Source organism: Neophocaena asiaeorientalis, unplaced genomic scaffold (genome assembly GCF_003031525.2).
Source record: "Neophocaena asiaeorientalis asiaeorientalis breed wild unplaced genomic scaffold, Neophocaena_asiaeorientalis_V1.1 scaffold129, whole genome shotgun sequence".
Classification (NCBI taxonomy): domain Eukaryota; kingdom Metazoa; phylum Chordata; class Mammalia; order Artiodactyla; family Phocoenidae; genus Neophocaena; species Neophocaena asiaeorientalis.
Window position 1 is genome coordinate 3,518,512 of NW_020172446.1, and position 66,563 is coordinate 3,585,074.

Here is a 66,563-nt window from a genome sequence, read left to right on the forward strand (position 1 = left end):
TGACACCATGCTCAAGGCCATGTTCAGTGGGCGCATGGAGGTGCTGACCGACAAAGAAGGTGAGGTGCTGGGGTTTGTTGGGTGGGGTGGGGAAGAAAGGAGAAGTTCCTGAGGAAGTGATTTCAGGGCTTGGCTCAAGCCTGGCAGACCTGGAATCTAGATTCATTTTTCCTGTTCACCTAGTGCAGGACTCCTTCACCTGGAGTTCTTAGTAGAGCTTCAGAATTCTTTGAAGTTATACATAGAATGTTGTGTATTTACATATTTTCCAGGGAGAAGATCCATACTTTTAAAAATATTCACATAGGACTAGATTCTCAAAAGAGCCATTGCCATAGTGCCTGGGCAGCGGGCCAACGGCAAGCAGGGCCAGGTGTTTCTGTGTTGCCGGGAGGTGGGCCCGAGCACTCCTGAGCTTAGACAAACTCTGTGGGCCTCCGCAGAGCCTGGAGGGCCTGTGTCTCCCACGGTATGTGCCAGTTCTTGGCTTCAGGGAGGAGGGGTGAAAAGCAACCATGGACTTAACAGCTGGAGGTTCTGTTCCCACTCCCGTTACCCAGTGCTGTGGGCTCTGTGCCCCTTATCAGCTGCCACCAGGCTCGTCAGGTGGCCTTTGCCTGCTACCTGCTCTGAGGTACCTGGAGGCAAACAGTAACCCTCTGGGGCCTGTCTGAATCCCTAGGCTGGATCCTCATAGACCGATGTGGAAAGCACTTTGGCACCATTTTGAATTACCTCCGAGATGACACCATCATCCTCCCTCAAAACCGTCAAGAAATCAAGGAACTGATGGCTGAAGCAAAATATTACCTTATTCAGGGGCTGGTGAACATGTGCCAGACTGCCCTGCAGGTACGGAGGCAGAGTCGGCCGGGTTGATGAGGTCGGGATGGGCCCCCTCCTTCAGGGAGGTAGAGTCCAGTTCCTGGAAGGCCACGTGTCAGTACGATTGATGAGTCCAAACCTAGTTAGACACACCAGCTGTTGCCCAGGCCAAGCAAGCTGGCAGCCGGTCGTTTTTTAAGGTGACGGACTCGGGCGGTGTGAGTAGACCGTGCTTCTAGTTTATCTGCCTGGATATCTGGATTTTAGGCTTCTGGGAATGGGGGTCTGCTTGCCAGCTGGCAGTTCTATTGCCAGGGGCCTCCTGTCTCTATCTGATGCCTCCTCAACAAGTAGGGGGTGGCCATGGCAGAGGGGCTCTGACGGCTCCTGGGGAAAGCCTGGCTAAGCCTGGCAAACAGAAGATCTCAAAAAAAGATTCTTGGCTGTGTGTCACCCAGGACAAGAAGGACTCCTACCAGCCTGTGTGCAACGTCCCCGTCATCACATCCCTGAAGGAAGAGGAGAGGCTCATCGAATCCTCCACCAAGGTACTGGGACCTCCGAGGGATCGCCAAGGGCCGCGGGCTGGGGGTGTCGGGCCGTTGGCCTTCATGCTCTCTTCCCTCACAGCCCGTGGTGAAGCTGCTATACAACAGAAGCAACAACAAGTATTCCTACACCAGGTAGGGGGGGCACCTGATGAGGGGGGGGTGCACTGCCCAGGGAAGGGCCACAGAAGCAGCGGGGAGGGCCGAGCAGACAGAAATCGGGCAGCAGACCCAAGGGAGGCCACCTGCACGCCTGGCACAGTTGGCATGAGTCTGGGTCTCGGGAAGAGAACATAGTAGGAGGGAAATCAGAGCCAAGGCATTTGGAACTCAATGCGGGGCCCTGGCTGGGATGTAGATGGGACTGAACATGTAACAGCCTCTTAATGTGTGTCATGTCAGGCAGCGGGCCAGGTGTTTTCCCTGCATTCTCTATGGGCTGGAGGAAGGCTGGGAAGCCAAGGGGCTGGGACTCCTCCTCAGGCAGCCCTCGCTCTTCATAGCTGGGCCAGTGTCCCCCTTGTCCCCCAGTGGCCTCTCAACAGGCCATAGTTAAGTATATGCAGGAGGCTGCAGGCTCGGAGACCCAAACCCTCTCAGGGACTCCCCGTGGGCAGACATATTGCCAGCGTCACACCCCACAGCCAGGGAAGGGGTCCTCCTGCTGAGATGGCAGCGAGCCTCCTTCCTTCCAGCCTGGTAAGAGGAGACCTCCCTCCCTCAGTCCTCTCTGCTTTAACTTAAAACCAACTCACCTCCTTTTCCTCACAGGCCCCCAAACCCGAAGGGGGCCCCATGACCCTTTCTCTCGCTGTCCCTCTGGCATCTTGACTCTTCCTCCTTTCATGAGCACGACAGCGGAGGGGAGGAGAGATCCCGGCCAGCACCCGCCCCTGTGCTGGGACCTCCCTCACTCCCAGTCCCCCGGGCCCTCACTGGTTTTTCAGCAACTCCGATGACCACCTGCTGAAAAACATCGAGCTGTTCGACAAGCTCTCCCTGCGCTTCAACGGCCGTGTGCTCTTCATCAAGGATGTCATCGGCGACGAGATCTGCTGCTGGTCCTTCTACGGGCAGGGTCGGAAGCTGGCAGAGGTGTGCTGCACGTCCATCGTGTACGCCACCGAGAAGAAGCAGACCAAGGTATGGGGCTTCTGCCGCGTGAGTGGGGCTGAACCTGTTGCCACCGGGCATAACATTTTGCTGTCTTTTCCAAACTTTTCGTGATGGTCCTGCTCAAGGACAAAAGCCAATGCGTGGGGTTTAGGGAATGGTATAGAACTCTGCTTTGGTCAGCTGAGAGGCAGGGCTGTTGACCAGCAGGGAACAGCCTGGTGCCATGGGAAGGACCGGGTCTTTGGAGTTGGCCCAAGTCAGATCTGAATTCTGGTCCCATCATTTATCAGTTTTCTGACTTTGGATAAGCCATGTAAACCATCTGGGCCTCAGTTTCCTCATTAGAAATCTGAGAATGAGAGTGTGAGTTTAACAGAGCTGTTATGAAAATGAGAGTTCTTTGGAGAAGCAGTGCAGGGCAGTAGAAATAGCTGTTCAGATCTCCTCTGGCCCCCGCTGGTTGGGTGCTTCTGGTCAGTCAGCTTAGCCTCTGCAGTGACAACGCAATGCCAGGCACATGGAAGGGATCTGATAGGAGATAGCTAACTCTCTTTGCCCCGGCTGCAAGCGGATGGTGCCTCCCTGGAGAACAGCTATGCACCCGCACCCCGCCGCCAGTGTGTTTTGGAGACAGCAGAGCATTGCTGGGGTGGAAGGGCAGCTCATCTCGGGGAGAGCTGTGTGCACGTGAAGGCCTCAGAGCAGCCAAGCTTTTATTTTTCATTTACTGTGTGTCAGGCTCTCTGCTAAGCATTTTGCATCTTTCATGTAATGTTCACAACAACTCACTGAGGTAGATGTTAACATGTGGAAACTGAGGCACAGCAAGGTTAAGTCCAAGGCTCCACAGCTAGTAAGTGGGGGAGCTGTATTTGTACCTAGGCCTGACCACAGAGCCAAGGCCATAACCTCTACACACACTAGTCCATTGGTCTAGGATTGGGTGAGGCAGGGGAAGGGTGCTAGCATTCCACGTCTCTGTGTCCGTGGAGTCCGTCTCCTCACGCCTCCTTCAGAAGAATACCCCCGCCCTCCCTCTTGAGATAGAAAGTCATGTCTCTTGAGTGAGTTCTGGAGGCCTTATGGAGTCAGCACAGGGCCAGGGGCCCTGACATGCTGCTCCCTCTTTGGGGTAAAACCTCATTCGGTCCTCTCGTCCCCCTTGCCCCAGGTGGAATTCCCAGAGGCCCGAATCTATGAGGAGACACTCAACGTTCTACTCTACGAGACCCCCCGAGTCCCTGACAACTCCCTATTGGAGGCCACAAGCCGGAACCGCAGCCAGGCGTCCCCCAGTGAAGACGAGGAAACCTTTGAACTGCGGGACCGTGTCCGCCGCATCCACGTCAAGCGCTATAGCACTTATGATGACCGGCAGCTCGGCCACCAGTCTGCTCATCGTGACTGACAAGACCCTCCCGGAGTCAGGGCACGAGATACCCTGTCTCCTCTCTTGTGGAGCCCCGCCCCATTGGCCACCCCACGCTGCTGCTGGCTTGGGTCTCTGCTCCAGCACCCAGAGGCATGACAGGCCCTGCCTGGGAGGTCAGAGGGCCTGAGCAGGGGAGGGACTGCGTTTCTTTTCCTAGCTCCCTGAGCACTTCAGGATGACTGAGCCCCAGCCCCTTTGCTCAGCATCTCCCTTTCTGCCACAGGGAGCCACTGCTGCCCCTGGGCTGAATGAACTGACCTGCCCACCCCCCTGCCAAGAGCATTCCCCTTGGCCCTTAGCTGAGCACCCCTTTGCTCAGCTAAGGGGAGGCCTCAGGGGAGGCCCATGGGGAATGGGTTCACTCTGTGGGGAAGGTGGCTTCTGGTGCTGTGGAGGCCCAATTTCTTACCGAAGGTGGGGCTTCTTTTTTCCTAAGGTGTTTAAGCACAGGCTTAATGAGTTTGGTTTTTAAAAAATAATCTAGGAAATGACTAGTTTTAAGTCTAATAATGAGGAGACTGGGTATTTCTGCTCCAGGGTTCCAAGACCCTGGGTAAAACAGAGCCCTCGGCCCTTTTGACGCCTTTGGGATCTGTTTCTGTAAAGCACTTTGTACTTTTATTCAGATTTGTATTCTGCCCTGACCCACGTCATCCTTCTCTGATCCTAACCCCCTTTTCCCTGTAGAATCAATCTGAGGGAGGGGAAAGAAGCAATAAAAAAAAAACTGACCATCTTTGGCTTTGCCAAACTGGCCAAGCAGCTGGCCCAGAGAGCACTGAGGGGGTAAGGATGTGTGAGTTAGGACCAGTGGTCCTAATAACACCCCTGTAAGAAAGGATACTTTGCCCCTACATCTTAGGGTCACGTACTGACTTCTAGAGTCTTACATGATTGCTGTCTTTGATTCTCTTGCCCTTGGCTCCAAGGCATGCTGTCCTCACTTACTCTAAACCCAAAGAGCCATCACAGGGGCCGGGAGCTGCTTGCAGCCAGGAGCATGAGCTGCAGCAGGAAGGCTGCGGAGCCCGTGGGCACCACACCTGCCTGCCGTCAGCTGAGGACAGAAAGCGCAGAGCCCCACGTTCCTGGAGGCCCTGTGCAGAGGCAGCTGTGCTTGGCCATACATCTCCCTGCCGTGCATCCATGCTATTGGTTTTGTGTCCTGGCTGGGGAATGGTGGTTCTGCCCAGTGGTGAGTCCCTGAACAAAGGATAATGTGAGTAGCCTAAGAGCCTTTAAAGGTTACTTCATTTTTCTTGTTGGGTACTTGGCTGTGGAGATGCAAGCACTGGCTCTTGGGCAAGGGTGCAAGTTCCTCTTCAGGGCTTTGGTATTCATTCCCTTCTGTTTGGCTTGGCCCTTAGGAGGCTGCTTATCTGAATTCTTTTCCAAAATGCCGCCAGTGAGGGAGCTGTTCAGCCAGCCTAACAAAGCAGCATAGCACTTAGCAGTACCCACTCAGTCAGGAAGGGACATAGCTTACCAAGTTCATGTCTCTTTACTCTTACTATAGCTAGGTGGCTCTTCACGGCTGACCCCATGAGCCTATGGGCAAATGACAGGCCAGGGTTAGCAGACACTCACAAGGACCTGAAATGACATGGTGGGGCAGGGGAAAGGTGACTTTAATTAAGCATTTTTCACTTGTCGCTGTCTTGAATGTATAAAGACTTCCAGGTGAGGCACCTTGGTGATCAGCTACAAACGGTTCTTCCAGCCTTCACTGGAGTAACAAGATGAAGACAAATCCATTTCTTTGACCGGATTCTGGCTTTGGCTTTGTGGCTTTCCCACAGCAACTAGAATGCTTCTGCTTGAGGGCCCTGGTCTGTTTCCTCAGCTGCCTTCCTGAAGCCCTTTAATACTCAAAGTCCCAGCTCCCCACTGAGGCATTTTAATGCTTGTCCTTTGACCTCCCCAGCCCCTGTAGCCTCTCTTCACTGCTTTGACATTCAGATCCTCAGCTGTCTCAGTGGTGAGTAGTCTTTCTGGGACTCTGGGCACTTATGTTGTCCAACTGAAAATATCTCTTTGGTCTTTAAATATTGAATACTAACATTGAACTCACTGAAGTAATCTTAGCTTTTAAAATCAGACTGTGGTGTAAGGGTTTGGGGTATTTTCTTTGAGTTTCCCAGCCCCACTTAGAAAGCAGCTCTTGGCTGTGTGAATTTTTCAACTCTGAGCAGCCCAGGGGAATGTAAACAAAAAGTGTGGATGAAGGTCAAACCTTCTTGTCAGTTTCTGAGAAAACTGGAAGCCTGCTGTTAACTACATGGACCAGGATTAGGTTCTAATCACTGTTACCTGACCAAGTTCTGCTTAAAGGATGGCACAGGTCCTGACATGACAGAACTCCTTTATCATGTAACTACAATTCTCTGTTGCTCAACATATGTGATGGAAAAAAACACTGATTTCTAATAAAATTGTGTTACACTTCAGTGGTACAGAGCTGTGCTTACAGTGAGTATAGCTTGGTCAGCTCGCTGCTGTGGACATCATAATTGTATTTCTGTTCACCACCTGACCTTATGTTCTCACTGGGTCCTATGCCCCATTGCACTCAGTTGCCCTGCAACCCAGGCTCCCCCTGGTGGAGGATTAAGGACAACACTAATAAGGGTTGGAACTGAAATTTAATATTAATTCAAGAAAACAACCTCTGTAACAATCACTACAGTAGTGGGGGAGCAGGAATCCTAAGAATCAGGGCAAAAATGCAGCACATTTTATCTCTGGCTCTTGGAGGTCTGTGAGAAACTCAGAAAGTAGACTGGCTTCATTGCTGTCCATACCTAACGCTCCTTGGCTGAGTTTCTGCAGTTGTGATCTGGAGGCTTGACAGACCTGTGGTGGCAAGCCCATTGCTCCAGAAAACCTGACAGGCTTGCCTCACTTCTCCCCCAGGCCCACGGAGGCCAGAAATGCCAATAGTTGGCCAGCACAAAGAGCCGAGCCACTTTTTTGATCCTGACGCTGGCCTCCCGCTCTGCACTTGGCAGAGGGTAAAGGGAACAAGAGTCCAGTCCAGCCCCCACCTCACTGGCTGAGTGACCTGGGAGACATCAGCCAACCCCCAGCCTCAGGAAGGAGAAAGATACTCTAGCTGAAGGGGCAGCTTCCTGGAAGGGCAGTAAGGACAGCAACCAAGGGCCCCTGCCGGGTCAAAAAGGGAGCCTGAGACCCTGGGGGCAGAAATGGCAAGGGGGGCCAAGCGTGCACTGGTTTATTGACCAAACCTCACATTCTAAACAACTTGTGTGACAGGCTAGGAAACTCCTCCAGACCTATGGCAGCTGAACACAGAGTTCCTGATGGAAAGGTTTACTGGAACACAGCGTAGGCAGGGCTTACGGGGAAGGCCACCCTTGGAGGAGTCCTACATGGGTCTTCTGGAGAAAACAGTTATACTCCACCCGCCAAAATAAGAACCCCACAATCAAAAGGTGCAAACAATTAAGAGACCCACTGTGGCCCATGACAGAGTTCTGCAGCAATTGTGGGATGTGAGCTGTTCTTTGGGGTCCGAGCCTGGGTGCTTAGGGCCTCAGCTGGCCTACCAGTGAAGGCCTGAAGGTGGTGTCTTCTCATCTTTATTGCTTTCAAGGGAGAAGGGAGGGATCCGGACATCGAAGTGGGAACCATCAGGCCTCTCGAAGCGGAATGTGCCCCTGTGAGAGAAACTGGTTTAGAGGGAGTGAGAGTTGAAGCCTGTAGAGCCCTATGTCCTCAGCGCCAGAACTGAGGCAGGATAAGACAGGCCTGGGCTCTCTTCTGCCTGGCTCATGCCAGGACAACATTGATCAGAGACCCAAGAGCCTATCCTGGCCCTACGTGAGAAGAAGAAATGAAGCTCTCCTGAATCTGGCCCTTAGATACACCCTGCATAAGCTACCCAACTATACTTTCAGGTTAAGGAGTGAAACACCGGGGAAAAAAACCTGACTACATGGGCAACTCAGTGCAGCATCAAAGTCACCAGACCTCTTTGACCTAAGTCCTCGTTCTACAAAATCCCAGGGAACTGGAAAACAGTCATAAATCAGACAAGATCCACACAGCAATGAACAGCAGATAAGGCTCCACCTCAGGACTTCACTTGGTCCAGAGTTAACTGCAAGCTATAAGCTCTCACTTTTTCTGACCCGCAGTGTCCGTGGACTTGCGCTGTCCCTGCCCCAGCATATGCTTACTCACCACATGTGCCCACTGGAAGCTTGCAGGGAGACGTGGCTGCTGTACTGGAATGCGGGCTGCTCCTTGGATAACACTGGTTCCTGTGAGGGTTCAGGCAAAATAGGTCAGGCCAGACAAGCTCCCTGTACCCCGGGGCCACATGCTGACTGCCAGTCCGGGCTGGATGCCCCCTCATGCCTCCCACCGTAACGGCCGACCAGCACCTTCCACAGCACAGCCATTGACCTGGGCCTTTTATTCTGACCGTGGGAAAGATAATCTCAGGCTGAATGGCTGAGGTTACAGGCAAAGATGCTAAGCCCAGGATCTACTCTGTGAATACCCTGTCCAGCATCCACTCACGAGGACCTAAGTGCCAGGAGACACACTGTGCTCAGCAAAATTCTAACTTAAGTCTGCTGGTAATCATAAGGTAATAGGTGTGATTCTAAGAAGCGGAGATTTGGGTTAACTTGCCCAAAGTTATGCAGTAAATAAACAACACAGTGGGCATTTGAAAACAGACTAACCCCACAGCCCTGTTCTTTCCACCCCACCCTGTTTCCCCAGCTCCCTGCTAACATGGACGAATGCCTGTTGAATGTGGTCCTCTCATGACTTTATTTCTCTGGAGACTGGGTAGGGTAACACAGGAATTGCAAAATCAGATCTCTTCAGGACCAGCAGAGGATGAACATGTGTAAAGAGGCAGAGGAAGGACGACCAGGAGTGGTGGCGGGTCCATGCCCCACCCAAGGGCATCCCAGTAGATTTTTTAAAAGGCTGGCAACCACAAGCTTTGATGGCAGACTCACTTGGATTCAAACCCAGGCCCTGCCTCTAGTAGCTACAGGACCATGGGCTAATTAAACAACAGTCTCAGTCTCAGTCTCTTCACCTGTGAAATGCGTTATAAGAAAACCGATCTCACGGGTGAGGTTTCTCACCCCAAACAGCCCTAAGCTTTCACACACTAAGCCTCTGTCCCTAACCACAGAGAAGGAGGAAACCATGCACTAAGCTCCTAGGCCTGCTGGGCAGGACTAGAAACTGAGCATTACTGGCCCAAAGATGCTCACCCTGCCCACCACCCCTCGGCCCCGCACTGTCTCCAAGGTGCCGGATAGACTGAATATCCTCCAGTGTCGCTCCCGGAGCTGTACTACGTCATTGTCGAGGTTCTCCAAGCGGATGCAGTAACGCCACTGCGGGGGTAGGGGAAAGAGTTCACATCTGAGAAGGAATAGACCCTGGGCCAGCTCCCTTGGAATTCTAGGAGAGCACAGGGCAACAAAGACCGACACCGGCACTGCACTGTCTCACCTCCCGCCCCCACAGGTAAACCTGCCCACCTCCCAACCTGTGCCCACAGGTACACCTCCTGAGCTCCCCTCCTCCCGAGGGAGACACTCACCCAGTAGACGTGGGAATTCTGGGCTTCCTGGGGGAAAAAACACAAAGAATTTCAGGCCCAGAGGGCAGGAACAAGTCTATTCCAATCAACATCTCTCCAAGAGAGTGGATGTATTCCAGGTACTTGCAAAGACAGAACAAAGCCACAGGTATCTGTGGGTTGATGATGTCTCAACTATGGCCAACAAGCCCAGAGGGAGGCAGCCTCCCTTGGGTCCATCCCTGGCGCCCTTCCTCTTCATCCTATCAAGATCACGAACAGAGCTGGATGCCAACAAAAACCAGCCCTGGGGCTCTTCCCTTTCTCACCACCCTCCCTGTCTTCCCCCACATTACTGCTGGTCCAGGCTGCTGTCCTCCTCCTCGGCCTTTCCATATCCCAACCTTATTTCAATACTTGGAATGCTGTATGTTGGCCTCCCGCCACTACCATGAGCTCCTGAAAGGCAGGGGACAGGGTTTCATTTATATTTGTATCCCCAGGACCTAGCTTATGGCCAAGCAAGAAATAGCTCAATAAATGCATAAAAAGTGGGAAGATAAGCCTACACTGATTTAAACAAGTATGTGTATATTCTTCATAGACATGGCTCCCTTTGAGCCGGAAGAGAAGAAGAGTCAGCCAGGAGGCCTCCTTCCTGGGGTCTGAGAGTTTCCTTGCTCTAGGTCTTGGTGTCAGCTGTTGCCAAGAGACTGCTCAATTCCAGTCAATACATGCAGCACTGGAAAGCAGAACCACAGGCACGTGGTTTAAATTTGGAACCCACACCAGCAGTCACTGGGGACACCACACAGAACCTGGGGGCCTCGCCCCGAGGGGAGGTCCCAGGCTGGGCACATACCCTCATGCCCATGTAGAAGGGGATGACGGTGACACGGATGTTCTCGGTTGTTTCCCGGTGGACATCGGAGAGCTCCAGCCAGGGGTGATTCTTCTCTTGCCAGGCCCGTAGCGTCTCCCGAGCTGCAAAAGGGGGTGCTGGGGCAAGAGATCGACTGGTTAGTCCAGGCCAGCGTCCAGGGCGTTACACCCTGCCCAACTGCTCCTCCTAGAAAACCCTTCCCAGTGGTGGCCCAGGTAAACAAGACACCCAAACGTGAGCAAGAGCACAGGCTGGAAGAACGCACAAAACTGCCTACCAAGAATAAGCCCTGAGGAGGTATGGGACGTCAGAGGAAGAGAAATGGACTGGGAGTTAGGAGCCCTGGTTTTCAGACCTCACTCTGCCACTACCTAGCAACCTTGAGTCCCTTCTCATCATCCCTGAGTCTGTTTCCATATCTGTGAGGAGGAGATAATAGCCATCTACCTGACAGGTCTAATGGGAGATTAAATAAGATTGTAGAAATAGAGCTTTGAAATTGCTTCTGGGATATTCTCTTTGAAGAAAGGGCCCTCCCACTCCACCTTCCCTCTATGATAGAGGTTACCTTTTGTCTGGTCATATAGAAGAAATCTTTCAAAGAGCTCGTGCTGGATGGGAACCTGATCAGTGGAGGTGTAGGGGAGGATGTCTTCATGGCTGACATAATCCAGGCCTGGCAGAGAGACAGAGACAAAGAGACAGTGAAACTCACATAGGAGGCGGGGAGGAATGGGGCTGAAAAGAAACACAATTCCTGGCCTTATGGCAGGGTGGGATGACCCTGGCACCACTGCTCTCAGCATCTATACTCCCTCCCAGCAGATTAAAGGACAGCAGAAAGGCCTCAGAATCCTCTCCCTGAGACACATCAGACCCCCCTCATTGACAGGCACCACTCAGATGCTCCTTACTCACCTGGGATGGCATAGAGGGCCCGGCTGTCATCATGGTTAGCCAAGAAAGTCACAGCTTCTGTCTGAGATCTCTGAGACTAAGGCAAGAAGCGAGTCAGGGATCTTCTCGGTCACTATCCAGTCCTGAGGACTTAGGGCCCAGTGCTGATCTGGGCCTGTTTGACCCCTCTCCTTCTTAGTCCCCATCACGGTTCGGGGCTTTCCCATAGAAAGGAACCCCAGGCACAACCATCTTGCTTACTTACTATATGTGGACAGTCTCGGGCATCAATCAGCACCTGATAGTAAGTGTGAGTTTTGCCTTTCACCTCCTTCGAGCCATGGCCGGCAGGGTTCTCTGCTCTATGGGGCAGGAGAAGAAGCCCAAGATCAACCCCAGAGAAACGGAAGCAGTGCCTGCCCCAGCTCCCTACCACCCCCTCACCTCAACAGACCAGTGCCCCAGCTGAAGGAGCTTAGCACCAGCTGGGTAGCTGGTGCAGCACACCCTGGCCCAGCATTCCTCAGTCAGGGGCAAGCAACAGAGTGTGGTGTAGAGTCATTATTTGTCTTACTCTCTGGATGCCTCTTAGAGAACAAGGGCCAAGCTGAGAAAATCAAACTGCTGCCTTAGTCCCTGGAGCCCAGCGCGCCCCACTCTTCTCGCATCCCAGGGGCTGTCTGGGATCATTTAATGGAGCCAGGCCTTTTCTTTTTTAATGTACTCTAGTGATGATAAGAGACTAAGGGAAAGATTCTAACTGAACATCAAGAAATCAAGAAGCCTAGTCCCCCAGATGCCCTCTGGGGTACTTATAATGCAAATTGAGAATGCCTTGGGAGAGCATCCTGGGGAGACCTAAAGGGACCTCCTAGCTTAAGACTTTTGTCTCCATGGGTATTAGTGCCAAGGGAGTGTTCTGGGACCGCTCCTAAGGCCCAGAAGGATGCTGCCTTCAGTGCTGGGACCCCAATTATGTATGTCTGCCATGAGTCAGGCCTCCTCCTGAGGATACCGTGAGGCACAATGATAGGGAAACTTACTTTTCTGGAGCTACAGAAGCCACATCCCGGTCATACAGTCTGGCCTGCCAGGGAAACAGGACAACACCTCGGTAGCCAAAAACACTGTGAAGGAAAAGCTGGGAGAAAAGAGAGGCCTCAGTCAGTGTGCAGTCCAGCAGGTCCATCCAGGTGGGGCCCCGACCACTAAGTGGCACAAGTGGTGGCAACTCCAGCACAAGGTCTTGCTACTCTTTCCCTTGAACTCTGTGATCGACCCAGACCAACTCTGGAACATGCTTACTGCCTCTTTACCTGGCTGACTTCTACTCATCCTTTTTTTTTTTTAATTTATTTATTTTTGACTGCATTGGGTCTTTGTGTACGGGCTTTGGGAGCTACTCTTCATTGCAGTGCGTGGGCTTCTCATTGTGGTGGCTTCTCTTGTTGCGGAGCACAGGCTCTACAGCACAGGCTCAGTAGTTGTGGCACACAGGCTCAGTAGTTGTGGCTCACGGGCTCTAGAGCGCAGGATCAGTAGTTGTGGCATACAGGCTTAGTTGCTCTGCGGCATGTGGGATCTTCCCGAACGAGGGCTCAAACCCGTGTCCCCTGCATTGGCAGGCAGATTCTTAACCACTGCGCCACCAGGGAAGCCCCTACTCATCCTTTAGGCCATAGCTGAGGCCTCTAGGAAGCCTTCCCTCACCTCCTCTCCAGTTAGCACACTGTACAGCCGTTGACCATTTGCATATTGTAATTCCTTTCTAGACTGTCAACTCCATGAAGGCATTGCTTTCTGATTTAACACCAATGCATAAAGCTTAGTCCATTGTAGGCATACGGAAAAAAAAAAAGTTGAATAAACAAAAAGTCCTCCTTACCTACAAGGGGCCTAAATCTATCTCAGTGGATCTGGCACAAAGCTGACACAGAAAAAGAGCCTCACACCCAGAGCTTACTTCACTGCAATCAGTTCAACTATGACAAAGCATCAGAAAGCAGGTTTGCTTTTCTGAAAGCTCCCTCCACTGGCTTCCTACCAGCCACTATGTTAGACGACTCTTCAGCAACAGGACTCTCTCCTCAATACAGTCCAAACCATCTCTGTCCACACTAACTTGGAAACAGAACCCAATGACATATGAAATGTATTCAAATCCAGGAAAACAGAAAACCCGTCTTAAAAAAAAAAAAAAACAAAACTTGATTCTGGTCTGGCACCAAACACCAAGGCAGAAAACCGTAACTTTCAGGCCTGTGACCAAATCTGACCCTTTCAGAAGCAGAGTACACAGTGAAAATGAAAGATGACACAGCCCAGCACTCACCTGCCCAGTCTCATATTTTCCGTTCTGTTTTGGCACCTCAAACACACCAACTGTCTCCAAAACTTTGCCCTCTGGTCGGTTTCTGATTAGGAAGGAAAAGAACAAGCAACTGAACAGCTAAGAAGTGATGGGTACTATTCCATCAGTAAAAGCTACTAGGATACTGAGGGGCCAGGGCAATGACAGCAGAGAAGGGCAGCAGCAGTGGGGCCAGCTGAAGCAGGTAAGGGTCCTGCCAAGCCACCACTCCACAGAGATTCTGCCTTTCCTCCTTTGAGGTCCAGCCACAGATGCCTCCATAAGATCTGACTGCTCCCAGATCACTTTCTTCTCTCTTGACTCTCAGCATTCCTCATATCATGCCCTCAGACCCTGCTTAATTGTATCCCTTGCCTCCATTCCTTCCCTGACCCACCCTCCTGAACTCCCACAGCATTTTAACTGCCCTTTCCACCTTGCATTTCAGTTATTTGTGTCCCTGTCTTATCTCCATTAGAGACTGCAAGTTCTTTGGGAGCAATGCCTGTGTCTGATTAGCCTGTGCTCCCTCAAAATCTAGTGTATAAACGGTGCTCAAAAAATACTTATTTTGTGTTATAATTCCATGTCCATCTCCCCCTCTAAACTGCAGTCCTCACCCCTGCACTACACCTAGTATTATTCTCTCAATCTAGTTTTCGTTCAGATTTAACCAGTTTTTACAGGAGCCTTAAATTGGAAATAGCTATCATCTCTCTCCAGTGTCCGTATCTAATCTCACCCACTAAAAGGTCAGCTCTTACAGTGGTCTCTCCGTACAGGGCTGCTCTTTCTAGGGGTCCTTCAAAGCACTGTTTTCTTACTGTTTTGGAGATGTGAACTTTATGCTTCCTGCCACTTGATTCACCGGCCCCAATTTGATCTGCCTGGCCCATCCCTAGAGACACTGCTCACACCATCCCCATGGCCTCAAACCCCATACCCCAAGTCACATAAAGAGAAAGTGTGTCCCCAAGGTCACATTGAAAACTGGGACCCACGCAGGGCGCAGATTCGGATCCTGTTTCCCACTTCTAGCATCTTTCTGTGGGAGGCCTTGGCCCAGTCACGGGCTGGGGGAAAGCCCTAGGACTTAATTAAAGGGCTGCCCACTAACAGCGGCGCTCGGATTCCCACATTCTGGGAAGTAAGATTCGCTCCGGGAGGGTTACTAGTTCCCCCTCAGAGCCAGCCCTGCACAACCCAAGGCTCTGGGCCGCGCTCCCTTGTCCGCTCCTGGCACGCGTCGCGGGCAGCGCAGTCGGCTCCCGGCCAGAACCCTCTCCCGGGTCGAACTCCAATCACCCCCAGCCGGCCGGGTTCCCTGGCCTCCCCTCTGGCCCGGGACACGCTCCCTGGGCTCCGGGCTCGGCCTCCGTGCTTCGTCCCTCACCGGGACGAGAGGTGCCTCCGCGTCGTCGTGGTCGCCACTGGTGGGAAGGTCCCAGCTCCACCCGCCGCACAGAGCGGCCTCGGCCCTCGGGCCCCGGTCAGCGACCGGGACCACCAGCGACTGCCCACGGTCAGGGCCCGCCGGGCCACACAGCCCGCCATGTCCCGCCCGAGTACCCGCTGGGCTGCTGACACAGGGCTCGACCCGCCGCCGGGCGGCGTTCCGCCTCCGCCCCCGCCCCACACTGCCCCGCGCCGCTTCCACGCCCCCTTGGCCCTCTGCCCCGCCCCGCGAGCTTCGCGCTCCTTCCGGCACAGGCGGCCGGAAGTCCCGGCCCGGGGTCACCTGACCTTAAAGTCGGCTAGTCATGGCGTCTTCCTTGTTAGTTGGCGAGCGATTTGTACGCGCTTTGAGTCCCGGCGGGGAGCTGGAGCCAGAGCAGCTGCCCGGGAAGCTGCGGGAAGAACTTGAGGCCGTGCTAGGGCAGAAGCACAAGGGCGGCGATCGTCCGGCTGGCCCCGCTCGCCTGGTTTCTTTCCGCCTGATCCGGGACCTGCATCAGTACCTGAGAGAAAGGGGTGAGCCCCAGTCTCCAGTCCAGAGTTTAGTCTCTCCTGAGGTCTTTTTTCCTACCTCTAGCATTTTTATGAGGGATGTATCTGTTGCGGATCCAAACTCGCGGCTTGCATTACTCCCAGCAAAGCCAATCTACTGAGGCAAGGTTGTGGTGAAGGAAAGTACAGTGTTCAATGCAGGGTGCCAAGCAAGGGAGTGGGAGACAAGCCTCAGATCCATTTCAGCTTGGTCTTTGAGTTAAGGGGTTTTCGTTTAAGGGAGAAGAACAAAGAGACCGGGAATAATCACTGTCATGTGACATTCCCTAATTGTCGTTTTGCGAGTCAGGATGTCTCTGATTAAGGATTCTCAGGCCAGGTGGTCCATGGCTCCGGCGTCTGTTAGCTTACCTTGCCCTGGAGAAACAACCTGAGTTTGCAGGTTTATGATGATATCTATAACAGCACTTTTAGTACATTAAAGATGTTATCAGCAATAGCAGTTTTAGTCATCTGACTCTGGTTCATTAGTATTGTTAGCAAAGGACTGAGGTTAGAGGGGACAAGAAAGGGAATAAAGTTTTGGATAGAGAGATTAATTATAAACTCATTAAGGGAACTCAGTTTTAGGGGGACTGGGTTTCAAATCCATCACTCTCCTTCACCCATGGAATGATCATCTGGCCAGCCCAAGAATCACCTCATAAACCCTGGGGAGCCCACTCCCTGCATAATTTCCATGGGAATTCTTCGTGGATGACAAAATTTACTTGTGCAGTTTCTGTTCTCTTGAGTCTCCTCTTTACTTCCAGGCCCACTTAGGCCCACCTGACCCTTGAGGAAGTCCAAGTTCTAACCCAATACCACTGCACAGGTTCAGTTTCTTTCTTTTAAGCCACACTAAAAAACAACTTAGCATAGTGAGCTTGCCCTGTTTGGGAATCTGGATTTCTTAGCAAGAGTGCCAAATCTGATGGTTTTTTTGTTTGTTTGTTTTGTTTTGTTTTGTTTTGGCTGCGCCGCTCAGCTTGTGGGATCTTAGCTCCCCAACCAGAGATTGAACCCGGGCCCTCAGCAGTGAAAGTGCGGAGGCCTAACCACTGGACCACCAGGGAATTCCCTAATGGGATTTTTTTGTTTGTTTTTGTTTTTAGATATAGGATGATGGAAAAGTGTGTTGAAAGATCTGAACGGGGAGTAGCATCTGGGTTCTAGTCCTAACTCTGCTATTAACTCTTCTTGGAGAAGTCATTTCTCTTCCTTGGGCCTCAGTTCCCTGAACATGTAAAGGGGGGCAGTAGGACTAACTGACATGTAAGGTCTTTTGCCGGAATTAACAGCCTACCCAGAAGTGTGAAGGGTAGATTCTTCAATTATTGGAACTAAAAAGGACCTTAGAGATCATCTAGTACAGTGTCCTGTGAGTATTTGCCACCACTACGCCTTAAACCTATTTAGGGCAAGTTGTGTCGTGGCCACAGAAATTACCTAACTTAAAGGCAAATATAAATGGCTTACATGTTATTGGCTGTGACATTGGTAGGGTAATTGAGAGCCAACAGTTAAAGTCAGTGTGTAGCACTAGGAGATACTTATGTGGGATTGTCCTAGTTTCTTCCCAGTTGAAAATGATCCTGGAGATGAATTGGTATAGGCATGGCCATGTTTTATTTTGGTAGAAAGAACTGAAGAGCTAGACCCTTCTCTGATGTTAATCCGTCAACCTCAGCTCTATGCATCATTATGTTTGTGGAAATCTTTTCTTCCTAGGTTCCACACTGTACCTTCATGAGCTCCTAGAAGGCAGTGAAATCTATCTCCCAGAGGTTGCGAAGCCTCCTCGGGTGTGTAAGGGATATATTTGTGAGAGTGGGTGTTGGTTGAGTTGGGTTTACTCATGATACATCCAAATTTATGAATCAACATTTGGGCTCAAAAATTTGTCTTTTAAATCCTTGAATGCTGGGGTTGGGGAACCAGATATTGTCCTCCTAGTCTGACAGCTTGGAGAACTGAAATTTAAAAAAAAAAAAAGTTTCCAAAGCACTGGAGGCAGAACTGGTACGTGGGTCTTCTTAGTACTTAGTCCCCTGAAACTAGTGATTGTGACATGCTTTCTAGCAAGCTGGGAGTATCATTCTTCTCATTTGATTTTTCTGCCTCAGAACCCAGAGCTAGTTGCCCGTCTGGAGAAGATTAAGATACATCTGGCCAATGAGGAATATAAGCGGATCACCCGCAATGTCACCTGTCAGGTAAGGGCCCGCTCTTCAATACATGGACTGTGTAGCCCCTGAAAGCAGGGCCCTGCTCTGGGAAGAGGTACAAATGAAAGAAGCAACATGGAAACTTGGTTTGTATACTATTAAGGGACCGTAGAAGCTCTGTGCTGCATACAAGCCAAATACAATTCCCAACTCATTTACTGAGACTCTGGGCTCAGATGGTGACTGAGTCTTAAAGGTTATAGAGGGTGGGGATGAGCCTGGAGCCATTCTTCTGACATGGCTCCGTCCTATTCTCTGTATGCTCCTGCCCCAGAGCAGGAGAGGGGTACATGGGTACTGGGAACCTATGTCTCTTCTCTGAAATGCTTGACCTGTGGTCCAGAGAAGAATCCAACTGGTCCCAGACAAAATCCATGGAGAAGGCAGAACTAATGTGTTGGGTAATAAAGAGGGCTGAGCCCAGACTGACAAATGAATACTTGCTGGGCTGCCTCTGAGCTGCTTCCATTCTGAAATCCTTTGCTTTTTCTTTTTCCCAGGATTCAAGGCATGGTGGAACCCTCAGTGACCTGGGAAAGCAAGGTGAGGTACTAGGAAATCAGGTTGCTAAAGCCTGTCCCTGGGACTGGTCAGTCATGGCCCTGCTTCCCACTCCAGTGCTCTGGGTTTAAGCCTGAGCTATTCAGGCTTGCTGTTGGAGGGAAACCCAGCTGAGTGGGGAGGCAGCCATGAGATAAAAGGGCCTCTTGGAGGATACTGACCTAACGGTTTCTTCCCTGGGCTCCTCCCCAAAGTGAGGTCAGTGAAGGCTCTGGTCATCACCATCTTTAACTTCATTGTCACGGTGGCAGCTGCCTTCGTCTGCACTTACCTTGGAAGCCAGTATATCTTCACAGAAATGACCTCGGTGAGTAGGTACTGGTCAGGGCAGGGTGCCCCAGGTGGGAGTGTTAGTGGGAAAGGGAGGACATATGTGAAAACGCCTTGAACAGGTTAGGTATTTATGTGATAAACAAGGGGGACATTAGATCCAGCCAACAGTCATAGAGGTAGGTAATAACCTCAAGAGAATCCAGATTCTCTTTTCTTTCCTTCCCCCCAACTTATGGGCTGGGTTGAGGTCCTCTCCATCCTTATTAGGTGCTAGAGGCTGCAGAGCTGGAAGCTGGCCTGCATCCCCTAAGCCTGGTTCTCTCACTTCCCAGCAGGTACTGGCAGCATTGATCGTGGCCTCTGTGGTGGGTCTGGCTGAGCTGTACATCATGGTGCGGGTGATGGAAGGTGAGCTGGGAGAGCTGTAACCGTGCTTCATCAAGTCTGGAGACTCCAGGCTCCCAGCTGCCAATCACTGATTCTCAGTCAACCCATCAGGCTCTTTGTACTCGGCTCCGGTTAGTCAGAGGGCAGAGCCAAGACCACCTGCTGTTCCTGCAGGGAGCCCCGTCCTCTGTCAATTTACAGAGTGGGCAGTAGAGGAGACTCAGACAACGACTGGAAAGAACTGGTCTATCTGTACATTCTCCTGAACCCGGTGCCCATCTGCCTTCTACAGTCCATTCTGGGCATTGCTGGGGCTGGGTTTTTTTCTTCCATTGGAAGTAAAGAGAATCCAGGCCTTTCCAGAAGTAGACCATACTGCCTTGAACTTGCCCAGGTGCAGAAACCAGTGGTCATCCTTTCTCCACACATCTTGATGCAGACCTGTAATTTAGATCAGAAGACTCCAAGAAAGCAGAAGGGATTCCCTTTCTTCAGTTTGTGCTGGAAGAGGAACCAATTAGAGGATATCAAATAAGAGAAAGCCGGGTGGTACAGGACGGTGGAATCAGAAGCAAGGCAGCTACATTTTTGGAATCTTAGTTTCTGTCTTCATCTTCTTCCTTCTGCTTGCCTTGCTCAGATTTTCTATATGCTTCTGCCCGTCTCCACCACTCACCAGCCCTCCTTAAACCTCCCGCCTTCCTATCACCCTTTGCTCTGCTTCCAAAAATGAAAACAGTTCAGATGGCAAAACAGTATGTTTGCTTTTAATTGCAAAACCCCTTGTGCTTGTTTGTATTTGTGGGGAGAGTATGCCTACTGTGAATTGTCTCAGCTAATAAAGGGAGACATTCTTGGTAGACAGGGGACTATTTTCAGATTTAACTACATGTATAATTATATAAATATGATATGAGTATACACTTCATAATATACATGGTATGTGTACATATTGTTATATATAAGCCTAATGTAGGTTATTTTATGTGGATTATTAAACATGTTTGGATAGGGGCAAAACAATAGTATGTAAAAGTTCACAGTTGACTAATTGTTTTACATGATTGCCTTTTGTCTTCACAACAATCCTGGAGGTTGGAAAAAGGAAGTGGTTTTAGGCCCCTTTTCCAGAAGCAAAACTGAGGCTGAGAGAGGTCAAATGATCTACTTCGGTCCTTCCTCTGTTAAATGGAGCCAAAGACTCCTAGGTTGTCCTGAAGTCTCTATGTAATGTTAAACTTCTAAGAACTTAGATTAGTGGTGTATTGATAGAATCTGTATAAGACATTTAGAAATTATAGCAGCATTATTATTTATCCAATAAATATTTATTGTATCCAGTGTATTCTTATTTCAAATCTCACAACAACACAAAAGCCCACAGATTTCCATAGTTGTGAGAATTGGTCAGGGTCTGCTCCTAATGGTGGATTCTGTCTTTCCGTTTGTTCGGTGTATGAGCTCCCATGGTCTTCTTTTTTCCCAGGACACTGTTCTTAGAAATTATACACTCATTGGCTCAGTAGATGCTTCCTCTACAATATTGCCAATTTCTTGAATTAATAGCAAGTCAGCCTCTCAGGGCAATATTCTGCATGAGAGAGAGGGAGGGCTTAGGCCCTTCTGTTACACCTCAGATAACTTTGTTGAGAAATCTTAGGATTTCTGTTGTTGATTGGAAGAAATGTCAACTGTGAGAAAAAAATGCAGGTGGCGTTTTACAGTGTTTCTAGCAACCCAGACTGTTTAAGATTGAGTTAAAAAGCTACACCGAGTTACTCATTGCTCCTGATAAGCAAAGCCAAGCCAGATTTTTAGAATTCTTATAGACATCATCCCTTCTCAAGTGACTGGGTCTTGCAAATGGAAAGAGCTTTAACCTTCAGACCAATATCTATGCTATGTGCTTAAAAAAATCTATTTGAATTATTTGCTTTGGTCTGTATTCCATTCTCCACCTTTGACAATATCTCTGGGGTATTGGGGCCAAGAACAGTAAGAAAAATGGAGGAAAAAACACACAGATTTTATCCTGAAACATATAAATCAGAACAGAGAACCAGGGACTTCCCTGATGCCGCAGTGGTTAGGAATCTGCCTGCCCTGCCAGTGCAGGGGACACGGGTTCGAGCCCTGGTCTGGGAAGATCCCGCATGCCACAGAGCAACTAAGCCTGTGTACCACAACTATTGAGCCCACGTGCTGCAACTACTGAAGCCCGTGTGCTTAGAGCCCATGCTCCGCAACAAGAGGAGCCACCGCAATGAGAAGCCTGCACACCACAACGAAGAGTAATCCCTGCTCACCGCATCTAGAGAAAGCCAGCACGTAGCAACAAAGACCCGACACAGCCAAAAATATAAATAAATAAACAACAGAGAACCACGGAATTTTTAAATGCCACAAAAACTTAGATTAATTTTCCCAACTAAGCAATTCACAAAGACACTAATATTCAGAAGGGTCACCTGGTCTGTCCAAGGCCACAGAGCTTATTAGAGCCTAGACTAGAACCCCTGGCTCTTGGCTGTCATGTCACCATTCTCCACACTTAACACTATTCAGTCTCTTCCTAAAGTTAGAAAATTGGTCAAATGAAAGTACATATGAAGTACTAACATGGAGTGGGAACTCATTCTCACCATGTGCTTAATAATTGTTAGCCCTTTTTTTCTCTTCCTGACCTTCAGGAATCTGAGGTTGAAGTATTCATTGTGTCTGATGCAGTTCCTAATTTTCTATATTTTCTTTTACTTCATACTTAGGGTGCTCGAGGGAAGAGTGGAGAATACTGCCTACACTTTTGTGGGGTCACCATTAAGCGTTGGTATTAGGGAGCCTGACAACTCATGTGCCATAAGACAGACTTGGGGATTAAACTGATCATCACTTTGTCCTTTGGCTTTAGTCAGTAATATAGAACCATCCTCCATTTCAACTCTTCTTAGAGAAAACATTTCACACACTGACCTAAAGATATCTGGACAGTTCTGATGATCTACATCAGGGATCAGCAAAAAGAGGTATTTAAAAAATATGTAAGGGGCTTCCCTGGTGGCGCAGTGGTTGGGAGTCCGCCTGCCGATGCAGGGGACACGGGTTCGTGCCCCGGTCCGGGAAGATCAGGGCCTGGTCCCGGGGGGATCCCACGTGCCGCGGAGCGGCTACGCCCATGCGCCACAGCTACTGAGCCCGCATGCCTGGAGCCCGTGCTCGGCAACAGGACACCGCAGTGAGAGGCCCGCGCACCGCGGCGAGGAGTGGCCCCCGCTTGCCGCTGCTAGAGAGGGCCCGCGCGTAGCAACGAAGACCCAAGGCAGCCAAAAATAAATAAATAATAAATAAATCAATTTATAAAAAAATAAAAAATAAGTATCTAAAAAAAGCATACCAACAACCCTTTTAGAAAGCAATTTATCTCAGCCATAAAAAAGAATGAAATAATGCCATTTGCAGCAACATGGATGGTCCTAGAGATTATCATACTGAGTGAAGTAAGTTAGAGAAAGATATCATATAATATCACTTATGTGTGGAATCTAAAAAAATGATACAAATGAATTTATTTACAAAACAGAAACAGGTTCCCAGACTTAGAAAACAAACTTACAGGGCTTCCCTGGTGGTGCAGTGGTTGGGAGTCCGCCTGCCGATGCAGGGGACGCGGGTTCGTGCCCCGGTCTGGGAAGATCCCACATGCCGCGGAGCGGCTGGGCCCGTGAGCCACGGCCACTGAGCCTGCACGTCTGAACCAAAGGTGAAAGAGTTGGGGGAGGGATAAATTAGGAGGTTAGGATTAACATATACACACTTCTATATATAAAATAGATAAATCAACAAGGACTTACTGTGTACCACAGGGAACTATACTCAATATCTTGTAATAACCTATAATGGAAAATAGTCTGAAAAAGAATAGATATATCTATATGTATAACTGAATCACTTTGCTGTACACCTGAAACTAACACAACATTGTAAATCAACTATATTCCAGTATAAAATTTTAAAAAAATTTTAAAGCACCAAAACCAAATAAATAAAGTTCAATAGGATCCCCCTAAAAAATAAATAAAAATAAAAGCTACCCCCACAAAAACGTGATTTATCAGTATCTGTAAGTGATGTTTGTAATACATGCCAGTGTTCATCTCAGAGTTATGTCTAATAATAAAATTCTATATTGGAGGGAATTCCCTGGCACTCCAGTGGTTAGGACTCTGCATTTCCATTGCAGGGAGCATGGGTTTGATCCTTGGTTGGGGAACTAAGATCTTGCAAGCCACGTGGTGCAGCCCCAAAAAAAGGGAAAGATGAAATTTGGTAATTTATCAACTCCAGGGTGAGAAGGGTGAGAGGCATTGAACTGGGCAGACATGAGCCCTCACTTCACAGGCAACATGGAGACATCATGGTTAGGACTTGGTGCTCCGTGGGACTGGGTTCAATCCCTGGTTGGGGAAGTAATATCTTGCAAGCTGAGCGGCAAGGCCAAAAAAAATAAAATTCTATATTGGATTCAACTTAAAAATCAGCAGTAAGATGATTAAATAGATTATAGTAATAAATACATTTTAAAATAACAATTATTATACAAAGATATTATTGTGCAAAATAAGTTGTTATACAACCCTGAAACATGAGAGAAAAAAAAAAGCTTACACTGAAGCTTTGTGGAGAGTCATGGCTGTACTTACCTGTGCTAAACTCCGTGGGCCGGGGTGCCCACATGTCCTCAAGATTTCACAGCCTCCATGTACCTGGATTCAGGTTGAAAGACTTCCAAATTTTAGATAAAGAGCAGACCTTCTTTTTTTTTCTTTTGCCAAGCAGTTTGTAGGACCTTAGTTCCCCGACCAGGGATCGACCCTGGGCCCACAGCAGTGAAAGGGCCAAGTCCTAACCACTGGACCGCCAGGGAATTCCCGTGGAGCAGGGCTTCTTAAATAGCTTCTGACCCAGGGCACCTTCTCAGGATGCCATTGGAGTAAATTCCCCACACACTCCTCTTTCTTGGGATGGCATCCTTACCTGATCCCAGCCCCCTACTCACAAGCCAATAGGTTTCCGTGGCATTATTATATAGCTCCTCTATGGGCTGGCTTCTGAGACTAGAGCAGTCAAAGCCTTAGTGCCTGCTGAGGAAATGGCCATGGTGCAGGTGGCGTCCATCTGCAAGGGCAGAATGAGAAATAGGAATCAGGTGACCTGTCCTCTAGTTCTCATCCCAGAGAAGGGAACTCTGCTCTCAGCCCCAGCCACTCCCTCTGTTTCACTATACCATGCTTTCTCCAGTGCAGTCTGGGTCCAGGGCTTCCCAGGAAGAAAGGGGAGTCCTTGGCAGGAGGCCAGAGGAGCAAGAAGTTTGGGACCTTCCCAGTTTCTCATGGCCCGCCGTAGGGGGAGTGAGCGGGAACTAGCGTGCGTTGAGAGCTTTTACAACGTGTCACGCACCACGTGAAGCCCTTCGCCTACATTATTGCTTCTCGTTCCCAACACAGAGAGGAGATGAGTATTATCATCCCCATTTTTCGGGTTCATAGACTTTTGCAGAGTTCCAAGACTACATAGCAGCCAGGATTTGAATCCGGCACAGACCAGCTGCAGATCCCAAGATTTTCTTTCTGAGGCAGAGCAGCTCCAGGAGTGGAGGCAGCTGGAGTGTCCTGGAACAAGTGGGACCGGGAGCAGGCGATGCAGCTGAGGCTCCCATCTCTCCAGGGTCTGTCAGCCAGAGCCCTAAGCCCTTCGATTAACTCTCCCTCTAACCAATCCCAGCAGAAGCCTGGGTAATACCTCCCACCCAGAATCTGCGGGGAGCCTGGCCCTGTTTAGGGATTAGGTGATGGAGATAAATTTCAAAAGCAAACGGCCCCCATCGTCCCAATTCATTTGTAGCACACAACAATCCAGATTAAGGTACAGAGCTTGGGTTTTATTTGGAGATTAGTTGGTATTACAGACGACAGTGATATCAAAACCCAATACTGCCACATGCACCACACCCACCCCATCCCGAAATCTGTCAGGTCGTCTCCGCAGCCCCAGGTCAGAGGGCAGCCAATCTGATATTTGTGAAAATTAAATAAACGTAAGCCCTGCGTTCCTATTTCTACTTTATTACTTTAATATCACTCCCTCTTCAGATCCATGGTTGTGATTAATTCATCCAGGTGGCAGGAGGACAGGAGAGGGGGCCCTGAACCGTAAAAGGATTGATCCCTGCAGTCTAAAATTAGGATCGGCACTCTCCTAGCTCACTTGACAGTCAGTTAGGTAATGGCCCGAAGGGCCCTTGGGTGAGGGGCAGCTGCCCATTCTCCTTTAGAGGGAGGACGTGTTGTCAGCTGGCATGAGAAGAATTGGGGACCAGGCCTGGCAGGAGAAGTGGGAAACATGGGCTCCCACCTCATCCCTCTGTAGGTACCTCCTGCCAAGATGATGGGCAGGTGTCCCTGGAGGGGCAGGGTGCTGGGTAGCAGAAGCCAGGCCCTTGTCACTCCATAGCACCCGCATCTAGGCTGGCCTGGAGGACAGCGGAAGAGAGGGATCCCTGAGCTAAACTTTCTTCCCATAAGAGAACTCCCTCGTGTAAAAGGAGAGGGCAGGGGATCCACTTCTGGTGTGTTCAGTCTTAAGGGGCAGGATGGGCTACAGGAGCCAGAGGAAGGGACTTGCAAGTTCTAGACCTAGATTAGGAGTGGTCCAGGTTGGTGACAATTGCCGAGGCATAGATGAGGTCAGACAGGCTGCCCAGTGAGGTCTGGGGAGCAGCTCGCTCTGAAGAGACGTACACCCCTGAAGCCCCAGCCGGTCCCCATGGGGCCGTAGCTTTAGCCCCTACCCAGCCCTGCCCTGAACCCAAGCCAGGAGCTGGACAGGAGGCATGTCGACACACAGAGGCACACTGAGCTGTGCTGTTGGAGGGTGGAGGCTGGCCAAGGGTGCGGGGCTCCCAGGACTGCTGGATGGTGTCCGGAAGAGAAAGGGATCTCTGGGGAGGCTCAGGCCTGGGACTTAGGCCTCCTGGCTTCCTATTCTTGATTCTCTTGGCTCTGCGGTTCTGGAACCACACCTGGTAAGGAAAGAAGGAGTCTCTTCTGGTGCCAGCATCCCCTCCCCCCAGGTACAGGGAAAGCAGAACCTGGAGGCAGGATATCCAGAGAGAAGGGACTGTGACTCAAGCTTAGAAATCTGCTGTGTGAGGGCACCCCGAGCCTGAGGTCAGGGGGAGGGGCACAGCTCACCTGTATCTTGGCCTCAGGAAGGCAGGTGACCCGGGCCAGGTGCTCACGGGTGCCGATGTCGGGGTAAGGCCGTGCTGCAAACACCCGCTCCAACTCAAGCAGCTGCCCTCTGCTGAAGGTAGTCCTCTTTCTCCGGTGGGGACCCAACCCACTGGCATGGCCTGCAGGCCAGGATGGGGGTCAAGTCAGGTCTCCTTGCAAGAGCCTCCACTGCAGCATCAAAGCCAACAGACCCTGAAGCCCCTACTCCCCACCCCTCTTCAACCTTCCCCATCATACCTTCCCCACATCCTCGCCCTGCCCACCCTTTCCCCACCAGATTACCTGCAGGGGATGCATCCACTGGACTGGCCATGGGGCCGGCACAGTTAGGAGCCCGATGGCCATGCCAAGGCTGTGCCCACACCGCTCCCCTCCGTGTGGAGTTTTATCCTGCTCAGAAGGCTGGCCCCGCCTCCAGGAGGCGGGAGGTTTAGCATCCAGCTGGAGGAGGGCTGAGAAGCCCCGGAGGAAAAGGGGGCTTGCAGGGGTATGGGTGGGGCAACCCTGTTCCTCTGGGACTTCACAAAAGAAGCTGGCCCCAGCCCCCCTCCTCAAAGCTCAAACTCTGGCAGTCTGTGTCTGAAATCCTGTACTTTGTGAAAATCCTCCCAGGGCTCCGTCCAGGAAGCCAACGAGATCCCTCTCTAGATGCTCCTCCTGGGGCTCTGGTGCTGGCTGCCTTGGGGGAGAGTGGGTGGAGTCCTATCCCACAACTGAGGATGGGGCTGGGGAAGCTGGACAGGATGAGAAGCTGGACAGCAGATGAGCGGCAGCCACCCTCCCCTCAGCAGGGCTGGGAGCAGATGTCGCCACCAGATCACCCTCAGTTCTGCTTTAGAGTTTTGCCTGCACCTAGCCCTTTGTCCCTGGCCCTTCAAGAGCCCAGATGGACTTCCTACAGTCCGGGAACTTGGAACCGGAGGAGGTTCCACAATTACATTTGAGGGGTTTTGAGAAAGATGCTTGTTTTTACAGTGTGCTCATCGTTTGGAAGTCTTCTGGGCCACTTTTCTAAGAGAAATAGGTGCATTTGAATTTCCTTTCAGTTCCTGCCCTTCCTGTCTCTCCTGCCTCAGTGCTCTGCACCCCAGACCCAAGACAGAGACCTCAAAGGCTCATTATCATAGGGATAGGTTTGGGGGAGCACAGTGACCACTTCCCCAGGGACCCAAGGGTCTGAGCTAACAGCATTTCAGGTCCAGGATGGACAGAAAAGCTGAGCTGGAACCCACCACCTCCTGCCCCCCTGCCCCTTCCAAGACCATAGTCAATGACAAGGGGCAAAACAAACCCAGGGCTGGGTAGGGTAGCTTGGTGACTCCTGTCATCCTCAGAGGGGTCCAAGCTCCTGCTTAGCTGCTGGTGGGTTGCTGGGGGCTGCTCCGTGTGCGAGGAAGGCTTTCTCTCACGGGGCTCTCCCAACCCACAGCTTTTCTGGCTCGTGGAGAGGGCCTGAGCCCAACACAGGATGGACACAAAGAAGGATCTTCTCTGTCCCCTCCCCCAAGTCACTCTGACTGCCCAAGGTCCCCTCTTTTACCCAGGCAGATCCCTGCCTCCTGCCTGTCCACCCCAGTCAGGACAGTAGTCTTAAACTCGGGGCCAAGGGATCTTTATTGAGCTGGGAGGAGGATGTTGGAGAAGGGAGCAGCAGAGGCCCAGCTGTTTGGACTCGGACTCCTACTCGTGGGCAGGGACTGGGCAGCCCAGCCAGTACTTGGCAATGGAGCGTGGGTAAGGAGGGATCACAGCATCCACTCGCCGTGTGCGAAGGTTCACTCGGTAGTACTTGTCTGGAAGAGAGGTTGGGAGAGGGTGCATGAGACCCTGCCTGGCCCTGCCCATCCTGCCCTAAGAAGACCTGGGTCTCTCCTGGAAGGGTAAGTGAACATCGGCAATGCACCAGAGGACTCCCGGCCTGGCATTTTGGAGTCACCACTCAAGGGCTGTGTTCAGCCCATGGGGACCAGGGACAGCAGGGATGACCCAGCTAGACCAGCTACAGGGCTGGCGAGGGCTCCCACCTCCTGAGAAGAAGTAGACGCTCTGGGTGGGCTCACAGTTGGCAGGCACAAGCCAGTCCATCTCGTAGTTATCATAGTTATAGTCTCCCAGGCCCAACTCCTCACTGGAGAACCAGGACAGCCAGGTGGAGCGAGACTGCCGGTAGGGGTTCTGGCTGCGTCTGCGGCCGCGGCCACGGCCACGGCGCGAGCGGTAGCGTTTACGATTGCGACGCACAGACTTGGTCATCTTGGTCCAAGAGGAGCGGGGAGCTGAGCCTGAGATGTAGATGTGGCCAGCCATGGCCGCATCCACTTGTCCAGGCAAACCATGCCAGTCCCGGCTGATGAACCTGGGCTTTCCAGCACCACCTGTGGCAAGGAAGGGGTTAATGGGGAGCCCTGGAGGTCAAGGACGGGCTATGCCTTGTCCAAGGACACACAGCAAGTTAATGGCAGAGCCCAGCATCCCAGCCTTCCGACTACCTGTTCAATACGCTTTCCCCTGGCCTCCCTCCACCATATCCCTCCCCAGTTGCCTCAGCTACAGCTCCTCCTTCTGCTGGCTGTGCTCTTGGCTGTGCTAGGCAAAGTCCAAGGTGTGGGGTCCGGGTGGAGGCAAGCCTCCCCTACAAATGTCAACAGAAGCAAAGTCTGGCCTGAGCAAACAGCTTTTGACTGATAGATGCACAGTCACAGCCCCTCAGGCCAGCTCAGCCCTACCTCTACCCTGGGGGATCCCAGCCCTCTGGATGGGGAAGCAAGACTCGCCCTCCCTCTGTACCAGAGGAACTGCCCCAGAAGAGAAGTCTGAAGATGTCCTCCCAGCTGTCCCGCTGCATCAGAGCAAAGTGTTCAAACACGGCCGACTGGGAGCTGCCTTCGCACTCCTCTTGGCTGGGCTGCTGCTGGAACTCGTACTCCCAGTACTGTCTCCCTGGGGAAGGGTGGCCATTAGCAAGGCTGGAAAGCCCAGAGGCTGCGGAAGTTAGGAGCTCCTGGCAAGGGGGGTGGGGATAATCTGAGGCCTGTCGCCAGTGAAGTTTAAAGAAGACCAAGAGTCCTGCAGCGCATGCGCACCCTGCCTCCCACCTCCCGAGTACCCTTGAAGAAGTAGACCCGCTCCCGGCCACTGTAGCTATGAGCGGGGAGGGCCAAGGCTGCGTCCACGTTGTCCGGAATGCCCCTGAAGCCTTCAGAGATGTTGCGGGGGAAATCGGGGTCCAGGACACCATCCTCAAAGCGCCAGTACTGACTACCCTGAGGGGTCGGGAAGGAGAAGAGGGTGAGGAGGCAGTTGGCTGTGCACAGAGGCAGAGTCCCCGCCCAAGGCGGCAGCCCTAGTTCCAGGCTTGTCACCCAGGACCTGGAGCCTCGGGCTTCTGTGTCCTCACAGAGCCCCAGCCAGGGACCACAGGCCAGAATCCAGCCTTCTTGCCTACTTTGATCCTGGGCACAGCAGCCCTCAACCTCTGCCTAGATACGCTCGGCCCTGACCCACAGCCCTGGGCCTGGCACCTTGAAGAGGTAGGTCTTCCCCTGACAGTTGATGCGGGTGAAGGCAGCATCAATGGGACCCTCGATGCCCCAGACATCACGGATGAGCTTGGGGTACCCAGGCCTCACCGCCTTTTCATCCAGCTCATAGCAGTAGAGCCCTAGAGGGAGGGAGGCTGTGTGAGGGAGGATGCTCCTGGGGCAGACCCCTACCCCCATAACCTGCCCCTCGAGTCACCTCGGAAGGCAAAGAGGGAACCATTCTTGAGGTCGGTGAAGGCATCGAAGGGCTTCCCACTGCACTGCTGTTCCTCTGCTGGGGACTCGGAGGTCCCTAGATTACCAGTCTCGGGCACGACGGGCCCCACTTCAGGCTCTGAGTTCCCCCACCCAGGTCCTGGGGCATCTTCCTCAGGGTTCAGAACAGGTGCCTGCTCAGTAGTCTCTTCAGGCTGGGCCTGCCCGACAAAGGTCGGGGTGGGGCTCTCTGGCTGTGCCTGGACGCTGGCATTGGATCTGGTCTCCTCGCGGTAGTCGTGGAAGGTGTACTCGTCTTCTGGCAGAGTGAATACATCCCCACGAGTCACTGCAGGCAGGGAAGGTGGTAGTGAGTCTCCAGCTGCAGAGGGGACCCCAGGCCCGCCCAGCCACTCTGAACGCACCTTGGGGCTTGCACTCGACCACGTAGTCGGAGCAGCAGCTCTGGTAGTAAGAGCAGAGCTCGTCACACTGACACTTCCTGTCGGAGTTGAAGCCCTCAGCGCAGCGGCCCTTGCACGACTCTGTGGGGAGGGGATATCAGTTGGCACGGCCAGGCCCAGACCACCCTTGCCCACCCTACATTGACCCAAATGGCCACCAACACCCTCCGGCACCTTGGTCGGCCAGAACAACCCACGCCAGCAGGGCCAGCATCAGAAGGGGCCTTGGGGATGCCATGGCAGGGCCTCCGGCCTCGAGCCTGGTGAAGTAGGTTCCCTGCGGTCTCTACTCTGATGCCTGAGGAAGGGAGGGAGTGGCAAGACAAGGAGGAGGGGAACCAGAGAAGAGGAGCTGCCTTTTCTACTGCTCTGTTTGCTCAACCCCCAGCCCAGCCCCCAGTGACCTGACCCCAGAGGCTGTTGCAGCAGAGGGTCATGTTCCTGGAACTCTGGGCCCGGGAGAGCTGTGAATAGGATCCTTACCAAGCTCAGGGGCATCTCAGAAGTGCACTAGCACAGTGAATCTGGAGGGCAGAAAGAAGTCCCACTCTGCCGCTCACGGGCTGTGGGACCTTGGGGCAAACTGCTTTACCTGCCTTAGTTCTTTTTTTTTTGGCAAAATGAGACTAATCATACTCGCCTCACAGGGTGTTGGGAGCTAAAGCAGACAAAATGCCCAACTGCTGGAGTAGCTCCAACTTCATTCTCCATTAGTGGTTATTGACCTGTGACCTGTTTCATCAGGCACATCCCCGGCTGGGTGGTTCACCCACCCCTTGTGTATTTAGGGCTGTGAAAGAGGGGGTAGGAGCTGGGGACATTTTTTTTTATCATAAAAGAACAAAGTTTCATTTCTGGGTTCATCTCCAGGGTGCATTGATGTCCCCAAGCTGGTCTTCACAGCACGGTAAGTTGGGTGAATATTAACCCTTTGGACTGGATGTGATTCCTGAGTCTTCCACTAATTTACTGCTTCTCAGCAGGCCACTCCCTGTCCCCACCCTCATCCTCCCCCATCGGTAACAAGTGGCCCAGTTCCCCACACTTTTAGGCTCCAGTGAGAAACAGGATCCCTCTACCTAGAAAATGCTCACTGGCACACAACACGTGATTTTGTGCCCACTTTCAGGGGTTCACATACCTCTGGAAGTCCTCCCACCACCTGGAGGGAGTGATCCTCAGAGATTCCGATGCTTTTTTTCTGTTCTATAATCAGAGGGGAGTGTGACTTTGGAGAATCTTCTCCATGGACCTCAGTCGGTTCAGCTGTTAAATGGGAGCAGTAATTGCTACCTCGTAGGCACGATGTAAGACTTATTTGAGAAACAGGCATAAAGTGTCTCAAGAGTTGCTATTATGATTGCATTAACCAGTAGTAGGGCAAAGGCACACTCAACGGTGTTGCCCTCACATTCCAGTGTCATCCCAGTGTCTCCAACGCAAAACCGAAGCAGTCCTTCCGCCTCCCACCTCCCACCTCCTTCCCCTGCAACCAGTAGAGGGGGCAGGGAACGTGACTAGGGGGAGAGGCCTGGCCAGCGTGTGGGCGTAGCTGGAGAAGACTTGGGAGTGGGGGTACGCAGGCGGCAAGGGAGGAGCCCCGCGAGACCGAGAGGCGGGGCGTCGGCTCCCAGACCACAGCTTCTCAGGGGCGGGGCTCCTGCAGAGCGTCCCTGCGAACCTAGGCGAAACTGGAACCGCTCTTTGTTCTGGTTGCTGCTTTCTAGATCCTCTGGCCCCTGGGTCCATTCCTCGCCTTCCCGCTCTCTCCTCCCGCTTGTCCCCTGCATCTGGGCCTGCATCCCCTTCCCCAACTTCTTCGTCCTATATCCTGCCCTCACCCCTCCCCCAAACTTCTGGTCGGTGCCCTTGCCTGTTACCCTTCTCTCCACCCTCCCTCTTGCATCATCTTCCCCCTGGTCCCCTCTTGGTTCCTCCTTTTCCCAAGGTCTGGGTCGCTCCGCCCGGCCCCGCCTCTCCAGGGATGTCCCCCTGAAACCCCGTGCCCATGGTCCTGACGCTGCTTCTCTCCGCCTACAATCTGTGCCGCTTCTTCGCCATGTCGGGCCCACGGTCGGGCGCCGAGCGGCTAGCGGTGCCGGGGCCGGACGGGAGCGGCTGCGCTGGGCCGTGGTGGGCGGCGGGCAGACGCGGGCCCCGCGAGGTGTCGCCAGGGGCGAGCACCGAGGTGCAGGGCGCCCTGGAGCGCGCGCTGCCCGAGCTGCAGCAGGCGCTGTCGGCTCTGAAGCAGGCGGGCGGCGTGCGGGCCGTGGGAGCCAGCCTAGCCGAGGTCTTCCAGCTGGTGGAGGAGGCCTGGCTGCTACCAGCCATGGGCCGCGAGGTAGCCCAGGGTCTGTGCGACGCCATCCGCCTGGACGGTGGTCTGGACCTGCTGCTGCGTCTGCTCCAGGCGCCGGAGCTGGAGACGCGCGTGCAGGCTGCCCGCCTGCTGGAGCAGATCCTGGTGGCAGAGAACCGGTGAGGGGGCCGGGCTGGGGCGGAGAGCGCCGCGTGGTGTAGGGTCGCAAGGGCGGTCGAGTGCCTCGGTCTCCCGTGAGCCTCGCACTGTGCCTTTCCTGCCTCACCTCACAAACCCCTGCATTATTTCCCTGTTGGGGACCAGCGTGTCCATTTTACAGATGAGAAAACTGAGCCCTGGGAAAGTTTAGTGACTTGCCCAGCGTCACACAGTGAACTAATGGTGCAGCCAGGATTCACTCCCAGAGCTGGTGGGGTGAGAAATGAGAGAGGGGAGGAATGGAGTAGCAGGACAGGAATCTGTCCCTGGTTCTGAGGATGGAGCTGGGATCCCATTGCCCAAGCCCTCTAAACCCACAGCCCTCCTCCCGATGGGCGTGGATATCCTTCCGTGCTACCTTCTCTCTGCCATACCGTCCCACTCCCACTAAAAGAGAAAGAGAACACATTGCTCAGAAAATAGGAGGGGGGACCCCTTCCTCTTCCCCCAGGCTGAAATAAGTGCTTACCTAAGGTTACCTGCTGCCTTCATGCCACCCCCAGCAGTCCACTTCCTGCTTCCTCCTTTTTCATTTTGCTTCATGTAACAGGACAGACATGATCTCATGCTGTGCCTGCTCATGGGAAACACGATGGGTGTTTTCAGTTGGGATGGATGGTGGGGGAAGAGAAAACTGAGGTGTGGAGCTAGGCAGGGGCCAGAGTATGTGTTCCCTACATCTTCCCCACACGTGCCAAGATACAGTAGGTGGGGTCCAACTGAAGCCTGGTTGCTATGCTTCCGTGCCTCTTGGGATCTCCCCTGGAATATGAGGACCACTGACCCACTTCCTTGCCCCTCTAATGCCAGAGGAGACCAGGCTGTCACACTCCAGTCTCATGCTGAATTCTCGGGCCCTTCAGGTTTAGAAGGGTTTTGGAAGGGCCACTTTCCATTTATGAAGCTCTCAAAGGTGTGATGGGCATGGATTAGGGGCGTTTTCCTTGCCCTTTTCAAAAAGTAAAGATAAGCTTGTGGATGGTGGAAATGATACAACTTTCAAAAGTGCATGAATGAAGCAATTTAAGTTGGGAGGCCAAGTTAGGATTCTGCTTGTTCAGTAAGTCATTAATCTTCTATCTAACAACAGGTGTCCTGTTGGGGATGGGCTGTGAATGTGGAGGGCTAGCAAATGGAGTGGGTGCTCACTGGATGTGGTGGGCTAGCATTGAAGGGTGTGTCCTGTAGGCCTGGTATGTGGGATAGGGCAGCTAGAACTCCTGGAGAATGGGTGCAGCCAGCACCCTAAGAAGAGGAGGGCTGCAAGATGCAAATAGAACTGATACTTTTCAAGGTTGAAAATAACAATCCTCACCTGGTTCAGAATTACTGAGAAAGGAGGCACACTAACCGGTGTCTCTGGTCCCAAGAAACAACGTGCTGGTGTTGGCATCACTTCAGGACCAAGGACAGAACCCAGCGAGCCAGGTTCCGATCAAAATCCTCCGGGAGAAAGGCATAATCTCCCCACACCTCTGCACTGCTCCGAGAGGAGGCTGGGAGGGCAAGAAGGGAAGAGGGTGATGACACACTGAGAATTTGTGTCTATGAAATTTTTTCCTTCCTCCACCAACCAACTTCCTCATAAAGAAGGTTCTTCTATCAGTGCACCCACTCCTTTTGCCATTCCCTTTCCTGCAGCTCTCTTCTTCCCTGGGTGCTGCCACACTCACTGCCCGGGAGCCTAGGTCACAGCTCCACTGACCCTCGAATACCAGGAGAAGCCCAACAGGGTAGGGCGCTCTGAGCCTGGTCCCACCACACTCTTACTACTAGCCCTCTAAAGTCACAGCCTGCCCCCTTCAGGAGACCCTAATGAGGTTAAATGGCTTTCCCAAGAATACACAGTGAATAAGTGGAGGCGAAAGGTTTTTAAAGAAAGGAAAAGGAAAAAAAAACAACCATTGCACATAAATTCAAGTGCAAAGTACAAAAATGATACACACTTAAACGTTCTTTCTGTTCACTGGAGGCAAACCGGTGAAACAAGTTTCTTGTACGTCTTTCCAAGAGAGAGTCTCTGCATATACAAGCACTTGCATATATGTGTATATTACATATACAGGCTTATATATGTGTATATATGGACAATTTACCCCTCTTTCGGAGCTGTGATTTGATCCCAGACCCACAGCCTCTCAGACTGTAGAAGAATTGGGAATTGAGTGAATAAATGTCACAATAGCACAGAGTTCAACTCTATAAAGGTGCCAAGTGCATAGGGAGAGGTGAGGGCTGGGGTTCAAGAAATGCACAATTGCACAGTTCCCTGGTGGTCTAGTGGTTAGGATTCCGGGCTTTCACCGCCGTGGCCTGGGTTTGATCCCTGGTCGGGGAACTGAGATCCCGCAAGCCTCGCAGTCCTCTTTCTGAATTGATGTTCCTGAACATGGCCTTCCCTTCATTGAGCCTCAGCGCGGGTGTTGTTGGATTAGATGACTTCTTAAGCACTTCCTGGTTCTGATATTCTTGGAGTATATATAGTCAGATTGTTCTGGAAGCACAAAGTGCAGACGAAGGATCTTGAGCCCTGGAGACAGACAGATGTGAGTTCAAATCCCAGCTATGCCTCTCACCAGCTGTGTAACCTGGGCATGCCATGTAACCTCTCTGAGCCTTGGCTTTCTCCTTGGTTAAAGGAACAATTGCAGTGCCGTCTGCCCGAGTGGATGATTAGAACCCATCTGTTCCTTTGGGCTACAGAGAAGTTCAGTGATCAGCTCAGCAAAGCTGTCCTGGCCTCAGGCCATGTTCTGGGCTCAGCTGGGCCCTGCAGTGGACACAAAGTCATAAGCACTGTGGTCACTGTGGTGCTCACTGGGCAAGGACTCCATAGCTGGCTGGGCCTATAAGTCTTTGAGGGACATCATTGGTGGAGGTCAGGAAGACAGGACACTTTCACCTCTGCCTGGAGTGTGGCAACTCTCCTGTCTCCTCTCTTGGCCTCCAAGCTCTCTCCCTTTGACCTGTCCTCCCCACAGCAGCCAGAGCGAGTTTCCTAAAACCTATGTGTTAACCAGGTCACTCCCCTTCCTGAAGCCCTTCAGTGACTCCCCATTTGCCATCAAGATGAAGTCCAAATGCTTTGAGATGGCTCAAACGGCCCCCAGGAACTCTTTCCTCGCTCTTCCCTTGAAACTTCCACCTCAACCACTTGAAGTAGCTTCTGCTTTTTGCCCATTTAATGGGTATAAAGTGATAGCTGGTTTAATTTTTATTTCTCTGATTACTAATGAATTAGAGTATCTCTATTTGCTTGTTAACGTTTTGAATTTCCTTTGGTAAATTGCCCATTTGTGTCCTTCGCCCCTTTTCTGTTGCATTTACTGCCTTTTGCTTGTTCATTTGAATATGTATTTATATATTCTATATACGAGTCCCTCGTTGATTTTACACTTTTCCTTGTTTGTTTTAGACATTGCAAACATCTCTGGCTTTCTTTCTCTTCCTGGAACGTGCCAAGCTCATCAGCCCTCGGGGCTTTTGTCCTTGCTGTTCTCTCTGCCTATTAAGCTCTCCTTCCAGATACTGGCAAGCAGGGGTCTCTGGACATTTAACTCGCAGATGTCACTTCCTCAGACATATCCCTCCACCCAGGCACTCTCCATCACAGCACCTGGTTTTGCTGTCGTTTTGGTCGGATAACTATGATCCTGTTCATTTGCCGTTTACTTGCTTACTGTTTGTCTCTATATTAGCTGTTATTAGCTCCAGTCTCTCTTAGGCACTGTTTAACTTCAGCCCCTATTGCGGTGCCTGGTACACAGTAAGTCCTCAATAAATGGTGTTTTGAATGAATGAATAAATACACCCCAGTCACACAGCATAGAATGCGGAGAATTTTGATGAAATGAACATTTATTGAGTCTTTCCTATGTGCCAGGAACTGTGCCAAGCACTTTACATGCATTCTTACATTAGTTCTCGTAATAACTCTATGGGGTGGGTATTCACTTTATCCTATTTATGAGATGAGGAAACTAATAAAGATAAAGGAAGGTACCCAAGGTCCCACAGCTAGAAAATGGTAGAGAAGAAACCAGGACCCAGGAGATCTGCTCTAGAGCTTGAATTCTTAACCACTACACATGCTGCTTCTCCAGGGAAGGGTGTCTGGGAAGAAATGGGTGTGGCCAGAATGGAGCACCCTTATAATCAGAGAAGTCTGGTTGTCCCAGGGCAGGAGATGAGGGAGGTGGAGGAGGCAGGGAGGACCAGACTCATGTACTATTTGACTCTAGCGAGGCCCAGAAAGCATAAGTAACGAGGCCCTGGGTTAAGATAAGCACCCCGGGCTGCGGCACCTCCACTTCCTCCCTCCCGCTTTCCTTCGGCAGGGACCGAGTGGCGCGCATCGGGCTGGGCGTGATCCTGAACCTGGCAAAAGAGCGGGAGCCGGTGGAGCTGGCGCGGAGCGTGGCCGGCATTTTGGAGCACATGTTCAAGCACTCGGAGGAGACGTGCCAGCGGCTGGTGGCGGCCGGCGGCCTGGACGCGGTGCTGTACTGGTGCCGCCGCACCGACCCGCCGCTGCTCCGCCACTGCGCGCTGGCGCTGGCCAACTGCGCGCTGCACGGGGGCCAGGCGGCGCAGAGGCGCATGGTGGAGAAGCGCGCCGCCGAGTGGCTCTTCCCGCTCGCCTTCTCCGAGGACGAGATGCTCCGACTGCACGCCTGCCTCGCCGTGGCGGTGCTGGCCACCAACAAGGAGGTGGAGCGCGAGGTGGAGCGCTCGGGCACGCTGGCCCTCGTGGAGCCGCTAGTGGCCTCACTGGACCCCGGCTGCTTCGCCCGCTGCCTGGTGGACGCCAGTGACACCAGCCAGGGCCGCGGGCCTGACGACCTGCAGCGCCTTGTGCCACTGCTTGACTCGTCGCGCTTGGAGGCGCAGTGCATCGGGGCTTTCTATCTCTGTGCCGAGGCTGCCATCAAGAGTCTGCAGGGCAAGACCAAGGTGGGTGCGGGTGTGGGGTTGGGTGGGGAGGGGGTTAAAGAGAAACTGGGAAGGCGCCCCAGAGGAAATGACATTCAGCTGGGACTTGAGGAACTTCCCTGGTGGTCCATTCGTTAAGACTCCACGCTTCCACTGTAGGGGACACGGGTTTGATCTCGGGTCAGGGAACTAAGATCCCGCATGCCGGTGGCACAGCCAAAAACAAAACAAAACAACAAACAAAACAAAAACAAACAAAAAACTAGGACTTGAAATACACATGAGAGGTGAAATAAGGAGAAAGATGAGGGACCCATCATTCTGGCCTTGAAGGCAAGACCAAGGTTTTATGTAGGGGACATACATCTCTGTATGATCTCTGTGTTCTACAAAGATCACCCTGACTGCTGCATGGAGATGGGGTAGGCAAGGATGAGGCTGCAGGCAGGGGGGTCAGATAGAAGGCCATGGCAGGGGGCAGCTGGGATGGTGGAGGTGAGGACCAGGGCGTGACAGCAGAGGCAGAGAGAAGCAGATTCCAGAGGTTACCGAAGAGACAGAGTTAGAACTTGGTGGGTGGCTGGGTGAAGGAAGATGAGCAGCTGAGGATACTCCTGGCTTTGGACAACCCAGTGGATGGTGGCACCTGCTACTGAGATAAGGTGAACTGGGTGAGATAGTTTGAGGGTGGAGAGAAAGTGAGTTCAATGGGACAGATGGAGTTTGAAGTGCCTGAGGGATGACAACCTGGGGTGCTCCAGTGGGCCATTCTGTCATTTGGGTCTGGAGTCCAAAAAGGAGATGGAGTAAACAGAGGCAGGACATCCATGTGTCAGCTAGATAACTCCCACCCAGGTCCCAAAGGGTCCCCAATCTCAGGACCTGATATGCAGCCTTTGCCCTCTGCTTTAAATTGCTGTGTGACTCTGGGTCCCTGGCTTCCCCTCTCTGGGCCTTTATGTGCCTCACTTTTTTTTTTTTTTTTTTTTTTTTTTTTTTTTTTACTATTTATTTATTTGGTTGCACTGGGTGTTAGTTGCAGCAGGCAGGCTCCTTAGTTGCGGCTTGTGAGCTCCTTAGTTGTGGCACGCAAACTCTCAATTGCGGCATGCATGTGGGTTCTAGTTCACTGACCAGGGATCAAACCCTGGCCCCCTGCATTGGGAACGCGGAGTCTTATCCTCTGTGCCACCAGGGAAGTCCCTATATGCCTCACTTTTGACCTCTGGAAAATTGAAGGAGTGGACCACAGCAGCAGTTCTTACCCTGGATGTGAGACTAGTAATAGTTAAATTATCGAAAGTTTCTGGTGTTAGTTTTTTAAATATTACAGAATTAAGATTATCCAATAATGTCACACTCCCTCCTTTGTATTCCTCTGGAGGTTTGGGGGGTTAGTGACCGCTGGTGCACAGGGAGCGGTGCACACTGCATGGACCACCCTGTCTGTGCGACAGGGGTCATCTGGGGCTGGACAGGGGTCATCAGAGGAGCGTGTCTCACAGGTGATTGTCACCCATCACGTGTGTTCCCATAGATGCAGAAGAGACTGTTGTGTTAGGGGGTCTCTGAGGCCTCTTCCAAGGTCCAGTGTTCTAGGAGCTTTTGATTCTCCTCTCTGCACCGCAGAGTTGGGCCATGGGAGGACTGGCTTTACGAAACAGGCCATTCTGTTTTGGGAGGAGGGATTCAAAGGGAAGTAGGGAGTGAGGACCCCAAGGAGTGGGTCTTGGCAGCAGCCATGTCCACCAGCCCTGGCACCTCTTTCCCAGCAAGGCCAAGTGAGCGCAGTTCAATAGAGACATAGTGAGCCCTCACTCTGTGCCCTGCAGTGTGCCAGTTATGGGACTCCAGGGGTGGCTAAGACATGACCTCAGCTTACAGTCCAGTAGAAATTGCACTATCAGTTAACAACAGTAGCATCCAGAGTGTAGCACAAGGCCTAACTGGAGGTATGGGCCAAGCTGTGGGGCAATCAAAGCAGGCTGCATGTTGGAGGTGCCAATCAATTTGGATCCAATGGATGAGTAGGATTCCCACAAGCAGGCTAGAAGAACTAAGCGTCTGGAAACACCACAGGTTGAGTGAGGCCCAGAGGTGGGAGAGCCTCCATGGGTGGGTGGCTTGGTGAAGGGGGAGTAGAGCGGGGATTGGTGGGCAGGGGCTGCACTGTGCCAGGCCTGGCAGCCATACTGAGAACTCGACTTGATTTCAGGGCAGATGGAAGCTGTAGAGGGGAGGCATGAGAGGGACTTACCTGGTCAAGAGCTGAAGGAGCTTCTGGAGGGGGAATCCACAGGACCTGGTGATTTATTGGATGAAGGAAGGGCAAGGGCAGACGGTGGGGTTTTCAGCGGTGAGAAGAGGCGAGGGAGGGGACCAGGCACGTTTGGGGGCGGCTGGTGAATAGGTGGGTCCAAGACATCCTCTCTGCACTTCCCCAGGTATTCAGCGACATAGGTGCCATCCAGAGCCTGAAACGCCTCGTCTCCTACTCCACTAATGGTACCACGTCGGCGCTGGCGAAGCGCGCGCTGCGCCTGCTGGGCGAAGAGGTGCCGCGGCCCATCCTGCCCAGCGTGGCCAGCTGGAAGGAAGCCGAGGTCCAGACGTGGCTGCAGCAGATCGGCTTCTCCCAGTACTGCGAGAGCTTCCGGGTAGAGCCGCACGGGGTCGCCGGCCGGCGGTCGGAGCAGGCGCATCCCCTAGGGCCGCGTGGCCGCTAGGGGCGCCCTGCACACAGGCGACCGCGCCCCATCCCGGCGCAGCACGCCAGCGGCACCAGGGTGGACTTTTGGGGGTGGGGAGCCTGTACTCAGTGTTTTTCGGGGTCATTCGGTTCTCATCTGGGTCCCATCCGCCTCCCCTACCGCCATCTCCAGGTCCCTGCTCTTGATCTTGTGCTGGGTGGGGTGCAAATGCTGAGGATGGGAGCCTTTCCTTACATCTGACCCCTCCTCCAGGAGCAGCAGGTGGATGGAGACCTGCTTCTGCGGCTCACGGATGAGGAACTCCAGACCGACCTGAGCATGAAGTCAGGCCTCACCCGCAAGAGGTACGGAGCCTCCAGCCCGCATACTCCCCCGCCCCGGGCAGGTCTAACTAAACGCCCCCTCCGCCTCTAGCCAGTGCCCAGTCAAGATCTCAGCATCGTCTCCTCCCTTGGGTGCAGATTCTTTAGGGAGCTCACGGAGCTCAAGACCTTCGCCAACTATGCTACATGCGACCGCAGCAACCTGGCCGACTGGCTGGGCAGCCTGGACCCGCGCTTCCGTCAATACACGTATGGCCTGGTCAGCTGCGGCCTGGACCGCTCCCTGCTGCACCGAGTGTCGGAGCAGCAGCTCCTGGAGGACTGCGGCATCCACCTGGGCGTGCACCGCGCCCGCATCCTCACGGCCGCCAGAGGTCAGCCTGCCCACCTGGGCCCCTAGCCCTGCCCCTGCCCCTGCCCTGGAGGGGTGAGGGGAGACACATGGGGGGGCGCTCAGAGCCTCCCTGCGGGTTGATTGAGCGCGTAGGCTGTGCTGCACTGGGCTCTGAGGATAAAGATGAATATGTTACACTTTGCCCTCAAGAAGTTCCCAGTCTGAGGTGGGTAGGAGGGTGGGAGGAAGGCAGACGTATAAACAGGCACGTGGCTGCAGGAGCTGGCATGCCCAGGACTCCAGTGGGAACCTAGAGGAAGCACCACCTACCCTGTCCACCCAGGCCTAGGCTTTGGAGAGGGGAGGATGCCTGACCAGGTCTTGAAGGACGTGTTGGGGGTGGGGAAAAGAGTGGTGGCAGCAGGAAGAGCAGCCCAGGCAGAGGGAGCCGTACATGCAAGTGTGGAGGTGAGACAGCATGGGGGCTGGGTACAGGGGATGTGGGCGGGAAGACAGAGGGCTTATCCTGTTAGTCCACAGCTGACAAAGTATGGGTGCTTTAGGGAGGTCGTGAGAGCAGAGTGGATCCTAGGGCTCTAGCAGCCCTCTTGATTTAATTTACTAATTTACTATTTGGCTGACATTTATTGTCAATTACTAGAGGCCAGGCCCTGATTAAGTTTTTAACAGATATTATCTCATTAATCTCTACATCCGTTCTGTGCAGTGGGTGTTTGTTTTTTTAAAGTCAGCTTTTAAAACTTTTTAAAGAATAAAAGTGGTATAATTTAACTTAAAAGTGTCCAGTTTGAACAGTTTTGAATGTATACCCCTGTGTAACCATCATCATAATCAAAGATAAAGGACAGTTCCATCATGGGTGTTAATTTTACAGATGATGAAACTGAGATTTAAATTCATTTTGTAAGGTTATAAGTCATTAAATGACAGAACTGGGATCTCAACCTCTGCCTTTATACCTCGTAAAGAGACAAACGTTGTCTGAATATTATAAGATGCGTTCTTTTCATGCATGCATGCATTCAATAAGTATGTACTAAGCTCCCACAGGGGACAAGGGACTGGGCTTTGGCCCCATTCTTTTGCTTCAACCAAAGCAGATTAACTTCTATCATTTTTACATTGCAGCTCCCAATAAATCCCCAAGATTTAATTTTTTAAAAACAAGAGGGTGCTACAGCAAAAATAGCTTACAAACATCTCCTGTAGGGAGTAGGGAGCCATGCACAGTTTTGAAGTGGGGGCAATGACACACTCAGATTTGGATTTTAAGCAGAGCTCTCTGGTGCCTGCGGCAAAAAGATTAGACTGGGCAGGTGTGGATCTGGAGAGACCACTGAGGACGCTGGAGTTGGGGGCCTGGACACAGGGACGGCCCTGAGGCTGGAGTCCAGGATGTTGGTAGGCAGAATCCACAGAGCACGGTGCCTGACCCTGAGTATTGAATGTCAGCTCCATGAGGGCAGGGTTTGTTTTGTTCATTGCTGTATCCCAAGCACTAAGAATACTGCCTGGCACACAGAAAGCACTTAGTAAATATTTGTTGAATGAATGAATGAGAGGCAGGAGTTGAGGCTGATACCCAGGTTTCTGGCTTTGGTGGGAGACTAGGAAGAAGTGGGGTCTGGGGAGGATTTGGGATGGGTTGGGTTTGGAGTACCCGTGGGCAGCTGGCTGTGCAGGTCTGGAGCTCTAGAGAGAGGGCAGTGCTGGAGGTGTCCCCAGAACACAATGCCTGCCTCCTGAGAGGGCCTCACTGATAGTTTGCAGCCTGCCTTCCTGTAGGCCCCATCTCTCCACCTCTCTGACCCTTTTTGGAGCAAGCCACCCTGCCTGGGCTGGGCTGAGAGGGCTGGGTATGCAGGAGATTATGTACCTCGTGGTGAATGATGGGGAAGGCCCACCCTCACCAAGCCGTCTCTTGTCTGCTTCAGAAATGCTACATTCCCCTCTGCCCTGCACCGGCTGCAAGCCCTGCGGGGACACTCCAGACGTCTTCATCAGCTACCGCCGAAACTCAGGCTCCCAGCTCGCCAGGTGAGGAGGGGCGGACAGGCAGGCTGCCTGGGGCCTTGCGGGGAGGCCACGGCAGTGACACAGGACCTCTCTGCAGCCTCCTGAAGGTGCACCTGCAGCTGCACGGCTTCAGTGTCTTCATTGATGTGGAGAAGCTGGAAGCGGGCAAGTTCGAGGACAAGCTCATTCAGAGTATCATGGGTGCCCGCAATTTTGTGCTGGTTTTGTCGGCTGGGGCTCTGGACAAGTGCATGCAGGACCACGACTGCAAGGACTGGGTGCACAAGGTAAGTGCTGGCCTCTGTGGTCCCAGCATTGGCCTGTGGCCCAGGGCACAAGGTCCCCGTTTCATTCTTTCTCACCTGCATATACTCCAGCAACCTCCATAGCCCAGCTGGAAGTCAGGAGCCATGGCTCTGACTGTAATGGGACTTGAGCAACTCACTTAGGTTCTCCGAGCCCCAGTTTTCTCATCTTCAAAATGGGGGTAACTTACCTGTCCTGTTCACCTCGTAGAATTGTTGTGAGGGTCAGAGAAGGATGAACACGCTTTGAAAAATAACCTCTGTGAGGGAAGGGGGGCAGGAGAGCATAGTGACAGGCACAGTGGAATGGTTAAGAGCTGTGAGTTTAAATCCTGGCTCTGGCTTTGGGCAAGTTACTTAACCCTAATGAGCTTCGTGTTTATCACTGGAAAGCGGGATAGTTATTGTACCTAACTCCCTAGGGTATTGTTAGGAAGATTAAAAGAGGTAAAATTTGTGAAGTGCTTAGCAGAATGCCTGGCACGTAAGAACTGCTGTATGATAGCAGCAATGACTATTATTAATATAATTTTTGTGAGTACTACCACTGTTTAATTCCCCATTGTATCCCGAGTGCCTAACGCATAGTAAAAACTTATTGGGAACTTGTAGAATGGACGGATGGATCTGTATCACATCTGTAGGTTATTAATCATTACTCGTTAGTCAGCAGGAATTGGGGCCAGGGCAAAGGGAAGCAGTTGTCATATGGATAGGGCCCTTGTCCTAAAGCAGCTAAGGAGACAAGGATATGCCCAGAATGACTAGATCATACATAAATTGGTGTCAACGTAAAGCCAGGTAGGCGAACCTCTTACTTGCTATAAGAATACGGAGAAAGGAAAAAAACATCAAGGGCTGGAATAATCCGGGGAGGCTTCGTGAAGGAAGCGGAACTTGAGAAGAGTCTTAAGAATTTAGGCCAGTGGAAGAGAAGGCATCTCAGGCAGGGCAACAGCAGGAGCAAAGAAGAAAAGTAGGCATGAGGGGCTTCCCTGGTGGCGCAGTGGTTGAGAGTCCACCTGCCAATGCGGGGGACGCGGGTTCGTGCCCCGGTCTGGGAAGATCCCACATGCCGTGGAGCGGCTGGGCCCGTGAGCCACGGCCGCTGAGCCTGCGCGTCCGGAGCCTGTGCTCCGCAACGGGAGAGGCCACAGCAGTGAGAGGCCCGCGTACCGCAAAAAAAAAAAAAAGTAGGCATGAGAAGGGTGCCAGAAACCTGCATTATCACTGGTATTGCCTTCTCCATTTTACGGATGAAGAAACCAAGGCTCGGAGAAGTAGAATAATTTTTCCCATGGCCACACTGCCTGGGCAGAAATCAGAACTGGGCTTTGAAATCCTCCTGTCTGACTCCAAAGCCCATGCACTTTCTTAAGATCCAGCTTTGTCCTATGACTCAGATCTGAAGGGTGGGAGGGGAGATGGTGAGATAGGATTGGAATCAGCTGACACCAGAGTGACTGCATCTTTTCCCAACTCCGAGTTCAGTGATGTCACGCCAGTAGCTTGAAATCAGCCATGGTGGGAGTAGTTACACTAAAGAAATTGGTAAAAACTACAAATCAGGATTTTATTTGTTTGGTTGTTTTTTTTCCCCCTCTGGAGAGCTAGTTGTTAAACATGTACCAGCACATCACTGGCTGGGTAAGAACTAAGAAACCAGGTTATGGGGTTCCTAAAGGCAGGGAGAAGACCTGTGCTGAAAGCACTGGCAAAAGGGATCCCGTGAGGGCAGTGACGCCATACCAGTGGGTTTTAGGGAGAAGGTTCCACGCTAGGGTGCAGCCCACATTGACAGCGGGGAAGAGGGTCAGGCCCCAGAGGCCATGTAGGAGGGTCTGAATACTGGGTTTGGTTTGGGGAGGGGATGCTGGGTCAGAGAGACACCCTGGAGGATCATGGCTTAGAGCAGGTGGCAGGCGGCCTTCTGAGAGAAAGAGAGGAGTGTCTGTGAGCTCCGTTGAGAGCTCAGACCTTGCCTGGTTCATGCTGCATCCCTGATGCCTAAAACCGTGCATGGTACAAAGTAGGCTCTTGAAGAGTTTTTAGAATAATTGAATCAATGATTAAATAGATGAGTGATTCTGATGAAGCTGAGATGACTGGGAGAAGCATACGTTATCTACTAGGTTTACTGGGTCAGACTGGCCAGGCTCTGAATCGGTACAGTGAGCAGTGTGCTGTCTTTGCTTCTGTGTAATTCTGGATGAAACAAATGTCTAAAGGTTCCCACATAAGTTGCTGCAGGGCCAGAATTCATCCAAGTGCTCAGCAGAGAGGCAGAGGGCTTGGTTGAAATAGCCTTGGACTTGGAATCTGAATGCTTGAGTCAGAGACCTGGCCCTCTCCTGGGCTGGGCATGTATGTGACTTGGGAGCAAGTCCCTCCCCTTCGCTGGCCTTCCTTCTTCTCAGCTGTAAAATGGAGAGGTGCCCCAGAAGCCAATCAGGGTTGAAGTTATGCAGATTCCTTCCCCAGGAAGGCTCTGCTCCACGAGGGTGCCTGGCATCCATCACTGTCCCAGCCAACTGCAAGGAGGGAGGAGCGGGCAGGTGGTGGAAGCCTTTGCCTTGGACCAGTCCCAAAGGCTCCATCATCCCTCCTTGGTTGTTTTTAGTACTGAATTGCCTCTGGTTTTAAAACTGCTTTCCTCAAAGCCACATTTAGTGGGTAATCAATATGGAAAACCACAAGTAAACTGCACTCAAAAAGTCCAATCCTGGGCTTCCCTGGTGGCGCAGTGGTTGAGAGTCTGCCTGCCGATGCAGGGGACACGGGTTCGTATCCCGGTCCGGGAAGATCCCACATGAAGTCCAATCCTTGTGGTACCCCCTTGAAAGGAAAAAAACATTCAATAAGCACTTACCAGAGCACCCATTAATAGCAATATCCTCAGAACAACCTAGTGAGGTAAGTTTTATTATCCCCACTTTACAGAGGAGGAAGTAATAACACTTGTTATTTATTTAAAACATACACTGCATGCTAGTCGCTAGTCTAACCACTTGCCATGGGATAGCACAGTTATTTCTCCCAGCAATCCTGCAAGATAGGGACTATCATTAACTCTGTTTTAGAAATTAGAAAACAGAGGCTTGGAGAGCCTGTTGTTTTTGCCTCAAATGACAGAGCCTGTGTCAGAGACTTGATGTGAACCCAGATCTGATGATTCCAGAGCGTAACCCCTAAATGCTATGCTGTCTCATTCATTCATTCAGCCAGTCCGCTGTTAAGTATTTAGCAAAGGCAGACTACGGGCAAGGCTTTGTGAAAGATCCTGAGATACAAGGTGAGTGAAACCTGGACATGGTTCCCACCTTTATGTCTGGTGGGGAAGCAGATATTAAGTAAATTACTCATTAGTGAATTTAAATTCGTAAGTGTAGCATGTGATGCGGAGCCTATGAGAACCTGTAACAGGGGATCTGACCTGGTCAGGAAGTGAGGGAAGACTTCCCTAGGAAAGTTGATTGAGCTCAGATCAGAAAAATGAGTTGGTATTAGCTAGGTGAAACGGCAGGGAAGAGTGTTCTAGTCAGAGGAGGCGGCATGTGCAAAGGCCCTGTGGAGGGAGGGAGGTGGCAGATCTAAGGGACTGCAAGGTCTGTGTGGCTGGGAGGACAGCGCAGGGATAGAGTTTGAGAAGTGAGCTGTGGCCAACCGCACAGAGCCTTGAACTTTATTCAAAGAACCATGTAGAGTCGTGAAGTTTTAAGTAGGGGGGTGGGGTGACATGATCAGATTTGCATTTTGCAAAGAGTAGCTAGGTGAAGGGGCAACATGGAGAATGAATTAGAGGAGGCAAGAATGGATGAGAAGAGACCCGGTAGGGGCTAATGGTAATACGGGGTTGGCTGGTGGGGGTGGAAGTGGAGAAAAATGAGAGGATTTGAGAAATAAATAAGGACTACAACTGGCAGGGCTCAGGGTGGATCAGTTTGGATGCAGGGGGTGTGATGTACTTCTTGACACCAAATTTGTGTGGGCTTTTTCCCATACCAACAACCAGTTCTCCATTTCACCAGCACCAGCTGGCTGTCCCACAATTCAATTCAGTTCTGACACTAACTACCCACCGGGAGCCAGTGTCAGACTCCATGGTTTAAGGGATCAGTCTCACAAGTCGGCCCTCACTTCAGACCCAGTCGCAAGGCCCAGGCCACCTGCACTGCTGTCTGACTCAGCTACAAATGCAGGGGTTCCTATGACCACCCCCCTCAGGTTCAATAATTTGCTAGAATGACATGCAGAATTCAGGAAAGCACTTTACTTAACTATTACTGGTTCGTTTTAAAAGATACAACTCAGGAACATCCAAATGGAAGAGATGCACAGGGCAAAGGAAGCGGGGGTGGGAGCGCGGGCAGGGCTTCCATGCCCTCTCCGGGCCACCCTCTCCACACCTAGATGTGTTCACCAACCTACCAGTCCTTAGGGGTCTTATGGAGGTCTCATTATGTAGGTGTGATTAAGTCATTGGTGAGTGAACTCAGTCTCCAGCCCTTCTCCCCTCCCTGGAGGTGAGGGGGGCACTGAAAGTTCCAACCCTCTAATCACAGCTTAGTCTCCCTGGCCACCAGCCCCCATCCTGAAGCTATTCGGCACAGCCCCACCCCCCAGGTCACGCGAGAGGGCTTTAGGAGCTCTGTACCAAGAACCTGGAACAAAGGGCAAATGGAGATTTATCATACCACAGGGGATGAGGGAGAAGTCAACGTGGACTTCACGGCCAACATCCCCCCTTGGGCTCAGCCTGGCCCCGAGGTCCCTGGATGGGGCCCCACGTGTCCTCCTCTTCCCCTCTTCTTCCTCTAGGAGATTGTGACTGCTTTGAACTGTGGCAAGAACATCGTGCCCGTCATTGATGGATTCCAGTGGCCAGAGCCCCGGGCCCTGCCCGAGGACATGCAGGCTGTGCTCACCTTCAATGGCATCAAGTGAGGAGGGGGCGGGGCGGGTGACACAGGCCCCCAGCCAGCAGCTCCCTCTGCCCAGCCCTCTGACCCACCAGCCTCTGCACCCACAGGTGGTCCCACGAGTACCAGGAGGCCACCATCGAGAAGATCATCCGCTTCCTGCAGGGCCGCACCTCCCGGGACTCATCTGCGGGCTCTGACACCAGTTTGGAGGGTGCTGCACCCCTGGGCCCCGTTTAACCAGTCCCTAATTCCCAAGCCCTGCCGTGACCCCCCATTTCCATCATCCCCCCAATGGAACAGCTCCTCAATCCGGCTTCCCTGGGCTGAGACAGCCTGGGCTCTTCTCAGGAAATGGCTCTCTGCCTCCCCTGACCCTCACCATCCACCTCAAACCCGGCTTCCTCAATATCTGGAAAGGGAAGGGAAGCCAGGCATTGGGGGTGCTAAGACCTCCCCTAGCCCCTGCCCCCAGGTCCTGTCTCGGGCGTGGGAGGGTCACTGCTCAGCTCTGGAGACTGGAGAATGAGGGTGTGCTGCATGCTAACCCCTCTCCTGCCCTGCCAGCAGCCAGCCTGAGTAGAGTGAAGGCAGGCAGCCTCGGGCAGGGCTCAGTGCAATGGCCAACCCTCCCCACCAAGCAAGGGCTTGGGCCCGGGAGCCAGCTAGGGATGAGAGGCTAGCCATGGCTCTCCACCGAGACTGCGCCTGGCCCCTGGGCTCACCACTTCCTGCCATCCTGTGGCCATGCGCTGTAACCACTCAGTGCCCTTAGCTGGCCTGGTCTGGTCCCAGGTCCACTCCCAGCCTTCCTGATGTGCATCCTCCTTTACCACATCTGGGGTCAGGGTGAGACTGAGCCGGCCCTCGCTCTGGCTGGTCTGCAGCCGTGGCCTGCGCTCACCGGTGCACGGGAGCCCCCTGCTTGAGGCTGAACAGGGGACGCTGCCTCTCGAAGAGCAGCTAGCCACCCTACCTGGCCTTGGTGCTGTGCGCCACGCCTCTGCCCAGCGTGGCCCAGCTCCCTTCCTCAGCCCCTCACCCGTCCAAGGCTGCCCCCGCACTGGCTCAGGGGGAGCTGGGGCGAGGCAGCCCCCCTGTGGCAGCAGCAGTAGCCCGGGCAGAACCTGTAGCTCCCTGGGAAGAGGCAAGATCCTGAAGAAGGGCATGGGGTGCATTCGAATCACCTGGGAATTTTGTTAAAATCCCATTCAGGACACGGGGGTGGGGCCCGAGTTCCTGCATTTCTCACAAACTCCCACCTGGGCTGAAGCTGGTGATCAAGGAATGATACCTTAGGAAGCAAGACTGAAACACAAATGCCTCACAAATGTTTGCCATTTCCCTGACACTTCACTCCATGGTCTCTAATCATCAGAGCAGCCTTACCTGGTATTATCTCCATCTTACAGAGAAGGAACTGAATGTCATGCCCAGTTTCCCAAGTCACCAGTGGCAGCCCCAGGATGCAGACCTGGCCTCCTGGCGCTCAGTCCACCGTCGGGGGGACTGAGAATCATCCTGGAGGCTGCACCCTGGGCAGGGCTGTTGCTCCACAGACGGCTGGCTTCCCTCTTGCCCCAAAGAATCTAGCCGTGGGGGGACAGGCTTTCACAACAGAAGGCTGACTCGGGGGCTGTAAAGAAATAACCGAGCAGGAGTGTCCCTCGGCCCCTTCCTCCACCAGGGTAGGAGAGCAAGAAAGCATCCTCCTTCCAGTAAATGCAGGCTCCAGCTAATGGGCTCAGCGGGCACCTGCCCTGCCCCTCCCCTCCCCTCCTGAGGGCAGTGGGTTCACACCTGAAGGCTGGCTCAGCTCCCAGAGCCACCTCCTGCAGGTGCTGGCCAGGGCCCTCGGAGCTCTTGGGCCACATCGTCAGAAAGTCAAAGGTCTCGCTCCAGGCTTGGAACTCCTTCCTTCCACTCGCCTCCCTGTCAAAGATACTGCCTCTAGCCGGTCCTCTGACTGCACTTGACCCTCTTCCTTCTTGCCGCATGAATGCCCACCGGTGCCCCGGATACGACGGTGACTGAGGCAGACTGGATGTTGCCTTCAAGAGCAGAGACAATAACAATACAGTGTGATGAGTCTCCTCCAGGGGAAGCCTTCTGTCTTTTTGTCCCCAATCAGTCCCACTCCCTCCTGAGGTCCCTCATGGACAGTACTCAGAGAGGTTGCCCAGCGCTCTTTGTTTTTCTGTCTGGCACACTCTCTACTGCTGCCTCCCTCCTGTCTCTCTGAGGAATCACAGCCCAGCCTCCGGGCCCCACCGGAGCAGCTGAAGTGACGAGCCTCCCCTGGCCAGGCCAGTGTGTTCAGGGGCCAGCCTCCCCGGCCGTAACAAACACTGCCCAGATTGCAGCCAGGGCAGGCACCCTGGCCCGCACCTTCCACCTAGGCGTGGTCTCACAGTGCCGGTCCTGAGACAAAGGGCTGAGAAACAGCCTTTCACCACCCGCCCCCCAGCCTGCTCTGACATTGCAGCCTGGTCTGCGGGGTCAGGGTTTTCTGCTTGGCTGGGCTGTAGCTGCTGCTCCCAGGTCGGGGCTGAGTCAGCCTCACCCCACCCCTCTCCAAGACCAAGAATTGCTCATGACCGACCAAGAAACACTCAAAAGTCAAAAGTCCAGCTCCAACTCATTTATCCTTCCCCTAGGTCCATGAATAGAGGCATTCATTCCATTCTAGAATGTATGAGACAGGAAGGATCTTAAAACAGTATTTAATCTAGTGTTTCCTAACTTGTCCAACCATGATCAGACAATTAGAGGCATTGCTGATCTAACCCTTCATAGAGGGCCTTGCTCAAGGCCACACACGAACCAGAGGCAATGCCCGGAGTAGAGCCTGGGCCTGAGGCCAGCCCAGAGCCTTTTTCCTACCACCCTCACTGCTGGGACAGTCAGTGGAGGGGGCCTCTCCTTGCTTGATCTCCCAATGACAGGGGACAGTGAGATGGTAATCTGGAAACAGGCCCAGGCTACAGAGGGCCACAGCTGACCCTAGTTTGCCCTGGGCCACGTTTTACCTGCGTGATTTCTAGCCAGAAAACTGGCTAGCAGGGCAGGTGAGAGAGAATGAGGGTAGAAATACCAGCAGGGGGCCATGCCCTGTGGCCAATTCTGTTTTGAAGAGTCAAGTGTCATCTGATTTGTTTGGGGGCCTATGGCCCTCATCAAAGCCAGTGCCTTAATACCAAGTCCCATTCTGCCTTTCAACTTCAGGTCCAGGCTTTCCTAACGCCCTAGAAATGGGCCCCTCATTCTCTGGGGAGTCGGGCCCATCTCCAGGTTCCTGTTGAGCTACAGATGCTCGAGGGATGGTGTCAGCACGTGGCCCTGCTGAAATGCCCAGCAATGGGAGGTGTTAGAGGGCTGAGTGGTAACAAAAACTGATTCTGCTTGGTTTGGTGTAGCCAGGAAGACCAGAGCAAGGTGTCTTCAGGGAGTAGATCTCTGACCCTGAGGAATGAGCGGCCAGGGCTCTGCCCGGAGCTTCTCTGCTGACCTGATGCAAGCGCGGCAGCCCTTCGCCTCCCAGCAGCTCCGGAGAAGAGAATGGGCAGTCAGATGAGGACTGAGCTGGCCACGCCCAGTACCAATCCCATGGCAACTCAGAGGCCCCTGTCCCTTCCAGCAGCCACTGCTGTCCGACCTACAGTGGGCAAACTAGGAACAGGAAAACAGAAGGCCCCACAGCCCAATGCCTTGGGGGCCGGAAGGTTCATTCCAGGGTGATTATACAGACTTATTGTGATTGGCACTGCTAAGCCCAGGGGACTGATTCCCACGCAGAGATAGCAGCACTTTCCCTCCAGGTGGCACCAAGTCCCTCCCACAACCCTCCCTTCCCCCAGAGCTGGCACTGACCAGTGGTACCGTATTCATCACTAAGGAGTGACTGGTAGCTGCTTGGCCGTGAACTAAGCATGGTGAGCTGCACAGTTTGGGTTGGAAGCAGAGGTGCTGCCCTCATGCTTCAACCGGTCCCTCCATCAGGACCTCTCCTCTCCCCTGGAGGGTTCTATGTGATTGATGGACTAAAGGGTTTAACAGATCCCTGTTCCAAATGGCTCCCACACCGCCTGCCCTGAGTGGGACTGTCTGGGTTACAATTCCAGATCCTAGAATCACAGGCAGGCACGGCGTGGATGAGGTGGGGGCCTTGGTCTAGCTTGACCACCTGGTCCAAGGTGAACACTGCCCTTTGAGGGGAGCTGCCGCTGCTGCTGAGGACTGGGACCCAGAGGCATATACTTCCAGCTGGTTGGCGTTCACGTTGCTCCTCTCGCCCCCTGCCCTCTGGTCCAGGCAGATCAGGGGCTCTGGGAAAACTGCTGGAATTCAGGGCAATGATTAGCCCTTTCCAGTATCCTGTGAGAGACCAGAGAGAGAGTTCAGATTTAACACGGGGGGACCCTCAACTCCTGGAGAAGTGACACAGGCTTTATCGGATGGGCTGGTCCAGGTATTCCCCCTCCCCAAGCTGAGAGGTGGAAGACAATGTCCAGAGACAGAGGGCTCTGGGGGAAGAAACAAGTGGGTCAGGTTAGCGTGTGGCCTGGTCACAACTAGCCGAGGAAGCTCTCCAGGCTTCCCTTTAGCACATTTCTGCCACCATAGTTCCATCTGTAAAATGGGAATGGAGGGGGATGAGGGGAACTGGGTGCGAGAACATAGCCTTGCCAAGAAGTACTGTGAGCCTGACCCTTCCCCTACCGCCTCTGCCTTGCTACCGGGGAATCGCTCCCAGACGATTAGGCAACCATCTGCAAGGGGAGAGGCAGGCTGGGACTTCCCGCAGGGGAAGAGCTCCAGGACTGAGGAGGTTGGAAGGAGGAGGAAGCAGAGGATACCTTTAGGGTGAAGGGGTCCATTTTGAGCCTGGGTCAGGGCCCTGCATTACCCAATCAGGACGGCCGGGATGAAGAGGAGGCCAGCTCCCAGAAGGAAAGGGAAGCCCTTCATGAAGTTCAGGGTGGCTGGGTAGAGCGAGTTGAAGATGCCGGAGGCTGTCAGCATGGCCAAGCCATTCACACAGGCCACAGCAGAAAAGAGAGCGCCTGTGAAGAAATAAATAGCACACTCAGGAATTTGAAAGACCTAAATGCAAATCCTGACACCACTACCTCACAGCTGTGTGACCTGGAGCAAGTCACTTAACCTCTCTGAGTGTCACCTTCCTCAGCTATGACTCCTACATCATGTGTTGTGATAAGGCTTCGATGAGGTCATGCATGGAAAGCACCTGTGCTACAAAACAAATGGCTGTTATTAAATCTCTATATTACAAGTACATTTGATATCTCCTAGCAAAAGCCTGATAAAGTCCGATAAAATGGTTTTAGGTTTATCCCCTTTGGAATCATCTCCTGTTTAGGATAAATTTCTGGGCTATTTCTCAGTTTCAACACTTATCAGCTGTGTGATCCCCGAATAAGACACTTATCTTTCTGGGTTTCTGTCCCCCTTCTGTTAAATAAGGATAATACCTTTCATAGATTGTTGGTAACACTATAATCGCATGTAATGCACCTATCACAGGGCCTGGCCCCCTGAAGGCAGTTAGTAAGAGCTGTTCTTTTCTCCTGTTCCCCTTGGCATCTCTGGGCACAGTGAAGGTGCTAGAAAAATGCTTATTGAGTGAATGAGTGAAGGCACATGGGTTCTGAGGATAACAGAACCCATGGTGGGCTATACATGGCACCAGAGTCTCTGCCATCACCAGATCCTACTTCCAGGGCAGATGGGAAAACGTGGATGAGCTACATGTTTCTGGATTGGGATCTAAAGACCAAGAGGCCTGATAAGCTATTCTTTATAGATATGACAGCATGGAACTTCCCTGCTGTCACAATGGTTAAGAATCCACCTGCCAATGCAGGAGACACGGGTTCGAACCCTGGTCCGGAATATCCCACATGCCACAGAGCAACTAAGCCCACGAGCCACAACTACTGAGCCCGTGCTCCTAGAGCCCGTGCTCCGCAACAAGAGAAGCCACTGCAATGAGAAGCCCACGCACGGCAACGAAGAGTAGACCCCGCTCACCGCAACTAGAGAAAAGCCTGCGCGCAGCAAGGAAGACCCAACGCAGCCAAAAATTTTAAAATAAATAGAATCGATATGCCAGCAGAACACAAATTTTGCAAAATAATCAACAGCCCAACAGAAGTTGAGATTAAACTATCAGACTGTCAGAGCTCGAAGGGCCTACAGATGTCATCAAGAGCTATTCACGGGACTTCCCTGGTGGCGCAGTGGTTAAGAATCCACCTGCCAATGCAGGGGACATGGGTTCAAGCCCTGGTCCGGGAAGATCCCACATGCCGTGGAGCAACTAAGCCTGTGCGCCACAACTACTGAGCCTGCACTCAAGAGCCTGCGAGCCACAACTACTGAGCCCTCGTGCCACAACTACTGAAGCCTGTGCACCTACAGTCTGTGCTCCGTAACAAGAGAAGCCACCACAATGAGAAGCCTGAACACCGCAATGAAGAGTAGCCCCCACTCGCCACAACTAGAGAAAGCCCACGTGCAGCAACGAAGATCCAATGCAGCCAAAAATAAATAAATTAATTAATTAAATTTTAAAAACTAGAAAAGAACCCCTCCCCGCCCCACACACACAAAAAGAGCAATTCACATGTGTTACAGATGAGGAAACAGGCCCAGATCACAGAGCCGCTGTGACAGAGCCAGGACTAAAACCCAGATTCCCAGACCTGCTGCTCTTAGAAAGAGACCTGGGTGTGCATCCTAGTTCCACCAGTTACTGAGTGACCTCAGGTGAATCAATTTAACCCTCTGGGCCTCTGCTTCATCTGCCATGTGGAGACAGTGAAACCTACATCACAAAGTTGGACACTCTGACCCCAAGGAAGCAGGGAACTCTGGCATCGTCACATCCATTTTACAGATGGAAAAGGTGAAGTCTGGAAAGAGTAAATCCTCTGCTTGGCTTATGCAAAAGAACATAATCGTATGCTGCTGACTGCAAATTCCAACGCTGTGGTCTGAAAATCCAAATCGCTGTGGTTCTCTGCCAGCCCTGGGCACTGTGACAGCAACGCAGTTGTCTTGGCTACTTATTTCTCCAGGGTGGGAGGGAGGAAGGTAAGCTGCCTCCTGGCCCGTGGCTCCCCTCTGCGCAGTTCAGGAAACACTGGGCATGAGGAGCCAGACACAGGCTCACACCCTGATACTCACCCTGCTCTGACTCTCTCACCAGCCTGGAGAGTTTGGCCCGGATGACAGGCGTGACGACCAACGACAGGAAGAGGAGCCCGTACCCTGTGAGGAAAGAAACAATCATCAAGGAAATGGGCTTGGGGAGAGGGGTGCCCAAGTGAGATGTAGCAGAGGTCCTGTACCTACCCCATGAGGGACTCGGATTGGACACAGGAAGAACTTCCCTGATGGGGAAGGAGACAACGATGGGGCACAGCAAGCACACAGTAAATGCAAGTTCCTTTTCCCTTGACATTTAGTTACTCACAGGCTTACACTGTGTCCTTCGTAACCATTTCTCTCCCTTGTGCAACTGTTACCTCCTCAAAAAAAACTGCAAACTGCTAAAAAACAGTGGTGCCTGTGAAGTGCATTCACGATGAGGCCCCCCAGGGCCCCTTCAGGGGAAAGGCCCCCAAATCCCAGAGCAATGACAGTGTCTTCATCATCTCTGCACCCCCGAAGGCGTTGAGCCCAGCACCGAGTCCATGGAAGATGCTGTGGGCAGGAGAAAAAGGTACCTGGTCCCCGTCAGCACTGTCCAGGCGAGCGGCCACATCAGGAAATCTGTGATTACAGAATGGCTGACTGTACACATTTTAGGGCTCTATTAAAATAAATCTGTCCATTCAGGAAAGTTAACTTCCTCATTCGCAGCTGCCCCCTCCCACCAAAAAAAAAAAAAAAAGAAAGAAAGAAAAGAAGAACTAACAGAAGCAGGAATTTGATAGCTGCGGTCTGAGAAGACTGGCTTTTTTAAAAACCCAAAGAAGCTGACCAAGGATATTTGAGATAGGTCCTGTGATTCTTATCAGAGAAGTGAGTATTAAGGCATTAATGGCTTGGACTTTGCTTAAGAGCACCAGGAATATAGGCTGTGGGAGGCCAAGGAGTGGAGCAATTAGTGTAAGAGCAATATTTTTGTCTTTGGCTCTATCTTACTAACAATATTTATGGTTGGTAATGTAAATGAATTACTTTGGCTATTGAAGGTCTATATTTTCTGTATAACAAAGATGGCATTTTTATGAGGTTTCTTAGTTGTCTGTCCTCCAGTGCAGGCTAGGGGCACAGTGATGTTTCCAAAGACATGGGCATGAACTACATTTGGCGGCAGCAGGTGGCCAGTCCCCAGTTTTCACCCAGCAATTCTGCGACAAACTGTCCCTGAACCCATACCCACTTTACCTGTAAACATGAGGGGTGTAATGGTAGCAAATGCAAAGACCACCATCCCCATGATGTTGAAGGCCAGACCGATCTCAGCCACCCAGGTGTCGGCCAGGCAGTACTGCAGAAGCCTCAGGCCCAGCAGGCTGGTGAGGTATGGGAGGTGCTGAGCCGCAGAACCGTAGCCAATCAGCCTAGAGTCCCAGCAGAGGGGTGTGCTAAGCTCATAGAGGGTCAGGATGTCCTGGGCCCCAAGGTGCACAGTGATCACCACGAAGATGGCCAACGAGTACAGGGCTAAGTGCTTCCTGGACTTCTCCGGGGCCTGGGTCACATAGAGCTGGACGATGGATCGGTGGTGACGGAGTGTGAAGAGCCGGGCGGATGTCGCCTCTTTCACTGTCTCACCAAAGCAGAATGCTGCATAGAGAGTCATGGCAATCAGCAAGGCCAAGGCCAACCAGAAGGGGTTGGCATAACCCTGCTCCTGGAGCCAGTTGCCACCAATGAGACTCGCCAGCATCCCTGCCACCCCGATGCACGCTTCCAGCAGGGCCATTCGGATGGTACGGGTGCGGCTGGAGCTGACATCTGCCACGGAGGCAAAGCCAGCAGCCAGGAGGCCGCTGAAATCGCCGAGGAGGGCACAAAGGATGCGGCCCAGCACGAAGTAGCCAACGTGGAGCTGCAGCTGTACCACAAAGATGGACAGCACGGTCTGGAGCAGCAGGCCGAGGGAGGCCAGCACCAGCAGCGGGCGGCGGCCCACACAGTCACTCCAGGCACCCAGCAGGGTGGACGAGAAGAGTCCCACCAGGAAGCCGCCCATGTTCATGTAGAGGGTCCAGTGGGAGGTAAGCGTCTCCACTTTCTGCGGAGGCAAGGGTCTTATTACCAGGGTGCCGTTCCTCACTCTGGGCTGCCCATCGCCCACACCATCACCAACCTGGGAGATACAGGGATGAGGACTTTCTTTGGAGCCCTAAACCTCAGAGAATTTTAGTACAACTCTTAAAAACTGACACTGGAGGGGTATGGGAAATGGGCAAGATCCGTTCTCTTACTTTTAGCACTGTGAATGAAAACTGTCGCCTGCCGCATCGGCAAACAAAGGACGCTGCGGCCATCAAGCCCTCAGCCACTACTGCCGCCCCTGATGCTGAGCCCTGATGTAACTCAGGATGGAGACAAACAGGCTGCCGACAGCCAAGCCCTCAGCCACTGCAGCCAGCCCCAAGTACAGACCCAGGATGGGACAGAACAGGATACTGGCTCTAGAGAGCTAAGGTGCATATCAGAGGAGTGATTTCAATAAGCCCAGGCTCCTGCATCTTCCCTTACTTAGAAAAGTGCTAAATTCATTGACTTGTGGGAATTCCCTGGTGGTCCAATTTTTAGGACTTGGTGCTTTCACTGCTGGGGCTGGGTTCAATCCCTGGTTAAAAAACTAAGAGCCCACAAGCCAGGTGGTGCAGCCAAAAAAAAAAAAAAAAAGTCCAGTAACTTGAGATGTCTGGTTTTCCTCAATTAACAGTAATCTTTTGATGTTCCAACTACCTGGTTTTTATTGCAAAACTCCTATATATCCTGGCGCCTCCCTTACCTCTTGGGAACAGTCCCTCAGAGCTATCTCAGAGACTGCCTCCTGGGCCTGAGTCCTCAGAAAGTCTGCCAAATAAAACATAATTCTCAACTTTCAGTTTGTGTTTTTTTTTTTTTTTTAATTTATTTTTGGTTGTGTTGGGTCTTCGTTGCACGGCGCGGTCTTCTCACTGTGGTGGCTTCTCTTGTTGCGGAGCACGGGCTCTAGGTGCGCGGCCTTTAGTAGTTGTGGCACGTGGGCTCAGTAGTTGTGGCGCACGGGCTTAGCTGCTCCGCGGCATGTGGGATCTTTCCGGGCCAGGGCTCGAACCCGTGTCCCCTGCATTGGCAGGCAGATTCCCAACCACTGCGCCACCAGGGAAGTCCCTCAGTTTATGCATTTTTTTTCAGTGGACACCCTCTTTTGTTAACCCTCAAACTCGCTTTACCTAGATCAACTTTAAGCATCCCCGCAACGCATTTCTCAGTCAAGCCCCAACTTTGCTCCGGCCCCGCCCACCACCTAATATCCTTACCCACTGGGCTGCCCCCAACCTTTACGCAGGCCCCGCCCACTCCGCTGCCCCCAGGGCGCGCCCCTGGCACGCTCCTCGCTTCTCCCCGCCGCCCCTACCTGCGCGGTGGGGTCCACGCTATGGTTGGTGCAGCTGCCCCTGTCACGAGTGCCGTTGTAGCCAAGGTCGGCACTGAAGCGGTGCCACAGGTACTGCGTGGTGACCGGGCCCTGCAGGACCAAGGCGAAGTTGGCAAGGAAGATGAGAGGCTCCACGCAGCCGCGGCACAGCACGGGCCCGGCGGGCCAGGCGCGGGTCTCGCCCCGGGAGTTCGCGCGTTCCTCCATGCTGAGCTGCCGCTAGGCTTACAGCTCGGCTTTCTGCGCCTGCGCCCAGCGTCTTTTTTTTTTCTTTTCTTTTTTTAAGCCTGGTGGGGCGGGGCCAGGAGTGGTGGGCCCCCTTCCTCTCGGCCCCTCCCTCTCTGGGCTGGGGAGGGGAGGCGAGGGACCCCGTACCCCTGGTTTACAGAGTGACCTCAACTGCAGACCGTGCCAGGATACAGGCCTGCACTCCTCAGGCGCAGAACACCCATAACAGTAACAAGAATATCAATAATTAACATTCATTGATCGCTTATTATGTGCTGGGCACGGTACTAAACACGGTACAAGTGCATTAATGTCCCAACAACTCTACTGGCTAGATGTTATCAAGGATCTCAATTGACTCATGAAGAAACAAGGACATCGGACACTCAAGGCTGAGCTAGAAGAACACACGACTTTTTTTTTAATTAAAAAAAAATTTTTTTGTTGTTTATTTTCGGCTGCGTTGGGTCTTCGCTGCTGCACGAGGGCTTTCTCTAGTTGTGGAGAGCGGGGGGCTTCTCTTGTTGCGGAGCACGGGCTCTAAGCGCGGGGGCTTCAGTAGTTGTGGCACTTGGGCTCTAAAGCGCAGGCTCAGTAGTTGTGGCACACAGACCTAGCTGCTCTGCAGCATGTGGGATCTTCCTGGACCAGGGAACCCGTGTCCCCTTCATTGGCAAGCAGACTCTTATACACTGTGCCACCAGGGAAGCCCAAGAACACATGACTTCCGATGTCTATGCTGATGTTCTGCGCTGTGACAGGGGCGACTCAGTGGATAAGAGTGCAGCCTCCAGCTCTACTGCCTCAGTTCCATCACCTAGGCCCCGCTACTATCTCGGACATGCCACTTAGCTCTTTGTGCCTCCACTTCTTCACCTTTAAAATGGTGGTGCTAATAGAACCTGCCTCAAAGAGTTGCTGTGGAAGAACAGTGTCTGATACATTGTAAGTGCTATTGTTGTTATAAATAGGCTGTCACTTGCTCCCCTCCTGCCGTAGGATCTTTCCCTGGGAAGCTTATCTTGTTTCTGGGGCTGGGGCCTGGCTTTGCAGTGCCCTTGGAGGAGCAGAGGAGGAGGAGAAGAAGGTGGAGGACCTGGGAGGCCCTTAGGTGTGGGCTTGTGCTCCCTGGTCCTCCTACTATAAAAATAGGGGCATAAAGCAGTTGGATCTCCTGTCTGGGCCAGTTTCATTGCCTGTAAAAGGGAATGGTATTACTTGGCTTTCTCCCTTATCAGTGCATTTGTTGAGTGCTCCTTGTATGTCAGGGACAATGCCTAGGGGAGGCTCTGGAAATCAGCCATTAGCCGCTGAGGTCCCCCACCATCCATCTACCCACAGTACACCTGAGGGAAATTCTGTGCTTTGGACACCGCCCCTAGGTAGTCAAGAGACACATCTAAAGAAAAAATTCAATGACCCCAGATTGCTGTGTCTTCCCAAACATAGAAAAGTACTCAATCATTAACTTAAGACGCCTGTTCTTTGTGGTTAGCAGTAATCTTGTTATGTTCGACTAGGTGTTCTTCTTTCCATTGGGTGGGCGACTGCAGTGGCTAACGGCTTGATCCTTGTAGAACTGGAATGACAGGCAACATTTTTTTTCTTTACACTGTTGTGTTTCCAGAGCCCCTCCCACCCCCCCAGCATGGTCCCAGACATACAAAAAAATTTTATATATATATCCCGGCTCCTCCGTTATCTCTTTGGAACAGTTTCTCAGAGCTCAGTGAGAAACTGAATAAACTCAACTCACAGCTCTTACGTTGTGCATTTTTTTCAAGTCGACTGCAGTGAGGAAACAAAGCCCTCAACCAGGCCCTGAAATTTCTAGAATGGTCGGGGAGAGGCATCAAAGAATCCTATTAGGGCTTCCCTTGTGGCGCAGTGGTTGAGGGTCCGCCTGCCGATGGAGGGGACACGGGTTCGTGCCCCTGTCCGGGAGGATCCCACATGCCGCGGAGCGGCTGGGCCCGTGAACCATGGCCACTGAGCCTGCGTGTCCGGAGCCTGTGCTCCGCAACGGGAGAGGCCACAGTGAGAGGCCCGCGTACAGCAAAAAAAAAAAAAAGAATCCTACTAAGATTTCAACTGCGGAAAGACATTTAAAGGAGAAGAGCGTGGGACTCTGAGGGTACTAATTCAGAAGCCTGGCCTGGTCTGGAAGGAGCGGAGCCAGGAAAGGCTGCCTTCCCTGACAAGGGGGCAGCTGAGTGGATTTCTGGAGGCAAGCCTTGTGCCATGACCCACAGGCCTGATTCTTGGGGTGGTGAGAGCTCCGTTTCTGGCCATCATGGCTGTGCATGGGCTTGTTGCTGGCTTATTGACTCTCCCCCCTCCCCTGAGCCAAAAGGAGTCCGAGCCTCAAACTAGGTAGATGCTGGCTAGATACCAGTGGACTGAAGGATGCCCAAGCTCCCCACAGCCATCGCCACCCTGTGGTCTTCCTAGAGACAGGAAATTGCACATTAAACATACAAGCCCCTGGGTTGGCTCCCTCCCCTCCCTCCCCCCTACCTGTACAAAAGCTTGGCCCAGTTAGGTCAGCTACAGTGAGGAAGGGGTGCCCAGCTGAAATCTTAGAATCATTTCCTAGATAAAGAACTAAGACTGAGAGATGGAAGGCCAAGGTCCATCTCTGGGAATGGGACAGGGTGTGGCTCGTCCCAGAGCTGGAGCCTGCGGTGCCCACGTGGCGAGAAGCCCCTTCTAACCAATAAAATAAGAATATTTGCAAGGCAGGACGAGAACATTTTTAACCATAAAATTCTCTCTCTGCCCATCTGAGCCACTACCCCCTCCCTTTAGTGTGCAATGAGCAGCTGTATGATACATTAACTAGATCCCTTGAGAAGACACAGCAATGCCTAGTCACCGCCCCCCCGCCCCCTGAAAAAAAAAAAGCAGTTTTCTCCTGGCACAAGCAAGGTAACTCTTTAGGAGACATTTCTTTCTCAATCCTGTAAAGAGGTCAAAATAACCCACTACTCACCTTCTTGGACTATGGAAACTGTCAATATGTCACTTTGATGTAGAACCTTTTGTCTCAAAAGCTTCTATAACAGGTAGAACAGTCCTCAGAGTTTTCTGAAAGACTGTCTCCCAGGTTACAATCCTCAGACTGTTTTTTTTTTCTTCTTTCTCTTTTTAAAATATTTTCAACTCTTCTAATATAAACATGCATTTTAGTCATGAAAAATATAACATTAAAAAAAATCTGATGTTCTTCTACTTTAAACCTAATCTGGCTCTGTTGCCAGAGATCAACTTCATGTCCCTTGGTATTCTGGTTTATTTTTTTTGGCCATGCCAGGAGGCTTGTGGGATCTTAGTTCCCCGACCAGGGATCGAACCTGGGACCTCAGCAGTGAAAGCATGGAGTCCTAACCACTGGACTGCCAGGGAATTCTGCCCCTTGGTATTCTGGAGACATCAAAAGGAGCTGACTCGGGCTTCCCTGGTGGCGCAGTGGTTGAGAGTCTGCCTGCCGATGCGGGGCACACGGGTTCGTGCCCCGGTCCGGGAGGATCCCACATGCCGCGGAGCGGCTGGGCCTGTGAGCCATGGCCGCTGAGCCTGCGCATCCAGAGCCTGTGCTCCGCAACGGGAGAGGCCACAGCAGTGAGAGGCCCGTGTACCGCAAAAAAAAAAAAAGGAGCTGACTTTCCTTGAACCAGGCACTGTGTGGGGGCATTACATATTATCTTATTCAACCCTAACCACAACTTTATGAGGTAGGTACTATTATTTTCACAGATGTCATATCTGTGGCTTAGAGAGATGCAGGGAAAAGTCCTCCCCACCCTGGGTATAGGTTTCCTTCTCCCTATACCCACTCCAGTGTTTTCTGGATCCCAAGCCTTAGTATATGTTAGTCCTTTTGCCAGGAATACCCTTCCTGCCTTGCTTGGCCTAGTCAACTATTCATCCTTCAAGACCCATCTCTGGACCGTACTTCCAGGCAGAATTAATCATTGCTTAGTATGTGCTTCCACAGGACTGTATTCAGACATCTAATCCTGGTTTTAGACTTCACCTGGTTATAAGTACGTGTTCACAGGATTTTCTCTTCCCAACCCCTACCCACATCCTGCCTCCAGACTTGAGGGCAGAGACATTGTTTTATTCATCTCTGCATCTCCTAGCAATGGGCCTGGCATGCCATAAAATGAAATGTTAAATAGATTTGATGGCATGCACCAACCTCAGTCAATCGATTGCAGCTGCCTGGATTGCAACATTGAGATGGGCTGCTTCTCTGGCTTGGTGGGAAGGAGTCATGTGATCCATTATTTCTGTCTGCCATGGCCTCAGGAATGAAAAGTATCTAATGACAGTGTTGTCTAGCCCTGGGCCATGTGCTCAGTAAGTTTTGTTGAGAAGCTTTGGAGAAGCCCCTGGAAGCTACAATGGTTTCTTCACTCCCAGTTGGTTCATGCCCGTAGAGCACTGTCTTACAACCAACCACTGTGAAAGAGATGATTGCAGCAAGGATTCCTCATCCAAATGGCAGTCTTGTCATGACTTCCACCCAAAGCCTCTGCTTCCTTTTCACAAGTGGCCAACCACAGCTTCTGGAGAGCTGTTCTTGTTTTTAGATATTACAAGGAAGGGAGAAGAGAGCATGAGGGTAAAGACATTTCCTGTTTCGAGTTGTTGCTTCTCACATGCCAACTCTGAACTTTGTGTGGCTGGGTCCAGGTGCCACGGATGGTGGTTGCTGTTGAATCGAGCTTGAAGATGGGCAGGGATTTTACCGGAAAGAAGTGAGGCTGTCCCAGGTGAGGGGACCAGCTGAGCCTTAGACAGGAAGGCTGTCCAGGATCCAGAGAAGTGCAGGGCTGCAGGCACAGCTCCCCAGCCACTTACCCGACTGGTGAGATTCCCCAGACCACTTCCTGTCTTGGGACTCCTGCTCTTGGTCTCATTTTAAACACTTTGTCCCTGATAGGACCTTCTCATCTTTCCATCCGGTTCACTTAGCATCAACTGCTTGCCAAGCTCACTGCCAGGTGCTGGGGTTACATACTAGCATTTACACAATCCCTTCCCTCAGGGAATTCCCAGGCCAGTGGGAGGCAGCACTACCACTTCCAAATTACAAAAAGCAAAGTATGCAGTTGCATAAATCAGTTCAGAGAACGTCCTCACAAGGAAGTCAAAGAAGTATTCACAGCAGAGGAGCTGAATTTTGAAGCAGGAGGTGGTGAAATGGAGTCACCAGGCGAACAGAGAGAAGAAATAGAGAAGGGCTTTCTGCGCCCTGGGAAAGGCAGGTCCATGCAATTATCCCATGAATAGCACAGTTAAACAGCATTCTGTTGTGTGTCTTAAAATGTGTTAATTTATTCAATGTAAATGTTTAAAATGTACTATAGGGGCTTCCCTGGTGGCGCAGTGGTTGAGAGTCCGCCTGCCGATGCAGGAGACATGGGTTAGTGCCCCGGTCCGGGAGGATCCCACATGCCACGGAGCGGCTGGGCCCGTGAGCCATGGCCGCTGAGCCTGTGCGTCCGGAGCCTGTGCTCCGCAACGGGAGAGTCCGCAGCAGTGAGAGTCCCGCGTACCGCAAAAAAAACAAAAAACAAAAAAAACCTGTCTTAGAAATTCCTTGGTGGTCCAGTGGTTAGGACTCCGTGCTTTCACTGCCGAGGGCCTGGGGAACTAGATCCACAAGCCGTGCAGCACGGCCAAAAAATAAAAATAAAAAACATAATAAATAAAGCTATTAAAAAAAACCCCAAAAAACCTGTCTTGACAAGTGTTCATTTTTATTTTCCCTGGATTCTCAAATAAGGTAACTGAACCCAGGCTTCTTGATTTCTGGGAGGCCCTGCAGGAGTTCCTCATGGCTGACCCAGTTGGGGGGTGACCATGAGGGTAATGTCTAGGGGTTCAGAGGAAGGACAATTTTGGTCAGGCCCTTCCTCAGTTCTGGGCTCAGAACCCCAGCGGTGATGGTCTCAAGCACCTGGTTTTCTGAGTGCACCAGAGAATGAACTCACACGAGACTGGGGGGCCAACCAGAAGGCTGTTCACGGACTGTACTGGCCACATTGCTCATCTAGGGCTGCCCGTTCCCGGTACAGGGAAATGGGTGATGGAATTACTGATCAGAAGGGTGCTGGGTGAGCAGGAATCAGAGCCAAAGGAAGGAGGATGGTTGAGGGGTTGGGGGCAGGCTATCTTCTCCCTGCACAAGGGAAGCCACCACTGAGAACAGCTGTCTGGGGACTGAAGTGATTGTGGCACCATCAACCAGGCTCGCTCTTCCCTTCCTTGGTGGTGTTCATGTACCCTGTTTTCCTAGGCTGACCATATAAACATGCTCTTTTCATAGATGTATCAATAGTGCTGATACAGTAATAATTGGCTTCCATTTCGGGAACTGCTCTGTGCTACCCATTAAACAAATATGATCTCTTGGGAGTTTCCTGGTGGTCCAGTGGTTAAGACTTGGTGCTTTCGCTGCTGTGGGCCCGGGTTCGATCTCTGGTCAGGGAACTAAGATCCCACCAAAAAAAAAAAAAAAGAAAGAGACTGTCCCCTGTTTTGAGGTGGGGTGTGTGTTCACCAGTTCACCACTCCCCCACCACCACCATCACCTTCACTTATGGAAAGAACACCTGGCCTTGTAGGCCAGCAAGATTGCAGCCCCTTTACCGAGCTCTGCCGTTGTCTGGGAACAGGATCCCAGTTTCTATGGGGCCTGTATTGATGGTTTCTGAACAGAAGGCAGATGGAATCACTGTGATACTATGTCAAGCTGCTATTCCAAGGATCTGAAAAATATTCTGTTTCCTCCCATACTTTGTTGATTTAATTAGCTGTAAGGCCACCACAATCTGGTATTGCTACACCTTACAACAAAGGGGAGAGAGTGTGAAGCCAGAGAAGTCAGCAGGGGCCAGGTGATGCCCTTGCAGAGTTCAGTTTGGATCCTACTGAGTTCGAGGTGGCCGTGTGTGACATCCTGGTGGAAGGGGGCTCCCACGGGCAGGTGCACCCAGAGCTCGTGAGGAAGGGCAGGGCTGGGAGTCAGCCGCCTCTGATAGAGCCATGGGGCTGG

At 52.2% G+C, this 66,563-nt stretch overlaps 7 protein-coding genes across 11 annotated transcripts in view; 3 read left to right on the plus strand and 4 right to left on the minus strand.

Moving 5' to 3' along the window:
• TNFAIP1 (TNF alpha induced protein 1) overlaps positions 1-6,368 on the plus strand; it is a 9,811-nt gene extending 3,443 nt beyond the window's left edge. Inside the window, exons 2-7 of the mRNA XM_024737304.1 lie at positions 1-59; positions 683-852; positions 1,284-1,373; positions 1,456-1,508; positions 2,321-2,516; positions 3,661-6,368. The exon at positions 1-59 is cut by the window's left edge and continues 259 nt beyond it. Of these exons, the coding sequence (XP_024593072.1) occupies positions 1-59; positions 683-852; positions 1,284-1,373; positions 1,456-1,508; positions 2,321-2,516; positions 3,661-3,897 (805 nt within the window). The 3' untranslated portion in view covers positions 3,898-6,368. The remainder of the gene's footprint in view (positions 60-682; positions 853-1,283; positions 1,374-1,455; positions 1,509-2,320; positions 2,517-3,660) is intronic.
• A 176-nt stretch (positions 6,369-6,544) lies between these two features.
• On the minus strand, positions 6,545-15,259 carry POLDIP2 (DNA polymerase delta interacting protein 2). The gene is made up of 11 exons (XM_024737303.1): positions 15,020-15,259; positions 13,609-13,690; positions 12,320-12,417; positions 11,542-11,638; positions 11,298-11,373; positions 10,948-11,055; positions 10,359-10,495; positions 9,518-9,544; positions 9,183-9,308; positions 8,125-8,204; positions 6,545-7,598 (listed from the first exon to the last, which is right to left on the minus strand). The coding sequence occupies exons 1-11, from the start codon at positions 15,178-15,180 to the stop codon at positions 7,484-7,486; spliced, it is 1,107 nt and encodes a 368-aa protein (XP_024593071.1). The 5' UTR covers positions 15,181-15,259; the 3' UTR covers positions 6,545-7,483.
• Positions 15,260-15,354: 95 nt separating this feature from the next.
• On the plus strand, positions 15,355-20,401 carry VMA12 (vacuolar ATPase assembly factor VMA12). Of its 2 annotated transcripts, none has more exons than XM_024737254.1 (6): positions 15,355-15,597; positions 17,344-17,417; positions 17,739-17,828; positions 18,341-18,383; positions 18,596-18,708; positions 19,007-20,401. In XM_024737254.1, the coding sequence occupies exons 1-6, from the start codon at positions 15,387-15,389 to the stop codon at positions 19,100-19,102; spliced, it is 627 nt and encodes a 208-aa protein (XP_024593022.1). In that variant the 5' UTR covers positions 15,355-15,386; the 3' UTR covers positions 19,103-20,401. The 2 variants fall into 2 exon arrangements, with proteins under 2 accessions (XP_024593022.1, XP_024593023.1); XM_024737255.1 differs by having other exon boundaries at positions 19,010-20,397.
• A 5,354-nt stretch (positions 20,402-25,755) lies between these two features.
• On the minus strand, positions 25,756-26,663 carry SEBOX (SEBOX homeobox). The gene is made up of 3 exons (XM_024737256.1): positions 26,633-26,663; positions 26,309-26,469; positions 25,756-26,136 (listed from the first exon to the last, which is right to left on the minus strand). The coding sequence occupies exons 1-3, from the start codon at positions 26,661-26,663 to the stop codon at positions 25,756-25,758; spliced, it is 573 nt and encodes a 190-aa protein (XP_024593024.1).
• A 1,336-nt stretch (positions 26,664-27,999) lies between these two features.
• On the minus strand, positions 28,000-30,832 carry VTN (vitronectin). The gene is made up of 8 exons (XM_024737257.1): positions 30,726-30,832; positions 30,513-30,632; positions 30,089-30,436; positions 29,872-30,011; positions 29,457-29,613; positions 29,138-29,290; positions 28,375-28,725; positions 28,000-28,143 (listed from the first exon to the last, which is right to left on the minus strand). The coding sequence occupies exons 1-8, from the start codon at positions 30,787-30,789 to the stop codon at positions 28,031-28,033; spliced, it is 1,446 nt and encodes a 481-aa protein (XP_024593025.1). The 5' UTR covers positions 30,790-30,832; the 3' UTR covers positions 28,000-28,030.
• Positions 30,833-32,204: 1,372 nt separating this feature from the next.
• On the plus strand, positions 32,205-50,728 carry SARM1 (sterile alpha and TIR motif containing 1). Of its 2 annotated transcripts, none has more exons than XM_024737250.1 (9): positions 32,205-33,029; positions 37,407-38,022; positions 40,446-40,658; positions 40,965-41,056; positions 41,174-41,409; positions 43,325-43,427; positions 43,504-43,693; positions 48,530-48,651; positions 48,741-50,728. In XM_024737250.1, the coding sequence occupies exons 1-9, from the start codon at positions 32,560-32,562 to the stop codon at positions 48,868-48,870; spliced, it is 2,172 nt and encodes a 723-aa protein (XP_024593018.1). In that variant the 5' UTR covers positions 32,205-32,559; the 3' UTR covers positions 48,871-50,728. The 2 variants fall into 2 exon arrangements, with proteins under 2 accessions (XP_024593018.1, XP_024593017.1); XM_024737249.1 differs by having other exon boundaries at positions 32,413-33,029; positions 40,446-40,604.
• SLC46A1 (solute carrier family 46 member 1) lies at positions 50,554-59,473 on the minus strand. Of its 3 annotated transcripts, XR_003002148.1 has the most exons (6): positions 59,246-59,473; positions 57,049-57,901; positions 55,840-55,923; positions 53,537-53,693; positions 52,139-53,004; positions 50,554-50,681 (listed from the first exon to the last, which is right to left on the minus strand). XR_003002148.1 is itself a non-coding variant. In XM_024737252.1 (5 exons), exons 1-5 carry the CDS (start codon positions 59,471-59,473, stop codon positions 52,947-52,949), a joined length of 1,380 nt encoding a protein of 459 aa, XP_024593020.1. In that variant the 3' UTR covers positions 51,257-52,946. The 3 variants fall into 3 exon arrangements, 2 of the variants coding, with proteins under 2 accessions (XP_024593020.1, XP_024593021.1); XM_024737252.1 differs by lacking the exon at positions 50,554-50,681 and having other exon boundaries at positions 51,257-53,004; XM_024737253.1 differs by lacking the exon at positions 50,554-50,681 and having other exon boundaries at positions 51,257-53,004; positions 57,049-57,976; positions 59,246-59,456.
• Between the last annotated feature and the right edge of the window lie 7,090 nt (positions 59,474-66,563).

Bases quoted from the DNA above. Each gene is read 5' to 3' on its own strand.
- SLC46A1 (XM_024737252.1), bottom strand. From the start codon at position 59,473: ATGGAGGAACGCGCGAACTCCCGGGGCGAGACCCGCGCCTGGCCCGCC. The intron at 57,902-59,245 runs GTAGGGGCGGCG...TTGCCTCCGCAG, and splicing joins GCGTGGACCCCACCGCGCAG to AAAGTGGAGACGCTTACCTC. The intron at 53,694-55,839 runs GTGAGTATCAGG...ATTTCTTCACAG, and splicing joins GGTGAGAGAGTCAGAGCAGG to GCGCTCTCTTTTCTGCTGTG.
- VMA12 (XM_024737254.1), top strand. From the start codon at position 15,387: ATGGCGTCTTCCTTGTTAGTTGGCGAGCGATTTGTACGCGCTTTGAGT. The intron at 17,829-18,340 runs GTAAGGGCCCGC...TCTTTTTCCCAG, and splicing joins CCCGCAATGTCACCTGTCAG to GATTCAAGGCATGGTGGAAC. The intron at 18,384-18,595 runs GTGAGGTACTAG...TCCTCCCCAAAG, and splicing joins CAGTGACCTGGGAAAGCAAG to TGAGGTCAGTGAAGGCTCTG.
- VTN (XM_024737257.1), bottom strand. From the start codon at position 30,789: ATGGCATCCCCAAGGCCCCTTCTGATGCTGGCCCTGCTGGCGTGGGTT. The intron at 28,726-29,137 runs GTACAGAGGGAG...TCCTTGCCACAG, and splicing joins CTTCTGGGGCAGTTCCTCTG to GTGGTGCTGGAAAGCCCAGG. The intron at 28,144-28,374 runs GTGGGAGCCCTC...CCTCTCTTCCAG, and splicing joins CGTCTACTTCTTCTCAGGAG to ACAAGTACTACCGAGTGAAC.
- SARM1 (XM_024737250.1), top strand. From the start codon at position 32,560: ATGGTCCTGACGCTGCTTCTCTCCGCCTACAATCTGTGCCGCTTCTTC. The intron at 41,057-41,173 runs GTACGGAGCCTC...CCTTGGGTGCAG, and splicing joins TCAGGCCTCACCCGCAAGAG to ATTCTTTAGGGAGCTCACGG. The intron at 48,652-48,740 runs GTGAGGAGGGGG...CTGCACCCACAG, and splicing joins CTCACCTTCAATGGCATCAA to GTGGTCCCACGAGTACCAGG.
- SEBOX (XM_024737256.1), bottom strand. From the start codon at position 26,663: ATGGCCAGTCCAGTGGATGCATCCCCTGCAG. The intron at 26,470-26,632 runs GTAATCTGGTGG...CCTGGCCTGCAG, and splicing joins AGTGGATGCATCCCCTGCAG to GCCATGCCAGTGGGTTGGGT. The intron at 26,137-26,308 runs GTGAGCTGTGCC...TTTCCTTACCAG, and splicing joins TTCCTGAGGCCAAGATACAG to GTGTGGTTCCAGAACCGCAG.
- POLDIP2 (XM_024737303.1), bottom strand. From the start codon at position 15,180: ATGGCGGGCTGTGTGGCCCGGCGGGCCCTGACCGTGGGCAGTCGCTGG. The intron at 8,205-9,182 runs GTGAGCATCTTT...GAACCCTCACAG, and splicing joins GCCGAGGGGTGGTGGGCAGG to GAACCAGTGTTATCCAAGGA. The intron at 7,599-8,124 runs GTGAGTAAGCAT...TTTCTCTCACAG, and splicing joins GCTTCCAGTGGGCACATGTG to GGGCACATTCCGCTTCGAGA.